At 39.7% G+C, this 71,736-nt stretch overlaps 2 protein-coding genes and 1 long non-coding RNA gene across 12 annotated transcripts in view; 2 read left to right on the top strand and 1 right to left on the bottom strand.

Annotated features, from left to right (window-relative positions):
• The first annotated feature begins 26,555 nt into the window (after positions 1–26,555).
• LOC110353878 (uncharacterized) lies at positions 26,556–31,876 on the top strand. 2 transcript variants are annotated; one of them, XR_011804573.1, is made up of 3 exons: positions 26,556–26,854; positions 28,253–28,358; positions 28,462–31,876. It is a non-coding gene; the product is annotated as an uncharacterized lncRNA (long non-coding RNA). The 2 variants fall into 2 exon arrangements; XR_002405046.4 differs by having other exon boundaries at positions 28,430–31,876.
• A 2,481-nt stretch (positions 31,877–34,357) lies between these two features.
• Positions 34,358–62,771, top strand: ZNF217 (zinc finger protein 217). Of its 7 annotated transcripts, none has more exons than XM_072026552.1 (7): positions 34,358–34,574; positions 46,677–46,769; positions 49,152–50,941; positions 53,088–53,213; positions 54,039–55,634; positions 59,236–59,364; positions 60,655–62,771. In XM_072026552.1, exons 3-6 carry the CDS (start codon positions 49,543–49,545, stop codon positions 59,343–59,345), a joined length of 3,231 nt encoding a protein of 1,076 aa, XP_071882653.1. In that variant the 5' UTR covers positions 34,358–34,574; positions 46,677–46,769; positions 49,152–49,542; the 3' UTR covers positions 59,346–59,364; positions 60,655–62,771. The 7 variants fall into 7 exon arrangements, with proteins under 7 accessions (XP_071882653.1, XP_071882652.1, XP_021132337.2 ...); XM_072026551.1 differs by lacking the exon at positions 46,677–46,769 and adding an exon at positions 34,993–35,221; XM_072026550.1 differs by lacking the exon at positions 34,358–34,574 and adding an exon at positions 34,607–35,221.
• Positions 62,772–70,748: 7,977 nt separating this feature from the next.
• TSHZ2 (teashirt zinc finger homeobox 2) overlaps positions 70,749–71,736 on the bottom strand; it is a 230,466-nt gene continuing 229,478 nt past the window's right edge. For all 3 annotated transcript variants that reach the window (XM_072026555.1, XM_027473143.3, XM_013105558.5), the window contains one exon: positions 70,749–71,736. This exon is cut by the window's right edge and continues 8,194 nt beyond it. The gene's annotated coding sequence lies outside the window, so the exon portion shown is untranslated.

Here is a 71,736-nt window from a genome sequence, read left to right as displayed (position 1 = left end):
GGCAGATTCTGGAACAATGTCAGAAGAAACAGTGAGAGAAGCCTGCTGTTACAGCAATAGAATACTATAATATTCTGAATTTTATTTCAGAGGTTTTAGTCTCTTATTTTGTGGCTTTGTGACACCACTGGGTTGCATTATATTCAGTTTACAGACTCGCAAATCTGTAAAATACATTTTGGAATTAAAAAAAAAAAATCACAAGCGAATCTAGGCAGGTTAGAAATAATACAAAAATCTGTTCGTTTTACTAGAAGAAATTGAACAGAAACTGGGCATGATTTCAACGTCAAAACACAATACAGAACTGATTTGGTTTTGCACTGCTGCATAGATGCAACCAGCCCTTTGTTCATTGATCATTTAATTACAGCAGATTGGTATTACTTAAGTGGCAAGATAAATACAGCATTCCTCTTCTGTGGTCTATTTTCTGTTTATTGTTCTTATCTTTTGTACAAGAGGATAAGGGGAAAAAATGGAGCCAGAACATAAGCAATAACAAGGTCCAAATACTCTTGCTTGCCAGTGTTAAACCAGATAAATTCTTCCTACAAAAAAAATGCACGAAAAGAGATACTATATGAGAGAAAACTGCATTTTTCTTCACATGAATCATCCTGTTTAGTTCCAATAAAATTCCCATGGAAACTTCAGGGCCATCCAGCAGATCCTGCACTATTTGTTAAAGGGAAATGTTGTGGTTTCAGGTTTGCTGTGGGTTCATATCATGCCATCCATGATCTTTAGCAGTACAATTCCAATAAGTACAGTAAGTCCTATGGTCTACTTTCTCAGAAATGGAAAACAATTGAAGATGTTGCATTTCTGGGTGGTTCCCCCCAGAAGACTAGCAGGGCCACTAAATGCAGTAGCTTAAGAGCTGATAGTAAAAGTATTGCCTGCATTAAGCTTTCTTTTTTTTTTTTTTTTTCTTTTTTCTTTTTTGACTAGATAAAGTCCACTCCCTTCAGATGTTCTGGGAATAATTTAAAAAAGACAGCCTAAATTTGGGACCAGAACCACAGATATAATTTAGCGTTACTCATAGCAGAGCTGAACTTTGGGCCACAGGCTGTACAAAAGCCAGCAGGGGCAATGGGAATGAACTTCACAGGCACTATTTTCCCTGCTAGGTTGCTTCCCAGGTTCCCAGAAGCTACCTCTATCCTAAAGATTCTACTAAGTATTTTGTCAATTAGCATATATATTGACTTTGATGGGATTGGGTCTGCTCCACATACAGCTTTCGTGCCAGCATAAGCATAGCAGTTTATCGGTGTGATTTGCTTGTACTGTTATTAGAGGCTCCCAGGGATAACTGCAGTGGGGTAAAGGTGCTCAGCACTGGTCATGCATTGTGTTTTTTCCTTCCTACAGAGCTAGTATAACTTGAAACAAGGCTAAGTTGTTACTATAATTTTTGCTGCTACAACTGCTGATTTTTGCTATTATTTTGCTATTCTAGTTCCTGACTCATCAGTGATGTCTGTGTGCTGACAAAGGGCAGTAAGATGGATGCAGTTTCTTCTTGTCAGCTAGGTCTTTGCCTAAATATGTGTTACATTTTTTTTCCAGTACATTTTAGCAAGAAAAACAGGACATTTCCCAGGTAGTCCTTGCCCCAGCAAGGATGTGTCTCCTGCCATGAAGTTTGTTGGCTGGTTCAAGTCTTTTGACTAATTTTCATATATCAGGAGGGGGAGAAGGAGGAGGTGAATGGATTCCCACATATGTTATAAATATATTTTTTTGTCTGTATTAGGGTAGTAGTAAAAATCCTATCGAACTCTGAGCTACATGGAAAGTAACACCAGTCACCAAGCAACTAATGTAGGAAAAAGGATGAGTGTTAAATAAGTGAAACAAGTATATTAGTGAAGCCAAACAAAGCAAAAGCCTAAAAAATCAGGACGTCAGTCAGCTCTCGTTGTTCCAAAAAAATCCCTTCAAAACAAATTCCAAAGCAAACACTTTCCACTTAAAAAAACAACAAACTCCAACATATCAGCATTCTAGTAATTCCTGCTATTGAATGGTTGACTCTTAAACAGTACATTTTTTTAGGAGAAAATGTTTTAGCTATATAAATAGAAGACATCCAAGAATCTTTGTTTTCTCCTGAAATGCAAGGCCAATAACTTATCTGTTATTAACAAGTTCATCTTTTGTTTCCCCAAGGTGCTTTCTTTTTTTTTTTTTTTTTTCTTTCTTTTTCTTTTTTTTTGTGTGCTTTTGGCAAAATTCTTTGGAACAAAGAGAAAGCAGCTTCCCCTCCTGTTGTTTTGCTGTCTTTGCAAGCATTTATTTTGTCATGGAGACAAAGCTGAGTTTCCTCTGCTGTGGTGTTGTGTTGCATGAAATGTCCCAACGTTCCTATGAATGGAGGCTTCTAAAGACAGGCTGTTCTGTTTTGAACTTGTTATGACAAAAATAGCCAAAAAAGCCAGCTTGTCAAATTAGGAATTACATGAGGTCAGCAAATTTGGGAACAACCACAACTGGAGGAGAGAGAAAGAGAGAGACCTAATTATGACTTGGGGGAGGGAGGAAGGGTGGACCTTTTTGAAGCAGCCCCAAAGCCTCTTTTGATCTCTGAGTGCAGTGGGGCACACAGTACAAGTCTCCCACTAATTTTGGTGGCAGACAACCAGGTTTTAATATGCCTAAAAATAACCTTAATGTGGGCCAATATTCTGCCTTGCCCTCTGCACACCATACGATTATTTCTGCCAGATGTATAAACTACTTGAACTGTGAGGTTTAGCAGCGTCCCAAAACTCTGTGCCCTCCTCTGATTTTCTCAGGCTTTTACACAGTACCTGTCGCTGTCGCATCAAAGGGTAACTTCTGCAAAAGTCTGGCTCTGAGAAAGGTCTGGAAAGGGAACTCAGCACATTTTGGAGAAGTTTGGCATACAGCACAACAGTTTTACCACTTGGATCTTTCATATCATAAGGCACAGGGTTTTCTATCAACTTTCTACAAGAACAAGGACAAACTAAAATTCACATCCAGGTCCAAGCAGCAAGTCTAGAGATGATTTTGATATGTGTCAAAGTCTAATATTATTTATATATGTAATTATAGAGTAATAGTCTAGTCTAGTCGAGGAGACTGCAGATACAGCAATAAGCCAAAATTCCTGTGTTCTGATCTTAACTCAGTGACTCAGTTTGCTCATCTTGTAACATACAGATAATAATCATGCTGACCTGCAGTGGCACATGGCTAAGCAGGCACTCAGCTCAGTCCTGGCAGAGGCTGAGGGAAGCTGCTGGGAGATGCTCTCCACCTGTCAGTTTTGCAATGCTTGATAAATTCCTGGATTTTTTTTATTTTATTTTTCCAAGCTCCATCTATCAGAGTCTTTCAGAGATTAAGTATAAATTTTAAACTCCTTAAAAAAAAAAAAAAAAAAAAAAAAAAGTATATTTGTTATTTCAGAGGAAGTTAAAATTGAGATTTATATACAGCTAAAAACAAATTAATAATGGTTGTATTTTCTAAGAATCTTAGGACTTCTAAGCCAGCTGGTTGTGTGAAGATAAAGGATGTCCTGACTTCTGAACACTTGGGAATGGCATCCCCAATTGTTTTGACTAATACAGATAGAGCACATTAAAACATAACGCAGTAGGTTGTTTAGTCCTCTGCCTCTGCTCCCAGAGGGTGCATTACAGAAGAGCGCTGTTCTCGCTTCTTTCCTCTGGTCATATGCAGATGCAGAACCCAATCACCATCTAGACATTAACCAACTATTTATTCAAACCAAATTCAACCAACTAATTGTTCCCAAGCTTTTCCCTTCAGTGTTCATTATTTGGCATGTACAATTGGTCCCCTAAGACCTGGGTCATATGACATGACTTTTTATTTATGTTTTTATTATTGTTTTATTTTATTTTATTTCACCCTAACTGGATAATTGGAATGTGAAAATATAATAAATAGTAAATAACCAAATTACTTGGTAGGGTTCAATAATGGACAGAGCCGCTCTCCCTCCCCATCTCTCAGCTTCTCAAAGAACAACACATTCATGACAGTGCTCACAAATAGCAAAACAAATGGGACACAAACACTGAATGTAAAAAGCAAACTTTCTTTGCAAATGTTTGCAAATCCTACCTTGTAGACCACATTGACTCTGTTAGCTACATACAGTATCTGTGGATGTGAAGGTAACAGATATCTCATTTGTGCTTGCAATAGGAAATAATTCAACTATAATAAAATTTTTGAAGTGTTACATCTGGAAGTGGCTATCATATTTTCACATATTTTTTCAATCTTGTAGTTAAAATATATCTCAAGCTTAAATTGGCTCTGACTACTGAGTTAAAAGTCCAACATTCTAATTTGTTAATTTTTAACCTTGGTATGTAAAATTCTGACTTTTTTTTTAAAGTGAAAATATAAAATTAGCAGACCTCCCTCCCCTAACTTTCCTACACTTGAATGTAAAACATACAGTTAAGCACCACTTGAACAATGCAGTAATAACTAAACTAGATAACTTATCTGGAGATAGTCCAGTCTGAACAAAGACAGCAATTCAAGTTGAAACTGAAAGCCAATATTTAATATATGAACTGGTAAAGACAGTATTCTCTGTAACTTTAACAGAATCACAAAAGTTTAACAATTATGTGTGGGGTTTCTATGTGAATTTTAGCCTTTTATTTATCACAAACAGAAAATAAATATTTTCAAATAGCAGCTGAAAAATCTTACAAATTAAATTACATGAATGTATCTAATCTGAGAAGAAGGAAGTTCTGCCTCAGATGCATATTTTTATGCAACAGAGCTGTTTACTTTATTTGTAAACCCTTCAAAATACTGTCCAAAGTTCATTCTTTGTTCAAGGTAAGAATGTAATTGCACTGCTCGAAATGCAATATAAGTAATAAAGTTAGGATCCACTAGAGAAAGACAATTTGGAATTAAGAAAAAGCAATTTAAACAATCTGAATGCTTCTCCTCCCTTCCCTTCTTCTTAATGACTCTCTCTCGTCCCCTTAAGAAATCTTTGAAGTAAGCCAAAAAGAACAAGCTAGTCTGTTTAAAGGTCATGTGTATCTCTGCTCTGCTTCCCGTTGGTGCAATATGCCTTTGGTAATCCCAGGAGTATACAGTGTTGTTTTACGTTTTCATCCAAGTTTCACTTTTGGGGAAGACACGGCTGTGTCCATGCCTTACATACAACCTTTGATATTTGTTTAATATTGTTAATTATAGCCTTGTTTAGTCTTTCAAAAGCAAAGCCTATCAGTGGAAGTGCAATGGAGCTTTATTTGTAAGCACAGTGTGTGCTTACTGAGAAATAAAATTAGGGAAATAGAAAAGCATATTGAAGATAGGCAATCCTTCTGCAAAGATAAATGATTTAGTAATGAATAGATTCTTCAGGCCATAAAAAATCCATTTATTTTCTTTTGAATTTCAAGTGGAGGACTTGCACTTTCCCACTCACTTATAATCAGTTAAAATTAGAATACAGAGAATGAAACCAGTGTACTGGCAGACCAGACAACAACCATAATGTATAACAGTGGAAGTTAAATTAACAGACATTTTAAAAGACACAGCATTTCCACAGAAAGGTACTCATATATTACCATTCAATGTGGAATAAAGATGTGATCTAAAATACATATTGTTCTTGTAAATTATGTGCCTTGTAACAACATGCTGCCAGACTTCAGTCAACTCATTTAAATGAAGGATCCACTTGTCCCCTTCTGTGACTGTGGAAATGAACCAGAAATAGGATTAGTCCAACAGTTTCTAAGCTTGTTCCATATTAATCTAGCCTTATCAATGAATCTGATCTTGCATCTAAGTGCACCAAATGCCTTTTGCCTCATTCGTGCATTTTTGCACAGGAAGCTGATGCCCACCTGGCCGTGGAGTACAGCAGGCTCCCAGCTTTGTGCAACGTGTCACCCCTCATCTTCTGAGGGCACAGACACATTAGAAGGGTATTCAAGGGCTTGTCTAGGACATAGCCCCACATCGGGACCTCTGGCTTCTTGCACAGTGGCTTGTTGATGGCCACAAGTGGCTCTGAGGGTCCTTGCAGCTACTTTGGGGAGGTCAGCTGGAACAGTTCTGTGGGCCAAAAGCTAAATTCAGTCTGGGCAAGCCACATGGTCTTATTGTGACTAAAGCAGTATTGAATCAGTGGCTGGTCTAAAAATATGCTAGGAAGTGATCAGCTACTGTCATAGCACCATGTCCCCTTCCCTGTTTCATTTCAGTGGTTCCCAGGGTCTGGTGGAACAAGAAATTTTTCTATATTCTTTTTTATTTAAACTGGGACCAGACCCAGTGCTAGGAACTTTGGGCACGGGGGGGGGGGGGGGGGGGGGGGGGGCGGGGGCGGGTTGGGGGGTTACTATTGCAAAGGTCCCACTCAGGTCAATAGCCAGAGCTATTTGCTTTGCAAAATAAAAAGGGAGAGACTGGAGAAATGTAGGGAAAATTGGCCGTTTAATTTTTGTGTTACCTGTAGCCTTCATATTTCGGCACTAATGTGGGTAAATGTATCAGGAGTTGGGTAAATGTGTTGAAACTAGTGAGATGGTTACAGAACAGTGAGATGTGAGCCAGTTCTGCAATAGCTATGTTCCCCACACCACTGCTATTTCTTTATATGAAAAGAGAAAATACAGTTGCCTCCAGGTCCTTACCACCCCCTTCTACTTTGATTAACGCATTTATCAGGCTATTTTCCTTTAAACATCCTGAACACCAGGGTGGTTCAGGAATCAACAGGTGCTCAGATGTTCATGTGGCTGCTGGGTGGGAGCAACGGCTTGATCCATCAGTTCAGGCTCTCCACCTTGCTTGTCCATGTAGTAAAGCCAAGTGTAGGGATGCTCTCAGGCAAAAAGAACTGGAGTCTGATCTTCAAAGTATTTTCCAGCTTAACGCCTATAGAAGTTATGAACAGCTGTATGAAGCTTTGAAAACCTACAGATTTGGGCATTTTTGTTTGTGAAGACTGATAACTAGAAAAGCATGTACCTCACTCTACTATACTCAAACACTGAAATATCCGAGTCCAGTTTCTCTAATGACAGTCCATACAGTTTAGAAATTAGAAGTGAAACAGAAATAGAAGAGAATATGAATTATCTTGAGCAAAGGCTGAGTAAAATCTTTAGTCCTGAAGTTATGCATATATTGTTTTCTCTTTCCTTACACTACTCATCAGAGCTGTAAGTGAGCTTGTTCCCCAAAGAGATACTGCACTGGGCATACATCTGGAAGCCAAGTGCTGCAGGAGGCATCCTACTTGTTTATTACAGCTGTGCTTGAAAAACATATTCAGGCCAGAAGGATCTCAGGGCCCAATTCATACTTACTATCTATAATTTAACTCGTGGAATTTCTGTATATCCTGAAGCCCAAGAATTTTAATCTAACAGTTTACATGTTTAAAGACAAGAGCTTTTTGATTATACACTGTAGCTGCTCAGTAGATGACTATAAATCTAAGCAAATAGCTAAAGACTGAAACTCCAGAAGGCAGCAGGAATGATGCAAACAGAAGGTCCTGTTCTGACTAAGTCACTTACCAACTTGTGTTGCATTTTTATTGCAGGTCAAAAGTCGTCAGAGTATGCAAATTAAAAAAAAAAAAAAAGAAAGAAAAAAAAAAGAAAAAAGCAGCTTCTTGTTCTTCTTGTTTTGGAAAAATAAGCCATTTTAGTATTTATAATTACACACTAAGGGGCTTTTATGCTCAGCCTCACTTATCTTGGATTTTTGCATAATTTGAACTAAAAGTGGCAATATATGTAGAGCTCATTTATTCAAATTATACAGGGTTAGTGTTTTCCTTCTCTTGAACGTGGTGTGCATTTTGGGATAAATGCCAAATTCAAGGAGGGAGGAGGAGTATAAAAAGAAGAGTCTGGAAAAAGACTAAAGAGATACTTATTCAACTTTTAAAATGGCTTCCAAACCCTCATGAAAAATGAGATGTGTATGTTAAATCCCCTTCCCTTTGTAAGACGAATGTATTCTCTGTAAATCTCAATAAATTCAGCTGACACTTGCAGAATTACTCATGTCATCTCAGGTGTACAGAAAATTGCTGCTCTCACCTGTGTAGTTTAATAGAAGGCAACTTTTCTGTGTCCTCAGACACCACATCTTCCCTTTTCACCTGCCTTTCTTTAGAATAATGTGTCAAATTTATTAGCTTAAGAATTGACTTACTCTGGTTTTGTGCATGATGCTACAGATTTTACTTCAAGAATTACTCACTGGGCATCCTGTTGTAAATAATTTTGCGAGTAGATCTTATCATCCATCACAATCCAGGCAAAACATGTTTACAGTGTGGTTATCCAGTAAATGAAATGTTTTGTATTTGGTTTTGCACTACACTAATGAACACATACAAAGGTTCAAATTAAAGGTATGAAATTCCTTTAGCTAAGCTGAAATCTCCAGTGCAGCAGAATTGATGTATCAGACCAAAATGGTTTCTGTCCTTAAAGGAAGGAGGCTATAAAACAGTCTTTGAGGAAATTATCCCCTGACATAACAACTGGACTTCTATTGAGATTGTTCTATCACCTCATGTGCAAAATGCGACCGTAGCTGTAGGTTACTTTGAGGGGTGTTTGCCCCCCGATATTTCTATTGATCAAACTGACATGAAAAACTGTGTTTGCTGTGAGAACTCTGGCAATTCACTGCTGCGTAAGTGAGAAGCAGGTTCCTGGCATCTCCCCCAAATGCAATAATATAGAGATTAATATATTTGGGAACCTTAATGATATATACTTAAAAAGTAAATTTGCCATACTCTTCAGTGGAGTAAATCAACATCCAGTAAATGCAGCATCAGTTCATGCCAGCATGACGATCTACTTTGAAACCCCTAAGAAAAGCTCAGCCCATCAACACATGAAAGAGAACTTGTGCCCCTGTGGGCACAACATGGCTTTCATAAATGCAGTCATTTCTGTGAGTCTAAATTTTAAAAATGTGCTTCTGTGAGCAGGGACAGATGCAGCCCAGATGTGCACTGGACATTTGAGCATCTTTCCTTCCTTCCTTGCCCGCAAGCCCCACACGTGGCCGGGCCGATGCATGGGCTGCCCAGGGCTGACCGGGGCCAGCAGCAGCACGGCTCCCACAGGGACAGCCCCAGCCAGGGAGCCCCACACCATGGCTCAGCTGTGGGGATGTCACCTCTGTCCCCCTGCTCAGGAGAGAGCCCTGGGCCACCACGGTCACAGTATGGGTCCTCCAACTCCCCTGCTGCTCCCGCATCCTCTTCCTTTCCCACAGACCTGGCACTGTCACAGGCTTGCTCACGTTCCTGGGCCTGCGCTGGTGAGGGAATTCTCCTTGAAACACAAAGTGTATTTGTTGTTACTAGGGGGGTTATGCAAAATGGTAGTTTCCAAGCTTTCAGCTTGTGATTCCTGTTCTGGGCTTGTGTGCCCGTTTCCTTCTGCACTTCCAGGTCATGAACCCAGCAGGGTCACAATCTGTTCCCTGGGAACTGCTGATTTAACATGGCTACGTAACTCCACTGCCAAGATCCAGTGAAGTGCTGTGATTAGTGACATGTATTTTTCTTTTCTAATAATACATTTGTTATGGAAAGAACTGAAGTTGATCTTCCATTCCTTAAGAAACAAAGATGCAGTGTTCCTTTGGTAATGAGATGGCCTCAAGGAATTAGTAACAGGAGAAAAGAAAAAAAAAAAAAAAGTAGAAAGGAGCAGACATCCACTTTTTAAAGACATCAAACGCTAGATTGTTGTGTACAGAAAATCTTTTAATAGCCCCTGCTATATTTGTTTGACAGACTTGATGGGCCATACTGTTGTCCCATGGAAACCTGTAGAAAAGTCTTGTTAGAAAGTTAGCACTGCTGAGGGGCAAGCGCTCTATCTGTACATGTTGTGTTTTGAACCATTCTTTCTTCATGGCTTGAAAACTAGCGTCACTGATTCCACATGTAAAATATGAACTCACACTGATACTCTTCCCAAATGCTAATGCACAGCTGTGGAGTTTGGATATTCCAGAGCTGACTCATTCTGCAACACAGCAGATTCACAGAGATGAAGTGGAGGAGGGGCACTGCAAAATAGGTCTTTCAGGAATTAAAAGAACTCCTAAACCCCAAAGTATTACTATTCCATTACAGTATTTCTTTCATTGAAAAGTTTGGTTTTTAATGACCTCTAATTGATTTTTTTTTTTAGCTTTGCTTTGTTTCAACATAAAATCTATGTCACTCCGGCTCAGCCTGCCAGAGTCTTTTGTCTGATGCTACAAACAAATCCAGCCAAACATTAAGATTCATAAGGGGGATGGGGGGGAAGCACAGCTTCTTAAAGCCACATCAAGTATGTTAGAGACAAAACATTTAATTTAAATGGTAGAAACTAACACAAAACAGCTTCAAACCTCGTAAGCAGAGTTAGCTAAGTAGAAACACATGTTCTTTTGACATTTATTTTCATGACAATTAGAAGCAACTAGTTTTCAGCTCACATTCTTGTTCATCTCTTTGGCGCTTTGGCTAATGCATTAATTCAGAATTACTGTAGAACAGGTGCTGATCGGAACAGTATAGGTAATTACATTCAACTCTGTAACATGTAAGGCAAATAACACCAGTCTGGTTCAGGCATGTACATAATCATATATTAAATGAGTCAAGCAAATGAGGAACATGAATGCGCTTTCATTTTTATGTTGTTTTGACCTCAGTGTATGTTTTGCTCTAATTTATTTTGCATGCTCTGATCGTTCTGATCACATGAACGTGTCTCATTCACTTGCCGAGCATAGAGTTTCTCCCCCCCCCCCATCCGAAGACAAAGCCCTGTGACAGCTTGCAAAGACAGGAACAGGTTTTTAACTTGGTGTCATTAGCTGGTTGGGTTTGGTTGCAACAGTTTTAATGTCAGCCCAGAAACACTGAGATGATTAACTTGTCAATAGGCTCTTCCTACTTTTTTTTTTTTTACTTACTTTTTTTTTTTTTTTCTTTCTCTTAGCCAAGAAGTGAATCCTCGCTTTATTAAAGTCAGTGGAAGGTTCAAGACTGATTTCAACAGGGACAAGATTTCACATGCAGATAGAGACAAAGCAGAGGTTTAAAAAGGGCAGATGGGGCCAACACACCCTGCTGGTGGGGGCTGTGCCCTTTCAGGTGACCCTCAGGCTTCTGCTCTGGAATGATCTTGAGAGTCCAAAAGGACCAAAATTACCTCAAAACTGCACAGTGGCATGGGCTACCCTGTAATGTGTTGCTCCCAGATTGCCAGGGTACTTTTCTCACAATTAGGGATGGAATTGGACTGAGGAGAGGAGGGCTGTGAATGACTTGGTCTGCTATTCCTGCTGTCACTGGGTGCCTACAAGGGATAGGAATGATGCTGCCAGCAGAAATGTCAACACCTCATCTCTCCTGGGGTGGGGCGGCATGGCTGTGCCCTCCCTTCAGTCTGACACGGGTGCAGTCAAACAGACTGTTTTGCCTATTTTGCATCCCATTCCTTCCTATTGCTTTTGTGCCTTATCCTGGAATTGGTCCTGAGCAGAGGGACTTGGTGTAAGGGTCTCACAGATAAGAATTAGCAGGTTGTGCCTCAGCACATACAAAACAGGGAGGGGTCACTGGGAAAATTAATAGAAATTGTATTAGCACCTCTGAGTCTAATTTTCAGAAGAGCTCCAAGAACTAGAAGCACACATTGCTGTTGCTATCAAGGGATTTGTGCTGGTAGGTGAGATTTTCAAGAAATCCATGTGACGTGTTATTATTAGCCAATTAATAAGTATTTTCTTTTTGTTTGTTTAAACAGGTTTACCACACTACTGAAAGACAGGAGTAGTCTTAAAAGTCTTGGTAATGAGTTAGGAAATGCAGAAACACCACACCCTGCACTAGATTTATTTCAGTCATACAATGGATTTGTATGTGATGAAGAATGCAGATGGTGTCCTATTACAAACCATTTATGGACCTAGCCTGCATTAAACAGACACATAGGTGACCTTCACCTTCACAAAAGACCAACAAAGGGCTTAGCTTACTACCCTGAAGTCATCAAAATACCATTTTAGCATCCATATATGCTCTTGGCATATATGCATCTGTGTATGGTGAGCTGGATTTTCTTCCAAATAACATAAAAGCATGATAGCAGAATGATAGCAGAATGATTTTCCCAATATTTCTGCCTGTGCAGCTCCTGCTTGGCAGCAGCTGGGTGAGGGCTGCATGCCCCCTTTGCTCTTGCTGGCCTTCCTGGCCAAGCCAGGCTCTTACAAAGCTAGGCAGCCGTGAACTGTTCTGGTGTCAGCCACTGCTGGGCCTCCACCTCCAAGGCATCCACCTGCAGGGCTGTGTGGATCTTTTAATACCACTACGGATTTGTTACACCTGTGTTAAAACCTTAGTAGAATGATATGACTGAATGACAGCATGATAAAGGGATGTAGTGGGAGCGGGAGCATGGTTTCACAACCAGCAATGGTTCTTCTCGCCCTGCACCAGGCTGCCAGCAGTTGCTCTCCCTCTGACCTGAAGGACTCTCCCCATGGCTTACAGGGTTTCACTTTTTTTTTTTTTAATTGTTTTTTTTTTTTTTCTTCTTGCTACTCCACAGTAATGCATACACATATACATTCTTTGTATTTTATATGTAATATATTTAAATAGAGCAGTACTTTTTTGCTTCTAGGAAAAGAAAAGAGTCTGGTAGTGCCTCCCTGGGAGGGGTTTGCCGCTGTTGCTGCAGCAGTGTAGCTGCATGGCAGGCGATTTCTTTATACTCCGGCTTGCTGCGAGGTGTGGCAGGAAGCGTAAGTAGTTCAGCAAGACAGCGTACAGCACGCTCCAAGGGACAAAGTGTTGTCATCGACACGAAACACAAAGCTGGTCCTACCCTGCTCTGCTCCTTAGAGTCCTAGAGTTTTTGCAACACCAAGGTGTTCACCTCTTAATCAAATCAAATTATCTCACTTTGACGACCTTTACTTGTGGTGGGATCTGGCCCGGGGTAGCCTCACTGGGAGCAACGTTGTTTGCACCAGCAGAGAACACTTCAGAATCAGAGCGAATATTGGCATACATAAATGCTACGTCTGTTGTTACTGCCTATTATCGTGCTGCTAAATTATGCCTTTTATCTGATGATCCCAAGTAGTTTATCGACAATGGGTTATGCTCTCACAACATCACTGTGAATCTTGTAAATAACTGAGATAAGATAATGCAATAGAATTAGAGAGAGGCTTTATACAAAGTATGCTTTTTGACAAGCTGCAGCACATTGTTTATTACAGGGTGCAAAACCACTGCGCAAATGCCTCTTCTTTGCCAATATTACGTTTTGTTCATTTCATTTAATCTCACTTATTTCTGAAGTCTATTAGACCAATTGTCTTAATCTCACTTACTCTGCGGTGTATTTGCTCTGTGTAATAGCAGTATTAATAAGAATCCCTCTATAAACACACACCTTGCTGGAGCAAGCACCACAAAACCAGAGAAGAGCAACCCATGTGTACAGCATTACCTCTATTCTTTTTATTACAGATAAACATTTTGTCTGGTCCTTTTCAGGAATGCCTTTTCCTGGATGCCCTGCTCCTTCCTCCTGCCCTACAGTGGGCCAGCAGCTGCAGCAAATCAGGCAGTTTTCATCATACTCCCCACCCCATGGGGAAGTGGAAATTTCTCTTCCCCTCCCCTTTTTTCTCTGTTCAGCCAGAGGTGATAATCCCCTCGGAATGCAGCATTTAGCACTTGTCAGGTATATGGTAATTGCTACATTCCCAGGGGATTAAATCTGTGGAATCTAATTACAGTGGGCTGAAACCTCCCTATAAGAGAGGAGCTCTGATATACAAGGAGTGAAAGTCTATGCCTGTTGAACATAAGTGATGTGGTGGCTCTTCTGAGTCACCTCGCAGCTTCCCTTGGACAGGAGTTCCAGGTGGCCCTGGCAACTAGAAGCTGCTTTATTTCTCCTCGAGTATACCTATCATGATTGGTTTTATCTCCACTTGTTCTCATAACAACCCAGGATTGTGCTTCACTAAGGTCATGTTTAATTGTATGTCCTCTTTGGGTGCTTACCCTCCTATTTAAGGTGGGCAGTAGCTCTTAGGTTTGGCCTTGCCAGTGAGGTTTCTCATTCCTGGAATAATATGGATGCAATCCAAACCTCGCTGAAGTAAATTGGAATTTTACAATTCACTCATGAGTTTTGATCAAATGTTGTTTTACTAAATCAGTTTGCAGTATACGTCCAGGAACAAATGCATATATATTCATCTACATATGTACGTACAAATTTTATTATCAATAATCTAAAATAGCCTCAGTTGCTACTAATGTGTCACCTAGAAGCACTTGAGTTCACTTCAGTTTGAAGTCAACAGAGCATATTGCAGAGGAGGAAAACAGAATTCAAAAGCAGTTAATACAAATATACTGATCTATAAATGATAGCAGAAAAAAAAAAAAAGAGAGGAAGAGGTTTGTTTAGAAGAGGAAAGATCTCACTGTGTACAGAAAGATGAAGTGTGTTAGTGTGTGTTATGTGAAGATACCAAGTAAGATTCTTACTCTGTTTTACAGAGATTAAAAAAAAAAAAAAAAAAAGATAAAAACAGATGCAATGTAAATTTATCTGTATAGGCTGTTTTGTTGCATTCACATTTCCAGCTGATAACTATATTTCGAGAAGAAAAAAAATATGTAATACCTCCAATTGAAGCAGTTTGAAATTATATGTGTGTCTGCCTGTTCTAAGGAAGGGACTCTGCCTTTGATTACCTAACCAAATATTCTGAAAACGTGAGTTTCAAACAGATGAGTTTCTTCTCTGCTTACAACCTACACCTGCTGACTCTGTAACTGACAAAACGCAAGTGGAAACATTTAAAATGTTCCTGCCTAGCTGCTTCGGTTGTATAATGCTGTGACTGGGTTGCCAAACAACAGCATTAGAAATAATATCATAGGACTGACTTTTCAAAATCTTAGGTTTTAAAATCATGTGTCTGTTTCATTTGTTTGTGATTTCTGAGAGTTTATGTAATCTCAGTTCATGTTTTCAAGCTTTGTTTTAATTCAGAAAGGCTAAAAGAAATAAAGAAATAACTTTGAGAAAGTACTTATGGTTCTCATGGAAACAAAAGAGAACATTTCTGTCTCCCAGAACTGAATTTAAAAAAACAACACACAAACAAAACCACCCCAAAATACAACATCGCTAGTCCTGGTGGCATTGCTAGAGTTGACACACTATGCAAAACATCACTTCTTTGAACTGGTATTTATAAAATAAAGATATGTACAAACAGTTCTGCAACAAAAGTATTCAAAAATTTGTGTACAAAATATTTAACATTTTAAGCCAGAAAATTTGCTCTGAGAATTGAGAGACCTGACTTCTATTACTAACTCAGCCACTGATTTCCATATGACTCAATTTCATCAGTTCTTTGCATCTTCAGTTTCTGCATATATGAAATTTAATTATAATTCTAATAAGTGAATCCTTCATAATGTGTGCTGAGATTCTTGGGTGGAGGTCATATACATGTGTAGACTATTAATCCGTATTATTAATGCTATGGCTAAGAAGCATGCATAATTATAATTTGGAAACATAACTGGACAGTATGTATATAGCCTATTATAGACATTTCCCCATCAAGGAAATGATTTCTAACTATGCCACTGATTCATTTTCTCATTTGGGGTAAATTATATCTCATGCTAGATAATTTCCTCCAAAATAAATACAGAATGATAATTCCTCTCATTCTTTTGAAATGCTTTTCTTCTGATTTGGGAAATGTTGAGTGTTTAAGTCCTAGTAATCATGGTTAAACACTAGTAACAATAAAATATTCATATAAGAAACGGACTGATAAAATTATTCTGTTTGCTTATTCATAAATCATGAAAAAAACTGATTGACCTTGCTTTACTTGTCAGCTAAGCAGCACAAATAATTTCACATCTATTTGCTCCATCTTCAGTTTTGATCTATTTTTGTTCATCATACCTGTGTATATTTGGAACAACATTTGGATACGCAGTAGTGCCCATTTGTGGTTTCCTTTTTCCTATTTTCTCTTTTGTATTTTCCTGTGGTCATTCTCTGCATTCATTGCAGCATACAATAATTCTAGACAAGAGACATGCACAACACGCAAATGCTTGTTCAGACACAGGCAGAGAAGCAAGAACATGTTACAGCCCAACCTCCATTAGTACATAACTGACAAATTACGTTGCATTCACCTAACATTTCCTCTGCTATTGTACTGAATTTTTGCATGTTATTTATGAGCTGCTGCATTTGACTCCGCAGTGGCTGCATTTACCTCAATGAAAAAATCACAGTTTTGTAAAACTCATTAGGTTTTGCTCATATTTATGTCACCTTTGCTCAGAGTTTGACAGGCTGTAAAAACCAAGTGAGTTGTAGAGTTAGCCCGATATCTGCAAGGCGTAAAGTGTTGCTCTGTCATGAGAGGTGTCTGTGTAAACACGCAGAGAGCTCTTTGTGGCTGTGCCTGCCGGTTCATGTAAAGCCACCCGTCCCAGAGAGCCAGCTGGGAAGAAAGCACTAAAGGTGGCTGGGGAGCACAGGGGGGTGAGAAGGATGATCTGGTGGGCTGAATAACAAGGCCAAAGGTGTTGCTGCTTAGGCATTGTCCCTGCAGGAGGGAACCTCAGCTGCTGCTTTCAACCTGCCTGGCATAAGGAGGGCACTGGAACGGGGGACAAAGGATGGGGCTGGGGTTGCAGAGGTGGTGGCATGGGGACACCCAGGCAGAGGGACATGGGGACACCAGTGTGCCCTGCCTCTGTCCTGCTCCTGGTGTTGCTCCACTCAGCTGTAAAGTGTTAGTATGGTACCAAAATCCCCTGGGTCTTCTCACTCTGTGCAGCCCCCTTACCATTTCACATGAGGTACGATGCTCTCTGCCTTCCTGTTCACCTGACCTCCTCCTGGGTCTTCTCAGTGTTCATTTCAGATTTAGGGGCTTCTTCTGGTGCTTATTTTCTTCTTCTTGCCCATTCTTCTGTACAGGTAAGAGATGCAGCACTCCCAGCTATACCCAAAACTTATTTCATATCACTCCAGTGTTGGTAACCATAGAATTTATAGACTGCCTCTGGAACCCTCAAAGAAGAGTAAGTCCATTAAAAAGTCCCAGGGAAACCAGCACTGAAAGTCACTTGTAGTGTTGACACCGTGCCTGATTTGTGTCCTTATCCCTGTAATCTCAGTAAAGGTCAAATCAGAGCATTGAGCAGTTTTTGTTCTGTGGATCTGCACATTTTTCACTACTTGGAATTTATTAAGGAAAATAATACTTAGTTACTTTTGTGAATCTCTCTCTCTTTTTTTTTTTTTTTAATTTTTTTTTTAGCTGCATGGCTATTAAAAATATTTTTTCCTTTCAAAAAGGGAAAAACACATTCTGAAAAACGATCACATGAGCTTTTCAGAAAGCTTTTTGCCAAGGTATCCTGTTTTCTTAACAGTTCTATTTTTTTAACTACTAAGCTGTTGGATTTTATGTTGTGTTTTGTTTCTAAATCTGACTCATAACATTTATGCAATAATAGCAGTAAGGCCTCCTAGTGAAAAACAATAGCACGTGAATCCAACACAGACTGGTTCTGATTGAAAATTGTCACCTATTGATGACTCTGACCTGTGAACCTGGTGGCTCCAGCCACACGGGTTTCTCCACCCAAAGCCATCAGCGTGGCTGGCAGCCCTGGCGCTCGGTGAGTGCCTGGGGAAGGCAGCCCAGGAGGATGTACTGATTCAATCGCCACCTCTGGAGCTGTTGTCAGGACAAAGCTTTGCTTCTGCCTGTTTGGTTGGCCAGGGGAATTTAGGAAATATTTCCTCCCTGCTCTATAGCGAAAGGAAGGAGAATTTCATTTCTTAGGACTGTGATGTATTAAAAAGAACTAGATGTTTTTCAATTTATTTCTTTTATATATTTTATTTTGCCAGATTAGAGTTAACAAAAACAGTAATTTAGTGTCTGATTATAGATAACTGGAAAGTGTGACCCAAAATCTTAAGCGTGACTGCCAGAGAAATTTGGAGAATTTCTTCATGCACCTTTGACGCACACATTGTCTTTCTTGATGAAACATTGAACAGGAAGTATCTGATTAATATTGGAAACATGCAGAGATGAAATTGCCAACTGTCTCCATACATAAAATGAATTTGCTAAGTAAGAAATTAGCAGTTTGCTACTGAGCTCAGGGTTGCTGTAAATTCACAAGACAAAATACACTGCAAACCTTCTTTTAGCCCTCAAATTCTCATTTACATTGAAAATATGCATATGCATGGATATCAGGAAACATCTTCAGAAGTCGGCAGTTTGGGTCAAATTTGCAAGGCACTATGTAATTTACTTCAGTGAGGCTGATAGATTGCTGGTCATCGTGTGTTTAAATCTTGCAGCTGTGTATTGACTCATTCCTGCGCTCTCTATGCCAGCCATTTTTCCGTACTTTTTAATGTGTAGATAAGAAAGGCATGTGCGAAAAGTGAAGGGGAGGCCTGTCACAGCTGCACGTGTGCGAATGACCACTTTCTGGTTTTGTAAATCCTGCAGAGATGGCAGGATGATTGGATCTGTGTGCACCATTGTTTTATGAGGCAGATTAAAAGAAATCGTTTACCCAAATCTTCCCTCAGAGATATACTAACATAATTCATTCAAGTCCTGTTTATACACAAAATTAGCAGCCTTTTAAAGTAAAAATAAAATCTGATGAGTAAGAAATGTACCTGTTAATATCGGTGCTTAATGAACTTTGCTCATGGTGAGACCTGTGAATATAATGCAGAATTGGGCACTGCTATTTTTAGGAGCATCAAATCGATGTCACTGTGACACTGCACTTACAGCTTTTTATGTTGCTTTCCTGAAGAGCTAACCAATTTCTTCAGCTCATCAAGACAAACTATTTGAATCATTTAGAAAATGAGAACAAAGGATAAATCATTCTCTGCTATTACCAATTAATTTTACACCCTTCCAAATTTTAGGACTTTTTTTTTTTTTTAATTGCATGTCTATATTACTCCCTTGAAACCATATTTGAAAATATTTTTTTAATTTAAATTGTGTGAGGAATAGAGTTGAAGGGGGGAAAGGGAAAAAAGATTTTATTTGTCAAAAGAACTGATAGAGTCTATGTGGTCAAAAGAAAAAAAAAAAGTACAACAAATTGCTGGTCACTGAATATAGAAATCCATGTTGTTGTCCATTAATTTGCAGTTATATAACTATTGGCAAGAAAAAAAAGATACACTTTTTTTTTATTATTATTCCTCCTTAATACAGTAACAACAACAAACAAAAACAACCTACACATAGCCAGCCTTTCTTCCATCATTTCTAATCACTATGTATAAATGCTTTGCTAGGAATACATTATCTCCATTTGCAGACTGTAAACTTGTATTTCTGATGATAAATCTGCTGAGACATTGGCTTAGTTATGAGCACAGTGCATGGGTAACCAGAGATATTTCATGTACTGCTTTATATCTAAATTCAGAAAATATGACCCTTATGTTCTTAATATTGTCAATTCTGAAAATGCTTTACAAATGTTAATATAATACCTGAAGGTCCAAAGTTCATGGAAAAAGTAGGGAAACCCTGAAACCGAAAGCAGTCCTATCATGAGACCAAAAGTAAAATAAAATAAAATAAAATAAAATAAAATAAAATAAAATAAAATAAAATAAAATAAAATAAAATAAAATAAAATAAAATAAAAATATGTACACACTTTAAGCATATATTGAAGTACTGTTATGGTTACTCTGTTTTGAAACAACATCTTCACAGAGTAAGAATTAGAATGTAATGTCTTATTATCATTAACAATATATGTTTATTTTTTTTTAGCTGTTCCTTGCACTTAATGCCATGTATGTTTCCACTGGTAATAATGAGCCAGAGCAGTAGGTATTCACAGCTGGAATTATACTAGCTGAGGTGTCCTGTGCATTACCGAAATCTTTGAGCAGGTAAAGCAGTTAATTAGTCCCCTAGTGTGAAGTTTGCAATCAGGTGTTGAAGCAGTTTCAGTTACAGTGTTGTGGTGAATCATTTCCTTCTGATGCTTGTGGTGATCAATCATGTGGGGCCCTCTTCTAGATTTTCACACTAGCTTTAAGACAAAAGACTTTCAGAAAGAAAAAACAAAATATTATCCATCTGTGTACCCAGCATGTAGCTCATGTAACCATTTTAAAGTTTGTTTATTTTCTAAATAAAAGGTTATACAAACATTTTACTTTTTAAATTTTACATATTACTCTAAGACTTTATAAGGAAATGTTCTCTAATACCATCTGAGTTTAAAGCACAAAAACTATATATATATTTTGAAATGCTGTTATTTATTTTTTGATTGTTAGCCTTCTTTCTGACATTAAATATGTTATCAGCAGAACATTCAGGAAAATATCCTGATTTTTCCAGAGGCAGCTTTTAAACTGCATCACAGATAAAACTAAATACTTTTTTTTTTTTTTTTTCCTGAAAGAAGAGGCAACACAGGTCCGTACTTGTATGACCACGCATATTTCATTACATGCACAGAAAGCATGTATGAAGAATTTTCACCTGCAGCTATTTTGATTGATTGATTTGGATTCAGGAATGCATCCCTATTTGAGCCCACACTTAAGCATGTGGTTAACAACACGCACAAGGTAATACTTAAATTTGGTCATGCACTTAAATGTGGTCATGATGAAGGATGGATTTGAGCATGTGCGAAAGTGATTTCTTGACTTGTGGCCTTTGTCACTGCAATATAAAAATATGCATACAGAGCACCAGCCACACACTGCAATTATGAAAGCCTAACCTCCTGTCCTCGGTCGTGTTTTAATATATAAAATAATTGTGTGACAATGAAGACCTTCAGCTCTCACAGACTTCAGTGGGAATTAAGGATCATTGGAGGTGGCGAAACTAACAATATTTGCATAAAAATGCACATGGGAAAAAAAGAGCATCAACTGTATAATCATATTCCAGGCCTATTTTCAATGTCTTCTTTATCTTTTTATCTGACTACTGTGTTCAGGGTGGAATTTACTAGAAATGTAAATGAACATTCATTTCAAAAAAATTTTTTTTTCTTTACATGATGGTAATTAATTGTGGGAAACAATTTTTAACTTTTCCCCATTGTTTCCTCCAGTTTGCAGACCTGTACCCTGGGGTCTAGGAAGATTATTAGCTGTGGAGATTGCTTGCTTTCCACTGCTTCTTATAATTATAAAATGGTTAAATGAATAAAGAATAAGGGACGTGACCTTGTCACCCCAACTCATGAGTGATTGTCAAGCGAGGTATCCCAGTAGGTCAAATACCAAAGTCTCCCATTTATTTTTTTCCATTTTATCATGAACTAAACCTGGAAGTGCTGATCTCACAAAGACTTCTGCACATTCATACTTTTAAGCATCAGAAAGAAAAGGCCCGTGCCTTCGATATGTATGGTGCAGGAGTGAGACCTAAGGAAATTGGGAGCCAAACCCATTGACTTCAATAGAGGTTTCACATGAAGGATTGCAGGATCAGATTCCTGGGTGATACAAAGGAAGGTTTACAGAAAGTGCTGGGGGTGGGGAACAGTTACCGAAGATATAATTAAAGTTGCGACAGCGCTTACTGATGAAAGCAGCAAAACTATACACCAACTAAATGTGAAGGTCTCTTCTTGGTTTAATTTCCAACAATAAGGTTAAGCAAGCAAGAGCGGGGTGGGTGCGAGGGCTGGGGGATGGGTGCATTTGCATATTCGTAAGAGATGGGGGATATCACAGGGGAGGCAGAGTACAGAGAGAGCATGCGGAGACGCTGGCACTTGGATGTTATTGCCCCCGCTACAGTATTTTTGATAGCTGGATCAATATAACATTGGCTGTCCTTGCAAAACACAACAGGTCAATAAATAAATTCGTCTGCATTTTTCTAGCTTGCCGTGCTGGGAAATAATACAGGTTACTAAAGAATTGTCACCTTTGATTTATAAAACTAATTGAACGTAGGTGGTTTGGTTTATCTCAAATCATTTAGCAAATTAAAAGATACAGGGGAAGAAAATTCTACAAGTGAGCCAGTGCAATCCAGTGCATCTGAACACTTCGCAGTTTATGGAGACATCTGACCTTGATTAGTATGAGTGCGTTTAGCACAGCACTTTGGTGTTTCTCACCCTTTGTCTGTTGACAAGATACGATATTCAAAATAAATCTGCAGTGAAGCATTTTTTAAATTATCATTTAAGATTCTAGGAATTAATTTCAACTTCAGTCTTGGGGCAACAATTTTCCCTAAGGAATTCCTGCTTTTTTTGCAGCATAGTTTTCCTTCTGATTTTGTATTGCCTTGCATTATATTATATTTGTAATAGTCGAGTTTATTCATTTCATTGGGATTCATTTATTACATAAACTGGCTTTTCTCTTAGATTAACACATATTTCTGTTCAAGACACTTACTTCTTGCAGACTTTGGAAATATTATGTGCTATTTTTGTCCTGTCCTTGTGTTATAAATGAGTTGCTTCTGCAAGCTAAAGAAGCAGTTTCAGGATTATTTTTTTTTTAATCATGGACTTTTCCTAATTGTCTTTGGCTTGCAAAAAATGAGATTCCCAGGTGAGTCTCTAATATTCCATCTAATTAGGATTCCTTTTTTTAAAAAATAAAATAAAATAAAATAAAAATAAAAAAGCTTGGGTTAAGCTCCCCTGCCTGTGATGGCAGTGGCCCAGGCTGCGCTCCCCGTTACGCTGTGCAGTCAATCAGAGCCTGCCTGGACCTTCCTGAATATCGTGGCATGAAAGGCAGTTTGGATAATTTCAATCCTAAAAAACCTACAGCAATGAATTGGGGGAAATGAAGCTGACTTGTTAACATTCCAGAGATGGAAATTTCCCATATTTCCCCTCGGGATTTTGCATTGGGGATGATGAGTATTGTCTCCAAAGCCGAGAGTCAATATACATGTATTCCTCACAGCCAGCAGGTCCCTAATCCACTCACTTCTTCCCTGGTTATGAACAGCTAATCTGGGGCTGCTACATTTCTGTCTGGGATTTCCTGGACAGAAATATGTGCACATGTGCTGTGTAATGGCATGTAGAATAAACCTGATGTATCCGGGATGCATCAAACTTATTGCACATGTGTGAATCAACCATATATCGCATGCTCAATAAATCCAACATTTCCGAGAAAAGTAGTACACGACCTACACATTCACTATACAGATCCTTAGAATTGGGAATGTATGAAAATTCATCTGATGCTACTGCACAGAAATTTCAACTGGGCTGCTCTTTTAAGCAGGAATCCCAGATGAAGGGCAAAGGCACGCCTTAATTTTTTTCTTGAACAAAGAAGAGGACAAAAAATTGCTTTCCTCATCTCTTTGGTGACAAAAAAAAGGAGATATCTAAGCATAAAAGTAGCCTCAGATAATCCTACCATATTGTACATTTCCATTCTGTTCCTCCTTTGGTTAAGTGCTGAGAGTTCATGGTTTTGGTCCATTAGATATCATATGGGTATCCTAAGGTATTCTTTAAAGGATTATACACTTAGTTCAGTGTTTGTGTTCCAGACAGACTTGTAGTATCTTGGGGAAAATGCTGCATCTCTCCAAGCCGCAGTTTCTTCATCTATAAAATGGGTATGGAGATTCCTACCCCTGTTTGTAAAGTATGAGTACGCTTCAGTGGTTCTGTTGTTCTTATGGCCAGCTGTGACTTTTAATTAAATTGTGGACTGTTGTAAGAAAAGCTTGTGCTACCTATGCATGTTGGGTTGTGCCTCTGTAAGTCACTCACTCCCACACAAAGCAATTTTTGAAAGCCCCACAAAACTCACTTTACTTTTGACCTATTCCTGTTTCTAAGATGCATGACATGAAAGCCTAGGACATTAACACAGTGCACAGTCCTCTCAGCTAGCTTCAAAAAAAATGCATATAGTCACAGCTATCATTAAAAAATCTTTTTCCTCCTTTGAAAAATGAGAAAGTAGAAACAAAGGCTGCTCAGATGACAAATGTTTCTTACTAAAAATAATTTAAATCAATGAAAATATTTATATAATTAAGTAATAGGTGCCTGGGGTAGTAGAGGGAGTCTGTTGACTTTATGTAACTGGTCATTATTATACTAAATACAGGGCACACTATTACTACAAAGCCATTATCATTCAGTACATGGCTTCTTGTTCAGAGTAGTTAATGCATTTATGAACCTTTAAAATATCTGCATGAGAGAAAGGATTAGTGACTTCTCTGCCTTAGAAAAGAATTCTTTTCCCTTTATTTTACAAATTGTGATTTTATTTTCAAAGCTGAAACAAAGGAAAGGCTGTACTCTGGCAAGGAGACTTAAGGCTGACAGCTGGAGTACTGTATATAGGATGGCAGTTCTTGATTTGTCAGCATGTTGCTAGGGGTAGGGAAATTGAGAGTATAGTAAAATGCCTATTGAGATATTCCTGTATCTCATGGCACATATGTACGCTTGCTCTTTCCCTTGTCTAACTATATTCACTGCAACTTCTAAAAAAAAAAAATATATATATCCTCTTGATGAAACCAGAAAGACACATCCTGTGTTTCCTTTCTTCTCTTTGCCTTTGTGCACAGGTCGAAGAAGTAACAGAATAAGGGGCAGCACAGAAACCAAGTCTGCAGAGGAGTTGGGTTGGAGGAGGGCTGCAGGAGTGCTGCAGTGAGGCTGCGCTCCCCCAGGGCACTGGGGGGGAACAGGGGACAGCCAGCATGTCGACACGGCTGGGGGCACTGGGAGCTCTACTGTCTGTATAGATACACTATCTATATGTAGCATCTATCTATCTATCTATCTGTCTGTTTGTCTGTCTGTCTATCTATCTATCTATCTATCTGTCTATCTGTCAGGAGCTGTACTGCCTCCTTACTTCCCAGACAATTGTATACCAGGCTCCACAGCAGCATGCAGGACCTGAGGTCCTGTTGGTGTTGGTGCAGGTAGGACATGAAGAGGGCACATGTTCATAGAGAGTTCTTCCAATTTCTCCTGAGTGTCTGCACAGGTAAAAGCAAATGAAAATGTGCCCAATTAGCTGCTTCCATGTACAATTATCTGGTGTACATACATGAATTAAAATAATTATGTGCCTAAAGTAGACATCCAGCTTCACGTACATTTGCAATACTCTGTCAAGTTGCTTAATTTCTCTTGAAAACCCACCTTCAATAATGAAGTCTAAAGCCATTTTGTATCCAACATAGCAGAATAGATTTCTGTGCTCTTCTTACACTTTGTACAATGACCTTATTTACTATTGCCCTTCAACGTTTGTAAAAGATATTTATCTAACTGCACACACATAGCACCAAAGGACATTGTACAGCATTAAAACTTTACTCATTTTTCTAAACTTCTGTGTGCTGCTTTAAGGGTTTGAATTCACCATAGAGCCTGAGAAAGGCACAGCGTCTGAAACAAACTGGTCTGTGCTGTTCCTGCAGAAGAAGCAGGAAGTTTGAAGCAGGAAGCATTTTTTCACTCTCATGGTTTATATTGTCACCAGAAGTCCTTGATAAAGCTATGGTTGCATCTGTTGGGCAAGGATTTTGTCAGTACCAAAAACTGGTATTAGGAGACCTGAGAGAGGGCTCTGCTTCTCCTCAACATCAGTGACTAATGCACTGTACTTCAGCCAAACAGTTCTCTTTTCCTGTACGTATGCATGTAAATATAGTTTCCAATTATTATATATAGTCTAAACTGAACGCCTTTCTTACTCACAGAAACTGTGTTCTCCCAAACTGTGTTAATAGCAACTTTGTTATTCTAAAACTATAGTACCCTACAATTTTGGAAGAACACTCTTATATTATCAAAAAGTCCATGTAATTTTTTTTTTCCTATCTAATCTGCAGTAATACCATCTCAAATAAACTGAAAGGGGTTTACATTTCAATTCTGCTTGACATTTCACTTCTGATGCTTTAGGTTTTGCATTTGATTCCATGGAACAAGTCACTGTAATTTTTCTCTGATGTCAGAAGGTGAAGTTTGAAATGTTCTCAGTTGCATGTGCTACTGTGAGGCTTCACAGCATCATTTGAAATCATGATTTTTAATTGTAGAAAAAGCCCAATTATGTACATTTATTAAAACAAACAAACAAAAACCACAACACTTCTCTCAAAAACTTCGTTATTTAGTAGAATTTATTTTGAGGAAGAAAAGTACAGGAACTAATGTAAAAAATGTTAATAATGAATCAAAATCTGATAATTTACCCTGAATAATATCCTGACACAGCCCACAGGGAAGCTATTACTCCGTCCCAAACCAATACTTGCACTGTAGCAAAACCCCAATGTCAACCTCTGAATTTCCACCTCGGAGTGGAAGTCCTGCCTGTTGAAATGGGGGGCAGCCATCCAAGGGGTGCGCACAGAGCCTGCCCTGCACTGTGGGATCAGGTCTTGCAGAATGATAACAGGTTAATTAAAATAAAAATAAAAGCAAAACTCCTCTTAAGCATGCTGAAGTGCTGTGGGGAAGTCACAGCTGCTGGAAATGATTGCAGCACCATTAAAGCAATAGCATGCTCCTATAGGCACCAGCTGAAACTCTGGCTCGTACACATCTGCCCAGATTCTGCATGAAGCTGGGGCTGAACCCCTGCTCCCTTGTCCCCCCCAGAAGTGAGGCATGGAGGGGAAGGCACTGCAGGTAAGCAGACACTCAGCTCTTCCTTACATGTACTGCACTTGGCAGGTTTTCTCCCCCTGGCTGGCTCTCAAGAGTTGCCTGCCTGTGAGCCGAGCATTGGCAGCGCATTGACAAAACTTCCCTTCGGGGATTGTTTGGGGAATTTTGGCGCAAGTCAGCGTGGCAGAAGTTGGGGAATCTGTGCAAGGAGACAGCACTTGGGGCTTGATTTTTTTGAAAGTTACTTGAAAGCTTCTTAGATCTGGGGAGTGTTTTTCTCTTCCCCCTCCCCCTTCAGCCCAGAGCATCGATGGCAAATGTTCATCACCTGTTTGCGCAGCGCCTGCCCGCTCCCGCACAGTTGCAAGAACGTCACTTCTGCAAGAACAGGGAAGCAGAAAAATGTAAATCAAATAAACAGAACAAATGCAGGGAAAGCGATCAGGTTACCGGGCAGTTGTGAAAGGGGAAAAAAAGCTAAAGCGTTTTGAAGTAAAGCAATATTGTGGTGTCTGAGAACTGATTCTCAAAATGGGGAAGCACAGTCACTGCTGGTGGGCAAGAGCGTTTGAGGCAGCTATCTCTGCTCAGATCAAGGAATACTTGTTCCCATTAACTAGCATTAGAAACCAGTGAGATCTGGCAACATACCAGGCCTTTGTCAACTGTCATGCAAATACCCCGTTTCAAACAATCGCTTGTCCTTTTTTTTATAAGCTTTCATATGCGCATTTTTGTCATACCAGCCCTATGGCATTCAAAACGCTAAGAAGCCTCCGATTTTTTTTTTCCTCCTGCATTTCTGATACAAGGAGGAAGTGTTGATGAAGGTGCAACTGTAGGAAGAAACAAGTAATGATAACAAAGAGAGCGAGCTCAGGGAATTCATTGTGATCAGATTAGGAAGAAGAAAAAGCTGCAGCCATCCCAGAATGGTAATACAGCTTCAGGAGTGATCAATATTAGCTCCCTATTTATAGAACACCTTTCATTCAGATGTTGTGCGGTGTTTATAAATTAATAAACACACGTGCAAGAATCCCATCATCCATTATTAACATATCAGCAGTTTCAGCTTATGAGAGTCAATTATTATTTTTAACCCTGAAAGTTTTTAACAGACCCACAAAATCAGTTTTTGTATCCCATTCTCTCTGCCCTGCAATTCGGTCTTTTAGGTGCTGTAATAGCACTACTGCTGAAGGAGAGGACACACCCTAAGATAAATAGTTTTGCAAAAGAATTTGTGCAAAAATTAATTTAACCAGTCCCATGGCATCTCTCAGAGTCTGGGGCAATCTGACATAGGAACATCTATATTCATGGGGTCTTCAGTCCCTCCGTTACTGCTGTCCTAAGGCAGATGATTTTGTGTCCTTGCCCATGGTTCAGTACCCAGGGCTCTGCCTTCATGTCCAGGTCCAGGCAGCAGTGACCCCCCCTCCCCTCAGCCCTTGGGTGCATGTGGAATACAGAACAGGAGGGAATTCCCCGGGAGATGTCTCCTGCAGTTTGAGAAACTCAGGTGGGCTACTTCCAGTGTTTTGGTGATAATACACAATGTGTATTGAACCATGTTGTAAATAATATTATTAGTCTGCCTGAAATTTCTATTCCATTTGTTTAAGAACAAAACAAAGAGAAGGCTTTTAATGGAAGGCAAAACGGAAGACAACCCTCAAAAGAAGAAGTGAAGAAAAAGGTGGCATTTGAATTACATTTACAGCACTGCACAGGTGTCAGAAGTGAAACACGGCTGCAGAGCTCTTCAGATCTTACAGAGATCACAGGTCTGGGCTTTTGCTGTAGATCAACTTATTCTGTAGCAAGTGTGAATACTTAGAGGGAAGAATATTTACAAATACAAAATTAAGCACATCATCGTATCAAAACAATGCATTTAGGCTTCAATTTTAGAACCAGTTCAGTGTGTACCTGCCTCTACACATGTAAGCAGCCTGCTCAGAGCTAGGCTTTTAATATTAAACTTTTTTTTATTATTTGACAAATGGTGTTAGATGCTAATTAGTTGGTGACCGCATTCTTAATTTGCCTTTGCCTGTGCAGTGGAAAGAAGTAGTTTATAAACTGAGAGTGAGAACACTGAAAGCCAAAACTAATCAAGGAAGAGAGAAGATTAACAGCCAGTCTCTAGATCTGCCCCTTGATATTCAGAGTAAAGGGCAGGTGATAGCAGGGAGGACAATTTGGAAAGTTACAACAAAAGTTTAGGGCCTCCGGTCCTGATTACTAAGCACATTTGGGGCAGACTGTACAACACCAGGATCTTCAGTTTATCTTTTCAAGTGGTCTTTTTTTTTTAAACAAACAAACAAACACATATATTTTGTCTTCATTTACTGCACAGTACAAATGTGTGCATGCTTGAAGTTTGCTTCTGTTTTCAGTCCTGAGGAAGAGCTGGTGTGCCTGAAATCCCTCCTCTCTTCCGATTGCATTGCTTCAATGAAAGGTATTGCTTCTCTGTGCAAATCTTTATTCTCATTCTAGCACCATAGTAGCAACTCTGTTACTTTCATTACTACTATCAACCAATTCATATGTACTCAAATAAATGGCAGTAAGATCCCGAAGATCTTTTACCCTATGAGTTAAAAGAAAAGAGAACAGCCATATCATGTGCTGTTGTTTAGAAAAGGATCCATTTGCAGAACAAAGTACAGAAACAAAACTGTAGGTTGAGCAAAATGAGCTTGGAGAAAGCTATTTATTTATTTATTTATAGAAATCTACGTGCTATCGAACAAGCTTCTGTTTACATGTCTTCTCCTACACTACGTGTACTGTGATAAATGGAAAGAAAAGGCATGCCATGCTTCAAGTCTGTTAAAGTTCATACTCAGTGAAAACAAAACAAAATCAAGGTCAAATAGAAAATCTTTAATAGCTGTACTGTCAGCATGCCTCACAGGACTTGAAATCTATGAGTTTATACACACAGGATGTATGAAATAGAGAAAGGGGAAAAAAAAACCTGCAGTTTCTTTTGCGTTATAAAAATAAACTGTTCTATGCTAAATGTGCTGCTTATAAAGTAAGTAGACCTACACATTTTAGCAGAGTATAAAAATACCTACCAAAATGCGTTTTTAAAGAATGCAGCACTTTGGCCTAGAATGCAAAAAGGGGAGGGGAAAAACAAAACAAAACAAACCCCAAGCTGTTGCTGATGACAGAGGGAGGCTGGTAACTGAATATGCGTTGAGGAGATAGCTGCTAATGCAAGAGCAAGGCACATTCTTGGGGGGGAGGGCGCGGGGCGCCTTGTGCACGGCTACTGCACAAAGTTGCTCCATGGATTATCTGATGTTGCAAGAACCTGATTGCTTGCAGCTTTCTCATCACTGCCTCATCTGTGTCTTCATTTAGTAAACCTAATCATGTGAGCATGTTAGTCAAATTGGAGACCATGCCTAACTACCAAACTGCCCCTGCAGCAGGCGTTTCCTGTAAACATACTACTGTGTGCACTGCTGCAGAGGCAAGAACATGAGAATCATCTGACACGATTGGATTTTCTTTTAGTCGTTGCTGAAATAATGCTGAAAGACGTAATTTGTGTGAAGGGGGAATTCAAAAACAAGCCACAGAACACTGATAAAGCTTTCTCATCAGTCTGTCTATTTTCTAGTCTCAGTCTCAGCTATCTCGCAAACAATTTATGAGCAATTTTGTAAGCAAAGTAAAATGATCCTGATTTTACAAACAGAATTTGCTGTACAGAAATGAATCCTGTACAATTTTATATCCTAACACATGTCCCAGACACCCAAACTAATTTACAAAGGACTTCTCAAATTTGTTCTGTAGCTTTGAGCCATTAAGTTATGCTGCGATTGTGGTTTCAAGCTTATCTCCTTTAAAAGCTAAAACGTTGTGTATTTACTTTATTTATCTATTCATGCCAGCATAAGGAGAATTTTGTATGACTTGAATGCTAGAGCCAGGGCTTTTAAAAATAAAACCAAAACAAAACAACAAAAACCTGCCTAAGACTTGACTGCTAGAGCCAGGGCTTTTAAAAATAAAACCAAAACAAAACAACAAAAACCTGCCTAATTTTTTGTGCTTTGTGAGAAGACTTGCCCAAGATCACACAGGAAGTCTGTGGCAGACTTGGGACTGAGCCCAGATCCCCGAAATCCCATTTGTGCCCTACCCACACAGCAGTCCAGATTTAATAGCTGCCTACGTGTGAGTCTAAACTGAGAGAGTCCCTGTGCAAAAGCATGAAGCTTGGCTGATCCCCTGCTCCCAGGTATATTCCGGGCACTGTGCTGCTCAGATCAGTTATTTCAGACAAACGTCCACGCTAACCTTTGAAAGACTTAAACTTAGCTAAAGGCTTCCTGTTGCTTGAGCAGCCTTATGTTCGTTCTCTCTCTCTGACAGCCAGTGTTTTCCCATGTGCAGCATGCAGAAGAGCAGGGCTTGAACCAGTTTACAAGACTTTTACTACATTTTTTTTAATGTAATGTAAATTTACATAATGTAATTTAAAATAACTTAAACACAAATTTATGTACATTAGGAGTTTGGGGACTGAAACCAAACATTTCAGCTTTCAGCAATGTTATTTTATTTTTTTTTCTGTTCTTATGGAGGAGATTATCACAATTTTGGGCTTGCTGCCTGGTTCCAAAGTCTAGTTTGGAGTTAATATTGCAAGATCGTGTAGTAACATACATGTATAGTGCAGTACAGTAAACACAGGTTTGTTAGTCCTTCCTGTGCTTTTGTTGTCGAAGTTTTTACTTCATGCATAATACATCAATTCCTGAAGCTTCTCCAGAAAGGCAGCAAATGTCCTCAACCCAAGGCAAACAGAGGGAGAAGAAAATCTAAGATTTATTTTTGCAAGTTGCCCCTTGCCTCATATCAAACATTTCCAGTGCCATGAGCATAAATCATGGGAGTCACTGTGGCTAATCTGTAAAAATAAATTGGATGTTTTCATTTCAGTCATGTAATGTGATATTATATGATGCATTTTGAGGGGAAAAACAAAAACAAAATTTTAAGGTATGAGCTTCTATATATAAACACATTTACATATATATATATATATATCTTTTTTTTTTTTTTTCTGAAAGTTTTTTTTTTTTTCCATGTTTTCCACAGTGGTATCCTATCTCAGTTGATAAAAATCATACAGCTTCTGCATTCTCTATTAAATCATGTTTACAGTCACCCAGAGTCCTGGCTCCAGTGGAGTGCCCCTTGATTTTAAGGAGGCCGGTATATTTCACCTGGAAAAATACACTTATAAAAAGGGGTGAAAAACAAAAGGGGAGGAGAAGCAATGGGTGTTGATATGTCACAAAAAAAAAAAAAAAAAAAAAAAAATATTGTAAAATATGACTCATTGAGTCTTTTAGGTGACAGAGTTAAGATGTTAAGAGCAAAGCACAAGGGTTCTTTTGTTTGTTTCTTTGTTTAAAGTTTGTGGGCACTCTAGTTAATTCTTCAATATAAGGACATTTAAAATGCTGAAATGGGAAGACAGTAGCCAGACTACACTTTTAACAGTCATGATTTTCAAGGGTCATGTGATTGAGAGCACTGGTGGTAGCAAACCTGGTAGCTCACACCCATTTCCAGGGAGATTCTACTTTGTTCTTTCTGCCATGCTTCCATTTGCAGGAAATCGATACCAAAATAAATGTAAGTGGCAAGACCCGCTGAAGCGCAGGGACCCACTCCCGTGCTTAAACTTGGGAGTGTTTGTGGGATCAGGTTTGGTCACATAGTACAAATTAGTGTGCAGCAACTTACAAAGAAATGCGAAGCTCTTGCAATACAGTGGAATATTTTGCAGGCATGCATAAGCACCTTGCTCAGATACATGATACTGTAAAAATCACACTTAAAAACAACAACTAAAAATGCTCATTGTGCAACAAGCACTGCATCGGTTTCCTCCTGTATCAATCATCAGGAGGACCAAGTCCTAACAACTTATAACCTGTAAAGAAGCAGGCTGAGGCCACCCCCCATGCTCTCAGTTCACACAGCTGATCCAGAGGTATTTTAACCTTCAGGAAACTAGTAAGGGTGTGCCACCTCCCTTTATGACTAGTTGAAGGTCTTATGCATTGAAATTTTAAAAGTTTGGCCTCGTGTTGTGGTCTTCTTTTCATTAAAAGAATTCCGCTTCAAGTTAGTGTGATGTAAGATTCACATTTGTCAATAAAGATAATTCATCTTCCAGAATGGTGTCGTAAGTAATATTGCCACATTTTGTAATGTTTTTGATTAATCTTTATTTGCCATATAAGTGACCTAAATTTCAGCCTGAGCACTGTTGTTCATTTCAGTCTGGGAGAACAGTTTGAGAAAAGCTTTGTTTGTTTGTTTTTAATGTCAAAACAAAACAAATGTATACTTTTAGTTGCAGTTATTTTAGAAATGTCCTCCATTCAGTCAGGATGATTTTATGTGGAAGCAAATAAGCTCCTGGGTGTGATCTCAACCTACTGATGTGAACTAACCTGACTTTAACAGGTCTCTGTGTGTCTTTGGGGAAAAAACAGGAGGAGAGGCCACATGGAAACCTCGCCTCTTTCTTATCCCATTTACTTGAAGAAGGCGCTAACCTCAGGTCTAGCAGAGATTAAGCACTTTGCTAACAGTATTACAGATTTAATTTAACTCCTAAGAAGCTCCGTGGTTCCAGCTGAAATACTTAAAAACTCTTATAATGAATACTGAACTATTATAGTGAATCTTCTTGCAATGAAGTTTTTAATTTATAATCTCTTATAATTAACTCTTATAGTTTCTCTGCTGCGTTTAATTCCACTTTAGTGCCCATACCTTTAGAGAAGTAACACTGTGCCACACTCAACAGCCGAGTGCTTATGACCATAGATACATAGAATATATGAGATAATTTATTGTTGTTTGTTTGTTTTTAAGCCTACACGTTTCCCCTGTTCTTAGGCTGCAAGTGCTTGCCAATCCGTAAGGAGAGGTGACAGACAAACCGCCATCTTTCTCTGTTCTTCCCCTCATGGCCAGTACCTCCACGTGCTGGTCGCGTTTATTATTCACTTGGCTGTACTCTTTATTTATTATTCATTTTACTGTACTCTTTATGGATATATTTATTAAGCTAACTACTCTGCAGCAGTCAGGGGTCACCGGGGCAGCGTGCCACCCCGAGCCGGCCCAAGCCGCTTCGCCCCACCGGGGCCTACAAAAGCCCACTGATGGCGGCCCCTTCCGAGGCGTATGGCCGTATTTACATTTACAAAGAGGCAGCCGATGGGGCCCCGGGGGCTGAATTGCGGCCCCTTCGCACACACACACCAGCCCCGTGCCCCACGAAGGCCGGCTCGGCTCACCAGGGGCAACCACCGGCGGCGCTCCAAGGCCCAACGGCCCCTCAAGGGAGCCGCGGAGAAGGCAGCGTGGGGGGAGCACTGCTGGACCGCCCCACTCCTCACTGCCGGCTCCGGGCCGGGAGAAGGCGGGGAAGGGAAGAAGAGAAAGGAGGGGAAGGGAGGCGAGGGGCAGGGCCTGCCGTGAGGGCGGAGCGGGCGGCCGGGGGCTGCCCGAGCAACAGCTGCGGCGGGAGCGGTTTACAAACAGTGCCCCGAACGCCAGCACCGCCGCCGAGTCCGGGCTCCGGCGGCACCGCGGGCGGCCGCCCCCGCTCCCCTCCGTCCCTCTTTGCCCCCACCTCAGGATGCCGGCCGGGGAGGCGGCTCAGGCGCAGGTGAGGGAGGGCTGAGGGTCGGCTGCAGTGAGGGGGGCTCCCCTCTGGACCCCCCCAATCCACTCGTGTCCCCCCCTACTCATATCCTCACGGGAGGGGAGCCACAGCCCCTTCCCCGCGGGGCTGGCTCCCGTGTGATGGAGGGAGGTGGTGGTGGGGGGCAGCACCTCTGCGGGGGGGGTCCCCGCTTTGTGAGGGGCTGGGGGGGCCCCCTCGCGGCTGTCCCGGAGCCTGGAGGGTGTGTGTGTGTGGAGGGGGGGGAGGTTGAGGAGGAGGAAGGGCAGGTGAGGAGGGGGGGGCAGGTGAGAGGCGGCGGAGCAGCAGCAGGTAACGAGCCCCTCCCTGGGGGCGGTGGGGGGCGAGCGCAGCCCTTCCCAGCCTCCCTGCCTCCCTCCCAGCCTCTCTCCTTCCCTCCCAGCCTCCCTCCGGTGCCTCCCAGCCTTGCCCGGCTCCTTCCTTCGCCCGCTCGGGGTCGCCTCCCCTCTGCGCCCCCCGCGGCCAGGAGGTGTCCCCAGGTCCCGCTGCGGCCCCTGCCCCTTCCCTTGCTGCCTCCCCGGGGCTCTCCCAGCGCCCAGGCGGGGCTCGGGGGGAGCAGGGGGCACCCGCTTCTTTGTGAGCCCGAGATGGTCCTGGAGGAAGGATTTGGAGTAAGTGGCTCATGGGGCCGGGGATGGGGGGGTTAATGAAAAGTTTATCGATCCGTTTTGCCATTTTTTTTTCTCCTAAAGGCTAAACCCTTCCTCCTAATTTCCCAGGCATCGTGTTCCTTTCTCTCTCTCTTTTTTTTTTTTTTTTTTTTTTTTTTTATAAGAGGAATAGGAAGTTTAGGAAATAAATAAATAAGCCCCAACTGACTTCTTAGGCAACAAAGACGTTGCCAAGCGAGGACAATAAAATTCTAGAATATCTAGAGATTGAATTTCACTCCTGCTCCGTGATACTCGCCGGACTTTCTGTTCCTGGGGGTGGAGGGGGGGGGTGTTTATTTGTTTCCCACACAGAAAACCTGCAGCCAGAGTGAGCTGTGTGTACTCTAATGAGCCATCCCATAAACGTGCTGTGTGACTCCTAGTAAGTATCTGAATTGAAGTGTAATAGTTTTGAAGTGGCGGTGAACAACAATCTTTATGCTGTGTTATTGATCTGCTGATGAAAGGCGTTTGGATCTGAAAGGGGTTTAGTTTAGGGTTTTTGTGTGCTTAAAGCTTTTTTTTTTTTTTTTTTAAGGCAACAACACTTTTTTTTTTTTTTTTTCCTCTTTCTGAAATGACCTTGAGAGCTTTAAAACTCCATCAGTTTCTAGCCGGTGGGTTTGAGGGGAAGGCAGTAGCAGAAGCATCTAGTGAAAATCGAAAATAGAAATAGGAACTGAAGTAGGTGCAGTGAAATGTTTTCTTATAGAAGTATGTGAAAAGGGAAGTTTTTGTAAGAATGTGTGAAAAAGAAGAGAGGGAAATAACGCAGTTTCAGATGCAACGAGAGACCGAGCATATCATTCTTCACATTTTATTAGGCCCTGAGCTGCAGGACTGATACGATCTGGAAGACACCGAAATAAAACGCCTAACTACAAGTTGAATAGCAGGCATTGACTTGCTGACCAGGGCTTACATGCTCGTTGCTTGGGGGGGGGGCTGGCTCTGTGTCTGCAAAGGTATCGGAGCACCGAGCTATGACAATGGCTTGCAAGCGCTTTCACGCCATGTTTTATTGCTCCTAGGAGCTCCCACTGCCTGTGGGTTTGGGAACACGGCTGAGACTTTAATTCGGGATGTCCACCCTAATGTTCAAGCGTTTCCTGGGATAACACAGAAGGACGGTTTTAAATCAGAAGGATAAGCTGCATTCTTTGGCCGAGGGGGAGGGCAGGGGGGAAAGGGTGGAGGAGGCTTTTTTTTTTTTTTCTTCCCCTTTAACTAGTTCTGTAACTGAGTCAATATTTTAAGATCTGTAGCAGGAATGTGGCTTTGTGATCACTGATCTTTCTGCAGCACTTTTGAAAAGGAGCAATACTGTAATTCCCTGCGAAATATTCGGGTTTTCTCTCTTTCGGCTCCCGTTTGCAATCAGTGTGAGTTTTCAAGTTCTGCCTTTTGAGTTTGTTAGGGTGATGAATATGAAAAGCAAATAACTTTAGAAACGCGGTTATTACAGGGATTATTGATTGGCTTGGCCTACAGCCAGCAGCTCTTCTGCCGGCACCGGAGTTGCTGATTTAAATTCTGGAGATTCTTTTAAAATATGTAAGTCTTTGTGCATGGTTAAACAATATACCGGGCTATTTAAGAACAGTAGATCAGTTTTTTTAGTTAAGGTTGTTCAATTATGTCTTCATCGCTTTGGAGTTGGTTGAATGACTTGACATGAGATTAAGCACAACAAAAGAAAAGGCAGGGGAACAACAGCTGCCTGCCAGCACCAGAGCACTCGTATTCCTAGCAGTTAAGCATTTTTACCTTCTAGTACTCTGTGGTGTCAGGTTTAAACGTTAATATTTATATTCGTGTTTACAAGAACCTTAGGCATTTCTGATAACACATCAGGCGCTGAGTCCTGGGTATTCGTGTTTTGGGCTTGTTTGTCTCTTGCGTTTTTAAGAAAACTACCTTCAGATCTGATACTAAGGAGTGAATTGATCTCATTAACTTTTCAGACAAAAGTAGCAAACAGTCCCCACTAGTTTGTACTTGTTTAGTTACTGTGTGGTAAGAACTTTAAGGTGTGTCCTTAATGGCAGCTGACGATTCTTGCTGAGAAGCCTTGTTTATTTTAGGTAGATGTTTTATACAGAATTTCCAGTGGGACGAATTACTACACTGCCTGCACTTAGCCTTTCTGAAGACTGGCTGTAAGCATAAGAGAATAATTTTACCATGCTGCAATCAGTATATATATTTTTAAATTAAAGTCATTAAGTTTTACTGTGTATTTTGAGGGTTTTCCTACTTCCTTTGTTTAAACATTCTTAAACAGTGCATATCATACATGAATTTAAAACATTCATATGGCACTATTGGGCTGGATTTACATTTAAAATGAGTACCTACGTTCTTGATGATCAAAATAGAAAAAGTATTTCTTTAAATAAGTGGATGTTTTCTGGTTTTGAATGTGGTAAGAGGACTATATTTGTATCTTGTAAACAAAGTTTCATATAAAGTAGTCTTTACAGAATGGCTTCCAGGCTTTGGATTAGAGGATTTTTTCCTTAATTTTAAGTGAATATTTTTTTTTCTTTGTTTTGGTAGGGGTGGGGGGAGCAAGATATAGCACAGGGGCTGGGAAAGGGAAGCTAATAAACTTTAGCACCTTTATCAGACTGTCTTATGAAAGGTTACTTCATTTTGGCTTCCTCTTTCATGAGATCACATTCAAAAATTCCTTTTTGAGCACTTCTAACCTTCAGAAAGTACCTTCCCCTTACTGCTATACTTTCATGTAGAACAGGGTTGCTAGATTAATACCACATTTTATATGAACAGAGTGCTAAGTTATTACTGTGATCAGGGGAAATAATTTCAAAAGGGAACTCTGAGTTTCCCTTGACTGTCGAAACAGTGATTACAATAAACTCTTAATTACAAACTCAGATTTTTGTAACTAAGAAGCTCTGGGGAAACGTTAAGTAAATTTTGACTTCCCTTTGTTCTTGGGGACTTTTTTTTGTCCCAACTCTTTCTAACCTGAATCTTGATATGGAATTCATTGTCCTGGTAAAGGATTCCATGCTCTGGGTATGTAAATACACTCCCTCTTTCCTGTGTTATGAAATGTGCAACTACCACTGGCATATGGAAGGAACAGCCCCGTCCCCCCTTCTCCTCCCCAAGGTAAAATGGGCTAAGCTTTCTTTTCTTTGCAAGCAGCTGAAAGAAGAGTTTGACCTTTGAACTCCCCCTCACACTTCCACCCTGCTTTCAGGATGATTAAATAACCAAGGATATTTGCCTGTGTCTTATGCTTATTTATCTCACTTAAAATGTTCTAATACTTAACTGTTGAGGTATTGTCTTTAAATATAGCAAGATAGTACATTTCAGCTACAGCAGGGCTGCCATTTGCCAGCTCAGCCCTCTTATTTTTGAGACTCTGGATTTAGAACATCAACATTCCAGTAAGATACTCTTTCCACATCTCATAACTACATTAATTTCAAGCTACTATTTGCTTTTAATGGACTCGGGGTCGTTTCTGATGACCCTTGACCCCCCACTTTTAAGGTAACTTTAGTAACCAAAAAGTTGAAAAGAGTTTTTCTTTGTGGCGCATGAATACGATCAGGGGATTCTGCTGACTACTGTATGCATGCTTTTAGAGAGATGTGACTCATACCACAAGAGATTTGCAACTGAAGACAAAAGTAAGGAAAAGGATATGACCAAGCTGTGTAAGATTCTCAATGTGCTGTATTTTAAGGTTTAAAAAAAAAAGCATGCTTTTCCAAGCTAAATTTGCCTAGCTTTTTCTGTACCTCCAAACACAAGGCTATTCTCAAAGATTTGGTTTTAAACATCAACTTTTTTTTAAAGTAAAATTCCCTAATCTTGTTTTATTGCTGATAAAAACTTATGCCAACAGAAGAAAAATATATTAAAATTTCTACTGTTACAATCATATGACTTTGGTCAGGGTAGTTTATAGCTTATCATAAATCTAGCTGCTCTTGTGATTCTTCCCCTTCTTTTTCTTTTTTTCTTTTTCTTTTCTTTCGGGGGAGGGAGGGGAGGCGGGGAACAGGCTCAGTGGTGTGATAGGAACTGACATCAAGTTTCAAAGTAAACCAGGGTGGGTGCTGGGAGAAGTGAGGTATAAATGAAAAAAGAGACATACTTGTTTATGTACACACAATGTCTGTGAGTGTGTTGCTGGAGATGGAATTAGTACTCAGACTGCCTTGGGAATTTCAAAAGAAAGTAGAAGAGGAAATGTAGTTAAAATATGCAGGAAAATCTATGTAGATCAGTGTGACTTAGAGATTTGAGCAGAAACCTGTCCATGTAAAAGTGAATAATTGACCGGGTGGTGATTCTCTATGTGCTAAAGATTTTATGTAACTAAAGTATCAAAGTCTGAGTTTGTTTATGCACAACAGGTACACTTGCATTTTTCTGTGTAATAAAGTGTAGAGCAGTTTGCCTCTGACATAAGCGACTGTAGGAAATTAAAGGCCTTTGTATTGTGCTTACGCTTATTGTGGTGGTTGGGAGCTGATTGGGTGGGACCTTTGGGGTTATGGCAGCCTCTGTTTCTTTTCCTACACAGGTAGGAAGAAGCAAATCAGATGTGCTCCATCCAAAACCTGTGATGTACATAGTTACATAGTGCACTGTTAGGAAAATGGGCATAAAGGTTTTCTGGAGAAACCACTGCTTTTGTTTAGCTTTAGTGCTCATCTCTAATCTTTTTTTAATGCTAGTAAAAATTCATATAAGAAACTTCTGCTTATTTCCTCTCTTCAGAAAGGTCAATTTCTTGTGGATGCTGACTCTTGTTTCTAGGATAGCGTGGCACCTTAAAGCTCAGTGAGGTGCACTATGCCATATCATGCATCCCTTCAGTCCAATAATGTTGGATAATATGATGCAAAGGAACTAAGAGTTGAGTCTCCATCAGTTGGTGCTGGCCTCTGGAAGAGCTCCCACCTGCATAGAATAAAGGAGGCAACGATTTGAAATGTCTATTTCTAGCACACTTCTATTTTAGTATCTTCAGATGCTATGCCAGGGGATGACTTGAGTAGCAGTAAATGTCTTTCCATCAGGCTGTGTACCTTTTTCCATCTTTCAGGACTGATTTTTGCTAATACGTACTTGTGGATATCTTCAAAGTGACAACTTTGAAGTCAGTGCTCTGCAGCAGGGGGGGAGGATAAAAAGCTGCTGCTTTTTTTTTTTTTTTTCTCCCAAAGTACAGGGGCTTAAACTGTGCTGGGTGGGAGTTTGATTCAGAGTTGAAATCAGGTGAGAGGACTAGGGAAGACTAATGACATGGACAAAGTGAGCTCTTTGGAAATAACTACTACTCTCAAATTCAGGAATAACAAAATCTCTTTTCCTGTTATTTCACCTTTGCTGCTCAAAGGGATGCAACTTCCCTATAATTGCTACAGAGGAACTGCAGGCTCGTGAGTAGTAAGGAATTGTCTAATTTGGTAATCTCTGAATTTACCACTTCTTTGTAGTGGTGGCTGCTGGAGAGATTTTACATGCTTCTGCCAAGAAGTGTTAAAAATAAGTAAAAAATCAAATTTGCTGTTAAGGTCTCTGAAAATATCTTCTTTCAAATGGAAACCAGGACTAAACATATAAGGCAGTTTATGTAAGGTGAGACTGACTCAACAATAAAAATGTATCTCTCGCTGCACCGAGAGTCTTTACCTGATGTGGAGAGAACAATAAACTGTTTTGTAAGGTAAGGGGTCATTGCCAGTTTAAGTGTGTGTAACTTCTTAATTTAATGAAGTTGCATCATATGGCAGTGGTGAAATGTGTCCCAGACTTATTTAAAATGGGATTACTCTTGTCTTTCATCCCTTCCACGCCAGGTATTGGCTCCTTCATATTGTCTAAAGTACACTTTGCTTTTGTGGTTCCTGAGAAATTCTCACCTAATCAGAGAGAGGGGGGAAAGAGAAAAATCTGGCCGTTAGAGCAGTCCTTCTAACTTCAAAAGTCAATACTTATTTGTAGCACTTCCTCCTTTAATGCCAAGAATTAGTCTCTTTTATATTTGCTCTTGCTCAGTGGAGGAAAAACATGTGCAAAGTGATGCAAGCTTATATGTTCTCTTCTTTAAAAGGAATAATTACATCTTTTGATAGAAGAGGCATTCAGTTCACTGAGGGAGACGCATTCAGCTCATCTATCCTCTGCCAAAACAGTTAGACATATAGCCTTAAAGAAAAAGGGACTCTGCAGGAAAAGGTTTTTTAGAGAAAGGATATCCTTTGTTTCTATTAGTATAGATGTCTGAAATGGGGGGGAGTTTTCCTAATATTGTTCATTATTAACTACTAGTTATTTTCCACTGGTGATTAAAATCCTGTTTGCTAGACTTCGGGGGAAAAGGATTTGCATGTATGTCTGTCTTATCTGGCTACAAAAGAGCTTTCAATGCAAAATCTTTCTAAAGTGTTTGTGGAGAAACGCCTGGGCAGTAACGTTCTTGCATTCTGGTGTACGTCTGTTCCTTTAGGTCTGCTTTTTGTGAATTGTCTTGGTTTCACTGCATTGGAAAGCTCTAGTTGTGTGAGAAGGTCCTGTACCTGAGGGAAATAGAATAGCCTTTCTTTTAGAAAGAATGAACAGATAAACCATGAAAACCCCTCCAAGAATTGAAGTTTAAGATAACTTTGAAAACTTCAAGCCTGAAGGATGAAGACTTAAGTTGTGCAGCATTTAGGGAGTGGAAATTCCAATTTGTGGTCATCTTTTATGTTCTCTTTTCAACCTGAACGTCTTCGTTTTGATCTTTTCCTGCAACTGAAATAAACAACTCTCTTCCTCCCCTTCCTCCCGCTAGATCTCCGTTTCCTTTAAAGTACTCGTGTTAGTTCTTTATCAGAATGAACTGTTAACAAACTTTTATTTAAGAACATTTTTGTACTTGAACGCTTGGCAGAAAAATTCATGGTTGAGAAGCTGTGCTAGGTGTATTCACATGCTCCTCTGTTAACAAAGAAATGTACTGGGAAGTTGTTAAAATGATTTACAGTTAAAAGAGAGAAGGGAGTAGCTCTTTCCTTCCCTAGAAAGCAATAGGACACAAAGTAATGAAGAGTAAGTTATTGGCTTCATGTAGTGTTATGAAGAAAAGCTGACTCCTCTGCTGTTCTGCAAAATAATGCTTTATCTGGGCTGACTTTTATAGCTTTCCAGCATTCAGCTCGAGTCACAGGCAGATGGGCACTGTACTCAGAAATAAGGTCCCAGTCCATGGAGCGTATGACTTGTTGCCTTCCCTGGGTTTAGGGGCTGCCATTTCTTCAAACTAGGGCAGGGAAGACATTTGTCTGATACGGGAGAACAGCTTACTGCATGAGGTGTGACACACAGCTTTCCTAAAAGTAGGAAGGGCAATGTGTACTTGACTGAAGTCCAAGCACCTGTAGAGTCAACGTTGGAATTTCACGCTGTGGATCTCTGGGAACTCGACTAACGTTTCAGAGCAATTGGTGAGTTAGTCATAGCACCCTGCGATGACTTCTTGCCTTGCTTTCTGACTAAGCAGAGGAGCTTGTGAAGGCACAGCACGCCAGTGGTGGTGGCACCACGGAGCTCTTGTTGCTGGTGGGTTCTGCAAGCACTACATGAGCAACATTAGGATGCTGCATGTACTATCTTGAGAGCTGGGAGTTCTTGATCATTGCTAGAGACTACTTGGGGGTGTGGTATTTCTGCTTAGTGTCTTCTGTGTGCACTTGGTGTGGTGCAACTGCCTTAACTATGTGCAATGAGATGGATGTAATCTTAAAGAAAGCTCTAAGCTAAGTTCAGCCTCATCTCTAAAGGATAAGAAGTTGTATTGAGTTATGCACAAGTTATACTGTGATCAATATTGCCCCAAATGTAGATGTGCCCAGCCAAAATAAATAATCTCCATAAGGTGGCTTTTGTTTGCAGGCAAAGGGTGGAGGTTTCAATAAGGAAAAAGTGGTTAATTGCTTCATTTTATCTACGTTCATCAGGCAGAACTGGAACAGCTATTCTGCAAAAGCAGAAGTTTTAGATTGAAATAAAAAAAGATGGTTAAATAACTTGTCAGTGGTTTCCAATAAGTAATCATTAGTATAGGATCTCTCATTATCAGTGTCGAAGAGGAGGAACCTGTTCTGAGGTATAAATGTGCCAAGAGAGGAAAAAAATCACGTTCAATGACTCTGACCTCTTGAAACTGAGGAAAATTGAAGAAAAACTTTGAAAGCAGGTGGAATTACTTCACATTTATATTCCTGGAGTGCTAATACACCTAGCACAAGTGAAGGTGGCTACTCCTGGGTGTGCTGGTGAGGCAGGGCTGTCTGCTGGCAGGGGGCTGTGGGGCACTCCAACCTTTTGAACTTCAATTGGGATGGTGAGAGAAACAGGGTATCAATCCGTCCATCTGTCTAGCAGTGCTGGATTCACTACTGGCCTTGAGCTTAAGGACCTGCTGGCAGGTTGCTGAGGTTGTCCTCTGAGTACATTTTGCGTAGGAGATACAAAAGTAACCCAAGTGTCACTTATCTCCTAGCTGGAGCTTCTAGTTTTCTCACTTCTGTTTTTAAGAAACTATTGAAGCAACTGGGTGAACTTCTGTAATTGGTGTGGCTTGCTTCTTGCGTTTGAGCAGCAGTTAGTTTTGCTAGCACACAACTCACAAGGTGTAGTTGTTTGTCCTGCTACCAGCTATGCAACTTCTACTCCCAGAGCTCTGTAGCGTTTGAAGCAAGAAATGTGGTTGAACTTTGCTGTTCTCTGAAAGGTGTGTCTAGAACTTTTATTACATATTCATGGACGTTTTGAAATGCAGGAAGTAGAAATGCAATAAAATTACTACTGATCGGTCATTTCCCAAAGAAATCTTTGAGACTGTAACATGTAGTCTTTAGTTGTGTAATTTAATAAAAATAAATTAAACTTCTCTACAGGCACTTAATTAAAACTTTGTCAGCTCTAATAATCTATTTAGATGCAGCAGCTTTTTGGTGTGGTTACTAGGTGGTGTGGCAAGCGCAATGGAAAGATGTTCTCATCTGTCCAGCTCAGTTTTTATTTATATACATTTTGTGGTGTTTATACATACAATGGGTATGGCTGCAAATGCGTTAAAATATTTGACCAAAGACCACATAGCCAAATCTGACTCCTGTGAACGGCTCTGGGCTGTTGGCAGGATAAAGCTCAGTAGATGGCATCCTTGGGGGAGAAGAGCTCACCTGGAGCCTGGGCAAGGTGATTTTCTCCCTGTTCCTTGTACCCATGCACTTGGGGCTCTGCTGGAGGTGCATGTCGACATCCACAAATGGTGAGCACGGAATTTAGAAGATTTCTTGACTCACTGAAATGTGAGGAGGGAGGGATAGTCAGCCTCTGTTTTCAACTTTGAGTTAATCTGCAGCAAATTTAGACCTTTCTCTACAGCTATTGGGACTGATGGTTTCCTGTTGTAGTCTGCTCTTTACTCAAGATCTCTGGCTGTCGGACACTGGTGCTGTGTCCTGTTCTTCATTTCTCTTCTCTGACCTTTTGTCTACTGAAAGTGAAAGACTATAGAAGCTACCCCAGGTACTGCAATTTTTTTTGAGCCAATGTATAGACCTTCAGACATAAACAGTTACAGTGCCCTTCCAGGCTGCAGGTTGTCTACTTTCCCAAGTAAGCAATAATATGGAATTAAGGTAACTCTTTACAGTTTTGCTGCTATGCAGAGGGTTTTGAATAACAGGAATGTAATTAATTAGCATTTTTTGATCCTCAAATCCAAGGCATATTATTATCCTTCCTTGATCCTCACAAGGAAGAAAAGTTTTTTTTTTCTTTTTTTTTTTCAGATAATGGATAAAATCGTAGTGCAGATATTCAGCTTGCATTTTAAGCGTGCATTAGCTTGTCTAAACAGTATGAGGATAATCATGCCCCCCTTTTTACAAGCTGTTTGTCTGATCAGAGTGGAATATGAAATCACTAGATACAGAAATAAAGCTAGTCTTCCATCTCACCTGGAAAAAGTCACCTTCTGATTCTAGTAGTAGGGTCTTTTTTATTTTATTTTTTTGGTTATAATTTTGTCTAGTTGCATCTGCAGTTTTCTTCAGAAATTCCACCTGAAGGGCTTTTCCTGTCTATAGGTATTATCTCCTGTATATAATGGTATACCCAAGAGAAAATAGTTGTCTGAACTGCAATTAGGCGTTTTGGATTCTAAAACAGGAATATCTTGCTCTGCTTTGCAGTGTTGCCTAGAGGATGAGCTGTGCCCAGTTCTTCAAAAGTGTTCTGAGCCTTCTATTAACAAAGTGAAAGCTTGAAAAGCATTCAGCAGCCAGCACGGGTCAGTGGATGAGATACAGAGCTCTGAAGAGCCATGGAAGATTTCTTGAAAGGATTTGTTCAAGTCTATCAATACCTGATAAAACTTGAACCTGAACTCCTCTCATGATCCGTGTGTTAGTTATATGTTTGGTATTTGCAGATGCAGTTGTGAGGACAGGCTCAGTTTTTTATAGTTAAGTAATTTTTATGCTTTGATACGGTGAGATGAGGTGAGATTGAAGTGGACCAACTTTCAAAGAGCTTGCCAGATAAAATGTTGTTGATCATTTGAGGTTCATTTCACATGCATCAGTGACCGAACTAGGGCAGTTCCTAGAATTGATCCATGCCAGTCTCTTAAATTCTAATAATCTTGAAATTTTTTTTTTTTTTAAACATTTCTATTATCCTAGATTAGGTTTGAGTGGAAACGTGTGCAGTGGTTCCTATTACAAGGATGTCCCTTCTACTCTCGCCTCACCCCAGAATGCTGAAATACCTTTCTTTGGAGGACAGGGGATCGCGTGGGGATTTCTGATGGCTTTCATCTGTGTTTTCTCCACAGTGACTTCATTCTGGTTGCTCTGTCTGTTGTGTAGATGTTGTAACGCCACAAAGTGGGGAGAGTAATAGACTGGCATTTTCTGTATTCCTAGACGGCGAGGTAATGGTTGATGATGACTCTCAGCAACTCAGTACGTGGGACTGCAGAGACACTGGCCTTTGGGTCTGACTTTGTCCCAAAATGCCTGTGGCCTTTGTGTGGGATGATTCTTACATCTATAGCTGCAGAGCACTTACCTGTGTCTCCGAAAGGAAGTGCATTAAGTTCAGTTTTTATCTTGCCTCGATATTCATTATAGGTGTTTAAGAGTCTTTCAAAGTGGCTGTCCATTTTTAGTTTGCAAATAAATTATTTTCAGGCAGATAGCCACCATCTAAGCATACGAGCTCTGTCACAGCATGTTATCCCACTGTGTAAAAATACCTCCTAAAACTACAGTAGAAACAGAACGAAGCAGCAAGTTGAAACATGAAGTAAAACATGCTAACCATTACTCTTTGATATGTTTTTCCTTATGCTTTACAGGAAGGGAAAGCTTTTTGAATACTTCAGCTTCAGACTTTTGTGATAGCTTCTCCACCTGCCTCTTAGGGCTGAGTGAAAGCCAGAAAGTCAGAGGTGAGTGAGGAAGATAGCAAGGCAAAAGCAAAGGCCACAGCAGAAGCGATTCAGATATGTCACACCACAGGCTGAAGCTGCCTACTACAGAAGGTTTTTGAGTCATTATGAAAAGAGGAAGTGTTAATCATGGCAGTGATTAAACGGTAAATGGGGATAAAGGCCAGAGTCAGAGACTTTGGCTGCAGAAAATTTGGGTTCTGTTGCCATCAACCTGTCAGCCTGTAGCTTGCTCCCTCTTGTGCTTTCTACCCCTACCCACCAATCTTCTGTTTGGAGTTTCTGGTCTAATCTTGGAACATCATGGCTATAAAAAAGCTAGAAGGGACCACTATGGGTTCTTGGTACTGAACCAAATTGTTGTCTAGACCTTGGTTAGATGACTGGATAGTGAGCAGAGTAAGCCCTGGAAATGAAGGAAAAAGATGGAATACAAGCAGTTGGCAACAGTTATTTTATTCTGTGTTGGCATTTGGGTGATTTCTTTTTTTTTTTAAATCCTTCTTCATTAAGTTACATTTTTTGTCTCCATGGAGGCAGTAAAGGAACTAACTTTGCAAATTAAAACCAAGATATTCTCAGGACCAGGCTATAGTGCAGTGAGATGAAGTGTTTGAGAGGTTAGATCTACCACTCCTAGCAACGTGTTGTCGTGTTTCCTTTCCCTGGTGGTTATTTTACCTGGAATTGACTGTTCAGTGGTAGACAAGGGTTTCTAGTATAGCTGAAGACTTATCAAACCCGGGGTCTGGGGTAGTTGCCTTTTGGCTTCAGTTGGTTAAAGGTCCTGTTCCCCCTCCCCAGCTGATGGCTGCAGATGTACTGGTTGTGGGAGTGTCATCTGCGCCTGGCAAACCTGTTGGCACCACAAACCTGTATAAACAGGTCAACTTCTGGTGGTTGATTTCTACTGAAATGGCTTTGAGATGTAATGGCTTAAGACACCTTTGCTATCTAGGTGGAACTGTTGATGAGAAAAGGCTGGAGAAGGTAACCTCAGCTGGGTTGGTAGCTGTGTCTTTGTGTGCTACCACTGCCTGTTGTGAAAGTCTCTGTAGCCTGAACTCTGTCAGGGTTGTGCTTTGAATGGCTACCTCTTCTTTGGCTGAAATGAGGCAAAACGTTTCAATTTTCCACCCAAATATAACAATGCAGAAATGTAAGTCCAGTGGAAATTAAACAAAAAAAACCCTACTTATCTTGTTCTACAGCTCGTATAGCAGAAGACAGTACATATTGTATTCTGTGACGTTAATTCAAGTAATGTGAATCACTGGCCAACTGTCTCGTATGAAATAATTTGTGAAAGTTTGAGGCTTGAGTCAAATTTTACATGTATTCTTTTCATTAGATATTTATGCAAACATTCAGGAAACATCCTGAGATGAGGTGCATTTCCCATTCAATTTATATGGTCGTGTATTATTTTGGTAAACCTTTTCTTTACCCCCAAATTTGACCAAGAAGAATCCTGAACTCCAAAACTATAATTTGACAACCCTTAGAGTGGCAGCCATTAATTGCTGCTAGCAGACCCAATGGTTCTTACGGAGATGTGATTAAGTATATCATAACCTTTTTAAATCACATGGAATCTGAAACTTTCACTTTGGAATAAAAACAAACACTTTCTGTTGCACACAACTTGAAATTGGAAGCATTTCCTTTCTAAGTGTAGTAGTAGCCCCTTAGATGATTTTAAATACTAAACTACTGGTCAAGGAACTGTATCGTTAGGCTATTTCAAAATTTGAGTTGATTAAATTGCGGCAAAGGTTGTAAATCTGTGGATGATATTAAAAGCTCTGTCGTGGTATTAAAGAATAGCTGTTAATACAAGGATTTGTACTTACGCTTATTGTGTACTAGAACTATGAATGCTAATTCCAAGCTGTCTAATCTTGGCGAGGGGTGATGATGGTGGTGTGGTTGCTCAACAGCTATTACTAAACAGATGAGCACAGTTTTTACCCTGCCTCCAAACTCTGGTTTTGCAGGTTCTTGGAAAGGTTACTTTGGCTTGCTGCATTTGTCACAAATTCATTTAATGCACAGATTGAAATATGGTTTCAGCTGCTTTATGTAGATGAATAAGAGTAGACTTGGAGTAGATAATAAATAAAAGATTGCTTTTATATAACAATCTCAAAGCAGTAGGCCAAGCTAATGGAGTACATGGATGTTAAAGACCATACTGTTTATTTCAACTTGGTAGGTAGAAAATTGACGAGCATCTTCTACCTGTCCCCCATTGACTAGTAAATTATGCCTGCTGTGTTCGAGAGCATTCAGTAGTTTTTTAGTCCTGAAGTTCTTTATTTGGGAGACAATGCCTTCCTTTTCTTTTGAAAAGTCTTACTGACTACTTTCTCTCTTTTTCAGGTGCTGGAGTTCTTTGTGGCACTGAACTTGTCCTTGAGTATATTTTGCTCAATGCAACTATTTGAAATGTTTGTACAGAAAAACTAAGTGCAACTGACTGTTTCTACAGACTTGAAAAATCAGAAGAAATAGTTCAAGAAACCTCATTCAGTCACTGAGAGAACCAATGGATACACGTTCAGTGATGTCTGAACACGGACAAAAATGAAAAAGAAATAATCTTTTGCTTGTGGAAAACAATTTTTTTTCCTGGCAGAGGTTTTTTAGCTTAGCAGACTTGCAAGCACATGTTGGAGAACTTTACAAGTGTCCTTATTGTGATCAGTGAACATCCCCCAAAGAACTGAAACCTTACATTAAAACACGTAATAGGGAACAGAACGTAGGAAACATGCCAACTCAGCCTCTCTTGGCATACATGGATGGACCGGATGGAATAGCCAGTACCGTTGGTGCACAGATGGAGAATAATGATGCCTCAATGACAATAAAAGGAACAAATACCATTTCTTACAAAAGCTTGCAAGAAAAGTTTCTCATGCAAGCTGAGGGATGTATGCCTCTGGACTGCATGTTTTGTGATGAGACTTTTAAACATCCTGAAGAACTTGGTAAGCATGTTTTAACTCAACATAGGCCCACTCTTTGTGAACCAGCTGTCCTGCGTGTCGAAGCAGAGTACCTTAGTCCTCTAGATAAATGTCAAGTAAGAACAAATTTGCCTTCTCCAAACAATGAAAAAGACAGTGAAGAACTTAGTTGTGAAGTTTGTGGACAAACATTTGATGAGGCTTTTGATGTTGAGGCACACATGAAAAAGCATAAAGATTCCTTCACATATTGGTGTAATGTATGTGGAAGAAGATTTAAAGAGCCGTGGTTCCTCAAAAATCACATGAGAACTCATACTGGAAAGCCAGGTTCTAGAAACAAGCTCCAACAAGGTTCTGAAAGCCCCATAACAATAAATGAGGTGGTGCAGGAGCATGTAACTGAAAATATAACATCACCTTACAAAATTTGTATGGTTTGTGGCTTCCTATTTCTCAATAAAGAGACTCTAATCGAGCACAGTAAAGTGCACACCAAAGAATCAGTACCCAATGGTGAAAGTCCTCAATTGACTGGTGAATCTAATCCAGAAGAAACAACTCAAAGAGAAGAATTTTTGCGATTCTTGAATTTGAGACCAAACTCGGTTTCAGAAAATGACAAATCACAAAAACCTGTGAAATGGATAGCTGAACTAGATCCATTCAATACATATCAAGCATGGCAGCTGGCTACCAAAGGTAAAGTTGCAGTTGGGCATGGCCAAATTAAAGAACCCGGGCAAGAAGGAAGTACAGATAATGACGATTCCTCTTCTGATAAAGAAGAACTTGGTGAAATATGGAATGCAAGTAAAGGTAGCCAGACTGAAAATACAGGGAAGTCAAAAGTAAATAAAAACAGCAGTTATACAGGGAATAGTAACTTATCCCAAGACAAATTGAAACATCCCAGTGGTGAAGTGCCTTCTATGGAGATGGATTCTAAATTATCCCAGAACAAAGAGAAACCGACACACTGTTCAGAGTGTGGTAAAGCCTTCAGAACATACCACCAGCTAGTCCTTCATTCCAGAGTGCATAAGAGAGACAGGCGGACTGATGGAGAGACTTCAGCTGCTTCAAGGACGTGCTGTAATGATATAATGGCAAATCTGGATGAAAATGGAGCAACAGAGCGAATGGAAGGAGGGTCTGAAGATGGGTCTGAAGATGGCCTTCCTGAAACACTTAATCTAGGTGAGCAGCATTTTTGAGACATGGGATTGAACTAGCTGTTGCTATACAGTTCAGGAGCTGTTTAAAGCCAAAAATGGATCTTGTCTCTTAGATAAATTTTTCAAAACTTGCCCTGAGATATAAAATGCTATGGTGGGAGAAGGGGAAAAGAGGAAAGAGAAGGAAACAATTGTCCGAACAGCAATGTTTTCAGATCTTTGAAGCTGTGTTGGGCCTTCTTGCAGTTATGATTTGGGTTTCTTGAATAATTGAAATACTTTTAACAATAATCTGTCTAGAAAAAGTCTGCCTTGTGTCTCCCCCCCCACCTGTAAGATTCATAGTTTTACTGAATATATCAGTTACATTCTTGTCCAGCACATGATTTTACAAGTAATATTTCTGAAGTCATTGCATTTTTCACACTTTATTCTGCATCTTGTAAGAAAGGGCAGAAAAATGTCCAGTGCTCAAGATTAGCGGCTGTTGGGATCCTGAGAAGTGAAGAATAATTCAAAACTTTTTTCTCTCCATCTGCAGGTTGCATGCTTATTTTGAAGGGAATGTAAATTGAAAGGCTAAATGCAGAACAAACAACTTTAAATTAGTTGTGTAAGGGCATGCATATAGGTTATTAATATGTGGACACTATATGTAAGAGGAATATATTTAACTATTCTTCCTTGAAGGATTGCTAGCAGTTCTCTCTGACAGAATAGATGGACTCAATCTATGTTACTCAGGACTAATTTTGAATCTCACTGTCTCTGGAAAAATGTGATACTGATGCTAAATGATTCCTTAATTGAAAAAGCTTGCATGTCTGGGGACAAAATGGAGTAGCAAAAAGACATGTAGCTAATCTAGCACTCTTGTGTGTGACACGCTTTGAGTCTGCCTTTAAAGAACAGACACTTGCATAATCTCAAGAAAAGACATAACGTACAGAATGTCCTGGCACGCACGACCGAGTTTTCCGTTTCTGGTAATGTGCAGCCCTTTATTTTGCCTCCAGTAATAAAGGAATAAAATCATTACCTAATGTTAGCTTCTTGTTTTGTTTCTTGGTCTTGTCCAAAACGACAACAGCTCTCATTGTGCGATGCTGAGTCATGCTTATTGAGACATTATCTGTTTGTTTAAAACAGCTATGGCTCTTCTTAGCCAGAGTTTAGCCATGCTTAGCATTTCCAGTATGGAAGCTTTCCAACACACAGGAACTGTAGAGAACCATTTTAAGCTGTCTGTCATGGCTTTTAACATCTTAGTCAAGGAAAATGTTTCCTTCTTTCTATTCTCACTGTAGTGTTCTAGTTAGCTTTGACTTGGGTATTTTACTTAAGTTGTCTTGATGTCTTTACAATTCAACCTGCCAAAGAAATCATGTTGATTTGACTGGTGCCTTGTGTGGAAGTTTTTTCCACTTTCTTCTTAGACATTATGCTGTACTTGCCGCCCTCCAGTGGTAATTACTGCTGCTTACACTTGAGTGAAAACTTTTTTTTATCTGTGAATTTGTTCCTTGAAAACGTGCCTCACAGAACTAGCAACCCAGACACTTTCCTGTTTGTTGAAGCTTAAGCATTCATGCTTCTAGTGAAAGATTGCTCATCAAAGCTAAGGTGGCGGTTAAACAGGCGAGCAGTCCATTGATTAGCACTGAATTTTATTATAACAAAGAAAAGAATCAGTCTTTCTCCCCACCTTCCTTCTGCAGAACAAGTCCCTGTGTTGTGTCAGGGTGCTCAGAGCAGGTTTGCAGTCCAGACGATGCACTGATTGAAGCATTTCCCTTAAGATAAGATAAGCTTATAACCTCCATGAAGTTTTGACATAGGCCATTCTCTGCTGTAGATCATTAAAGATAATTGGATGTTTTTTCTTCTTTGAGGCCTAGTTTTACATCTTGTTTGTTCTCTGGGGCTTCTTCATTTCAGTCACTAACCGCAGTGTTACTTGACACAGTTGGAAACCTACTTAACTATTTGGCTTTCTGATCAAGTGTGCATCAGTGCTGAGCCAAAGATGCTCACAGGCTGTAGGAGCTGACAATGGTTCATCATGCTGTGCTTTTTCCTTAATACAGTTAAGACAGTTGTTTATAGTTTTGAAAGGGACTACAGACTTGCATTTGCTCTTCGTAATATAGCTATATTTTCTCCCAAAGATAAAAATGAAGATGGTTTGGAAAGAGCAAAAGTTAAAAACCTTGGAGCCTCCAGAGAATGCAGCTATTGTGGAAAGTATTTTCGCTCAAATTATTACCTCAATATTCATCTCAGAACTCATACAGGTAAATGGGTTTCAGCTTTGTGGGAGGGGAAGAAAGTCTGCTGAATCCAATAGGACAGAATATTTGGTTTTGCTTAAGAAAAACATAAGTTACCTTCACAATTTCTGGTGTTTAAAAAGTTTTCTCTAATGCCGAGAAAGTTCCAATTACAATTAATTCATTATTTACCTAAATGTAAATCTTTCTGAATAAGGCTAATTCTATTATACTCTGAACAACATGTATTGTGTTTTAAAATTTAGAATTCTTTCTGCTTTTGGCAGTCTAGCAAAAAGTTTGTTTTAGACAAACAAAAAAACACCTCTACCTTCCAAGTATTAAGTTGTTTTTTTGCTAGTTGCTACTACCTGAGGAAAAAGTTGTCTATTCCTCAGTTTGCTTGGCTAAGGAAAAGTTAAACTCTTCCTACTTCTGTTAATACGTGCCCATGTTTCTTTTGAAACAGCTCTATTTATAGAAGAACTGTAACGTTTGTGTTGTTGAATAGCATGCTTGTGGTATGATCAAGGGCTACAAATTGTTGGAGTTGACCCACAGCTGTACTTCGTGCTTATCTCTGCCAAACATATTGTCAGCTACCATCTCCATACATAGGGAACATGTGGAAAATATCTTCATCAGAACCAGAAGATGTCACTGTAGTTAGCAAAAGTAGTGAGATGTAGTAGTTTAAATGACTTAGTTTGAGATTTAAGTTTATGTGAAAGGTGAAAGAAAAAGCTATTTTACTGTTGTAAGATATAGACTATTCCCTTGTCTTTAATTGTATTCAAGATTTTAAATCAATTTGCATCCAACTGATTTACTGATAAAACTGTGTTTCAGGTGAAAAACCATACAAATGTGAATTCTGTGAGTATGCAGCAGCACAGAAAACTTCACTGAGGTATCATTTAGAGAGGCATCACAAGGACAAGCAAGCTGATAGTGCAGCAGACGTGAAAGGTGACAGCAAAGTTTCGTTGCAGAGTCAGGAGACGGAGCTCTTGCTGGCTGCTGATGGTGCTCAAGAAACCAAAAATTTGAAGAGGCTTTTTGATGGTGCCAAAGATGCTGAGGGCTGCCCACCTGCAAAGCAGCAAAAGGAAATTCTGTCCTTGAATAACGCAATAGGCAGCACAGTCCTTATAAGAATGAAAAATGATTCTAGGGAATTGAACAAACGTTCAATTTGTAACAATTTGAATCAAATGCATGAGAATATGTCTGCTCCTTACTTGGAAAAACTAAAGACTGAGAAGGAGACAAAGGAAGTTCAGCCCTGTGCTCCACGTAAGAGAGAGAGAGAGGCTTCTGTGGAATCGGAGGGAGATGATGTCCAGTATGTTTGTGCTTTTAAGGATGGAAAAAATGCGAGTGATGTGCGAGAGTGCCCTGAAAACTACAAACACAAACTTATGGCGGACTCTCAAGAAATGCCCTTGAACTTATCTGTTGGGACTTCACAAGAATGTTCAGTGGTTTCAACTGCTAGAGGCCTGCTAGCACCCAGCACCTGCCCATTTTGTACTTACAGAACATTCTACCCAGAAGTCCTAATGATGCACCAGAGGCTGATGCACAAGTACAATCCTGACACCGTTAACAAAAACGGCTATAGAAACAAGACTCTAGCTAAAGCCAGACGCACTGGATGCCCTCCAGCTCTGCTTGGTAAAGATGTGCTTCCTTTGTCCTTTAATCCTAATAAAAGTAAGGCTTCCCCATCTACACAGCAAAAACTGCTGCAAACAGGGAAATCTAAGCAATGCCACCCTCCACAGAACAAAGTCCCTCTCTTTGCCGTGACTGACTCAAGCAGCACAGCCCCAAGTAACCTCAAGTTTCACAAACAGCCAAGTAATGTTGGAGCTCAGGCAAATAACTATAGACAACCTCAGCAAGAAATGCACTCCAGTTCCAGTATCTCTCCAGTATTGGACAGAGTAAAAAGAGCTGAATCTAAAGTAAAAGCTCTAAATGTGGCAGTGTCTCAATCTGGTGTAGTGAGCAGCAACATGAATGGGGCTCTTGACTCTCACCTAAACGAATCTGCCTGGCCTTGTCATCGAGGAAGAGACTATCTTTGTAGTAAATCTGTGGGCAATGTAAATCTAGAGTATGGTGAAACATCTTCTAAAAGAATGAAACATAGTGTGTTAGTTATTGAACAAGCTGACTGTGCAGTGGCTAATTACAGAAGATACGAAACGAGCAGATTTCGTGTTGCAAACAGATATGCAAATCTGCTACCTCAGGAATGTTCTCGCACCAAACCTGCATCCTCTGTTTTGCCAACCAAACAAGGGCTTCTGAATTCGGATGACGTTGACTCTCCTAATGTATTGACTGTTCTCAAACCCTATGAGCCATATAGCTCTGGATCACTTTACAGTTCTTGTGGATCTAGTAATGGCCAAGTAACCAGCTCTACAATAGAAGGTACCGTATCTCCTTCCTACTTAGTGTCTTATAACATTATAAAGGAAGGTGAATGAAATAAAACACAAATGCATAGTGATAATTGAAACAATAGAGAAAATAAAGCTATTTTTAGTATTTCATCAAGTCTGGTTAAAGCTTGGATTTTAAATGTAAAATCCAGGTTCAGCAGACTCCTGTTTTGGGGAATAAGTCATGTAAGTTCTGAATTTTAAAGAGAGGTTTAAAGTTCCTCAAATTCTGCCCTCCTCCCCATGGGTTTCTGATGTCAAACATGTATTGTTTGCTCATCAGAGCCCTCCAGACATGCTGACTAATTCAGGATATGGAATGGGCCTTTCTACTTAATTTACAAGAAATCTTGGACAATCTGGAATATTAATAGAAGCTTTAAAAAATGAACAACCCCCCCCCAAAAACAAACAAAAAAAACCTCAGACAATTGTTCTCTTCCATTGCAAAAACCAATGTATTAAAAATCACCAACTGTGATGTAAATCTTAAAACTGTATCATTCAGTGGATTTTTATAATGTCTAGGTTTTAGTTGGAACAGAATGCTTCGTTAAATCGAGACAACATATTTCTGCTATTCTAATTATGGTGTCTCATTGCACTAAGAAGTAAGGCTTTACTGGTTAAAATGCTTAATCTAGCAGAGATAAATGCTTTGATGTATTTGGAAAACTGGTAATTTTGAGATTTTTTTTGTGCTTTGTTAGCACTTGCAAAACTTAGCAGGAGGCCAAGATTAAAAGGTGCTGGGTGATATTTAAGCAGTTGTCTTACTATTTGTAGAAGATATTTATGACGTTTAGCTGAGGCTGGTATGTATTTAGCCTTAAATATAGGACTTTCAATTTTGAAATGAAGATCCTATTATAGAAGTGAATAGTGCATGTGTGCACTCTGAAGGTATCTGCTGAATACTCCAACTCTCTGAATACTCCCATTCTCTAGAAGAAGATTACTCTTCTGAGGTAGTCCGGGTTTGTAACAAGCAGGGTTATGTTACCCTAGGTCAGAGCAAACTGCAAGGCACTATGTGCATTTAGTTATGTGGCAAAAAATCATGTTTAGTCTGTTCTGTTTGTGTGTATTAGAGCTGTGGGCTTGCTAGTAGATTAGGGAAAGATGAAGTAAAGTGTTATAGCGCTGCTTCCAGCCTAGCTATGGGAAGGATAAAGGAACAGCTAGCATCTCCGCTGACGCATTGCACAGCCACCTCAGCAGGGTTAATTCCTGGTTTCGTGAAGTGCTGTCTGTGTGCAATGAATTGCACAGAGGAATGTGGAATGGGCACTGCTACACACAAAAAGCAGAAGGACAGACACAGGGAGAAGTGCTACTGCCTCTTGGTTCCTAGTGATCTGAGAGAATTAAATACTTTTTTTTTTTTCCTAACTGTCTTTTCTGTGCACAGAAGTCGTTCATGCTGTTGTGGAATTTACAGCGCTTTGCAAGGCTTTTTATTAATGGTTAATTGCAGCTAAGAACATTTGGGCTTTTTAGGGAATCTCATGATATTGTATAAACCCCTGTCAATTTCTGTGGAAACATGAGGGGGAAAAATACCTGTTGTAGCTTCAACCACTTTGGGAAGTCTGTACCCTAAGGACTAACTGGTGGGCTATTGTCTTGCCCCTCTGCTGCATTACTGTACTTCTGGACTAGACAGGCTCTCTTCTGCCAGTATTCTTAGTGAAGCCAGCCTGTGGAAGTGGCAGTTGATGCAATACTATTTATAAACAGTGACTTCATTGGAATTCACCTTGTTCTTCTTTTTGAAAGCTCCACCTGTCTACCAGAAAAATCTGTGGTAGGCTTTTCTTCCTCTTCTGTAGTACGAGCCTGGAGTCAGTAGCTCACAGTCAAGAACTTTTTACTGTTTTTTGCTATGTAAAGTTCTCAGAACTCTGGCTACAACTGACGTGACGGTATCATTGTCATAGAAATAATGATTTCATTGTTGGTTGCCTAATGCCATCTCAGGGCAAGAGGAGCCACTTTTTATGGCTGTTACTTACCTTGGAAAGACTTGTGAAACAAGACCCCTTCAGTGGATTTTCTTAGCAAGTTCAATAAAAGCCTTGTGCAATAAAATGTAGGCTTTTAAGGCTAATTTTCCCGGCTTTCCAACCATTCTGCCCAGAAGTACACAAATGAAACCAAACCTTGATGTTTTTGAGAAGGTTATGGGTAGCAGACAAGTAAACTTCTCAGTATTAGAGTTCTAACATGGGTGGAGACAGTAAAGATGAAAGTTTCTGCACATTCTTTTTTGGTTCAAAAAAAAAAAAAGCTGAAGTACCCCTGTTTTTTCAGAGTTGCAACCCCACAGAGGTGCTTTGTGAGATGTCATATGCAAAGTACTGCAGGTGTAGGCCCGCAGGTTTCTGTAGTCTTTTTATTCAGCCCTGGTGATATTATAAAAACATGTCCAAAACCTTTCTTTAAGGGTCCATGTGCCTTGTGGCAACGTTACTTAGGTCCTATGAACATGTTATGTTGCATGTTTAATGCTGGATCAAGTTGTCATGAGAATATGTTCCACTTGGCAAACTTGATTAAAGCATGATGCCTTCCATTACTGCTTGTAAGCTGTGCCACTCTGTGTTGCCCTGAAGAGACAGAAACGATCTGAAACCACTCAGTTTGTGTTATTTTCAAATTACTTGCCTTTGCAATGGCAACATGCTATCAAGGATAACCTGTTGGCTGATTGATCTGGCAGAAGCTGCAAATTAAAGACAATTGCTCACGACACACTCCAATGGCTTTGTAGATTCTGTTGAAATATTAATTTAAATTTGCCATTTTAATTTAATTAAAGCTTGCTAGTTTTTTTCAATGCTGCATTTAAAGCTTTCATGGAGTATGGATGGCAGTTGGGCTTTTTGTATCCTGTGGGAGTAATGATTCTTGGCTTTTTTTCCTTTATTTTATGAAGTGATTTTTGACTGCTTGCTTAAGCTAATAAGACTTGATATGGAACAGGCATTGATTTCACATATATAAATCTGAATTAATGGTCTTAGATAAATGTAAAATTACCTGTATACTAGACTGAAAATTACTTAAAGTTCTTGATGTACATGGTTATTTAAAGTGTTACAAATTCCACATAATCTATGAAGGTAGTAATGTAGCACGCTTGTTTTTCATTTCAAATACACATTTAAGAATTTGATTTTCAAACAAATACAGGAAATGGACATGTAGGCATCATGCTATAGAAGGTATTGCAGCACTTAAACCTTCTTAAAGTCAAGCCTACTGTATGATGAGTTAAGCAAAGATATCTCTTTCTTGCAAATAAAATAAGCAAAACCTAGCATGATGGACATTGTGTGCATACAGCTTAAAACCTAGTTTTTATGTTTACATTTTTCTCCTCGTCTTAATCCTGGATATTGCGTTTCCTATAACCTTTTAATAGGACTAGGAGTAGCTATTGTCTTTGGCCATGCTCATGAGTTGTATTTTGGTAGCTTGTGGTGTTTTGGGATTCTGGATGTTGACATAGACCTGCTCACAACTGAATGTCTGACTAATTAGATTAGCAGGAAATAAATTAACTCCTCTAAATTTATTTTTGTCAGGAAAGAGATCAGTGTCATACCAACACTTATCTAGCAGCGTGCTACAAAAACGAAGTTATGAAAGTTTCATTGGCAATGCACGCTTTCGACCAAGTGACAAGAAGACTTGATCATTTGCTTCAAGAAACGGTAAACAAACCTTTTGAACTAATTGTTACTTAAATATTGCATTATGTACTCATAACATCAAACGTTGCTGCACAGTGTGATGAGAGGTTATGAAAGTATGAACCAGAACAGCTGAAAATACAAACTCTTCTTAGGAAGTGAACCAAATACTCAGAGAGCATTAGTTATTTCAAATATCATCAGTAGCTTACTTTGCATAAAAATGTATACGTGCTCCTTTCATAAAAGAAATGGAAGTCCTAACAATAGATAAATATTTTAATTAGATACAGTATTAGTGGGAACTGTTCAACAAGAGGGCCTTCCCCTTGAGTCAGTGTATGCGGGCGGGGGAACAACATGCAGAGAACTGGAAGTGAGGAAGTGCCTGTTATCACAGTTCATGAATCCTATTAGTCCCTGAGAGGTTATCTTGGTTAGTCTTTCCTGAAGATGTCTACATTACTCATTTTACAACTTCTGAAGACTGTGAGGATTGCCTCAGACAAGACTCTTGGATTATTTCATAGAAAAGTAAGGGTTTCCTGATAGCTAGCTCCTTGACAGTTTATCTTTGTGTACTGGAGCAGTTGTTCCAAATAGCTTTTCCTTTGTTTGGCTGAGGGATGGGTGTAGCCCCTAAGGGAAACAGGTCAAGTGAGAAGAATTAGCTTGGTATTCTGAATTCCTGTGCTTCATCTCTGCAGTATGTAGCTATATCTCAGAACTTCACAATTCCATTGTGTTCACAACATTCTTAGCTGCTAAGGAGATAAGCACTCTATAAGACTATAAATAAATGTGTATGCTGCTTCTATACTGAAGCTACAGATCATTTTCCTCATTCAAATTTAAGCAGATACCTCTTGAGTGCTACAGCACCTGGACCAGCATGCAGGCTTTTGTAGAAAGATTTTCACGTATCTGGGGAGCAGAGCTGTCTGACCTCTAGCCGACAGCTTTTAAAACACTTTGCTTTAGTTCTTGATAGTCTTCTAATCTTACTGCTTTTATTGTCCCCTACTAAACATATTTTTGCTTAGTTCTGCTTTTAAGCTAACTCAATTTCCTGCCTGTATTTCTGCTTGGGGCCTGAGTGTCTTCAAAAGTAGACTTGATTGCTAGCTTTTATTTGTTATGAAATAGATTCAGACTGTATATGGCAATAGTAATTTCAACATACACTTATGCAAGGGTGCAGATTAAATTCTTTGTTTTAAAAATGCATCCTCCCAAACAAAGTGTTACGGTATTTTATAGTTTTATACAAAAAACACAAACACCAACGTTATTTTTTTTGATTTGTTCTAGGTCTTAAGGACACAAGTGCATGTTCTATGGAATTATATCTGCAGTTCATCCCTTGAGGAAAATGAATGGTGAAAGCTACTGAACTAAGCTGTGATTGTACTGTATATAAAAACACTACAGTTTTATAATATTGGTTCTGTTAACATTTTGTACCAAATAGCCATAAAAAGTAGTCTAAACAATTGGGTTATGAAGGTGTGTGGAGAATGTATATCTTGACATTGACTTTGAGTATTTTTCATTAGAATTAATTGACCAAATATTAGGTAGGAATTATATTTTTACATACTTGAGCGCTGCTGAAAAGAGTTTCTTTGAAAGAATATATAATCCTTGCACCTCAGGTAAACTGTAAATACTGAAGTTGAAATCCTGTTTGCTTAATGCTCCTTTTTCATAAAGGTGAAAGTTTCTCAAATGTTTTTTTTTTCTGTTGAACTATGTTAGTTTCTTGAAACAACTTCCAAATAAACTGTCTAAAACTGTCCAGTTTATAAATGTTGTGAACATCAAAGCAACGGTGCTGATGTTAAGCTGATCTGCCTTGTATATGTTAGGACCATAATGTGTTGGAGGGATCTGCTTTCCTGGAGCTGTTTTCAGCATGTTTTTAGAGGCGTGGATGAGGCAATACTTGACATTTGAATTTGTCAGTGTGGTGTTCCTGAAATACGGTTGGATTCCTCTTTTGGCATTGGTTGCTGTTCTTCAGAGAAGTTTTTTTAGTGAACATCTCTAGCAACGTACAAACTTTTACAGCAGAAAATACCTAGGACTTGCGTGAGAAACGATACTAATCTAAATGTTTCAGATGTTTAGTTTTCTACTAAACTCCGTACAGTTACATTTAGAGAAAACTACTTTGCACCTTTGTCCGAACTATCAAGTCACAAACAGGCTTACAATATGAATATGGGATCTACAGACTTCAAAAAAGGGATGTGGCTATGGTATAGCCTGCTTGACTGTGCTTGGAAGCTTCTTGATGTCTGTTTTTAGCATCTACTGGGTGTTCAAAATGAGTAAGGAATAACCTGTTCATGGGAGATTATCTCCTTTTATATTTTTTTGTGAAGACAACAAGAGTTTTTTCTAATGCACATGCAGTTTTAACTTTTCCTAAAGGGAAGATGGCCAGTTTCCAGCCAGTAAAGCAGAACTGTGTAATTTGACATGCGTTCCTAGTTGCTTCTCATAAAGCCTGTAGTTAAGAGTTGATTTCTTCTGTACCTGGCTTTGACTTCCATATATTTGAGTAAAACAAACAAAAAAAATTTGCACTGTTCATTTTACTCTCTTCCCTCAAACAGCAAATGTAAACTAGCAAAACCTAGAAACTCTTGTTTTTTCATTATGCAACTTGAGATGTTCCAGTTGTATGTCTTAGTTCCTGAATATGGGACCTGATTTTAATGTCTCTGTAAACTGGCGATGTAATGAAGTGCTGTGTATCAGGAAATTGTACACTATTTACCTTCTTTCCTGTTCATAAGCTGAGCCATATGTACATAATCTAGATTTGTTTTCCTAGTTTTGCACTTTTATAGCCTATTTTTTGAAGATGGATTCACTTGGAAAATGGTTAATCTATTTTTTTGCGTGATCTTTCAATGAGTCTTATAGAATGCATGCTGTAACTATCATCTATGTACCTTATGGGGTTCTGTGATTAAAACATGTACAGGGCTGTATTAAGATGTGTAAGCAAACAGACCTAAGATGTGTTTTTAATCTTCCTTCATGCCGGTACAGTTTCCCTCAAGGCTTTTAGTAGATATCTTGGGGGTCGAATGGAAAAATGGACATGAAGACTCTATTTCATGGCAGCCCAGTCCTGTACTTCAGAATACACTTTGCCCATCAGTATTAACTATTGGGATACTACTGGTTTTGTATGTTTCTTTGGAGATAACAGTGCATATATAGAGGTACAAATTGTTGATTTTTCTTTTTTTTTTTTTGTATTTATTTCATTCCATTTTGTTTTATTTTAATTGGTGAAACCAGAAGTTGTCAAGCAGTAGGCACACATTACTCATTTAATTTATGATGTATTTCACTTTAGTTGAGTATATTATTACATGTGGATGTAAATATAGACCTGGTGTTTTGCAAAACTGGTTTCTGTGTCTTGTTTTTAAAGATTAAAATTAGTTGGATGGAATTTCATATTCTCTTGACCTTTCATCATACTCAGACCCCTGTGGGAGGAGAAGGAGGACCTGCCAATAACCAAACCCAAATTCATGTCCTATTCAGTTGCTCTCATGAAAATACTGAGTCACTTCCCAGGAAATCTGGCTGAGGCTTGGAGGACAACTCTAAAGAAGAAACCTTTTGTTTCTTCCTTTTCAGTTTTCTTCCTTTAAGAAAAACAGAGTTCTTACGTATACAAGAAAGAGTAAGGGCATGGATTTTTAAAAAAAAAAAAAATTTTTGAAGCTTCAGAATTTGTAAGGGCTTCTGGGGAAAAAAAATTAAATCTAGATCTGATGTGTTCTTGGAGCTTGACTGACTGGCATTGCCTTTGATAGTATCTGAAAACCAGTTTAGGAGCTTGGGGAAGACAGTTGGAAAAGACTTGTCAAAGGCAACTCACCCTCAAGAGAACAGAGCTCCTCAGATGATATCCTCATTATAAATTAACTTCATTTAAGGGCACATAGAGGTGACCAGTGCCTCAGTGGCATCCCAGATTAAGCTTTTGATTCTTGTGCTGGGCTGGTACTGGTGGCTGTGATTAAAGTTTGTGGAAGTAGGCTAGGCTGCTTTGACTAAAGAAAAGGCAGTGCTGGTGGGGAGAACAGAAACTTCAAAGTGGAAGCCTAACAAAATGAAGTGGTATGTAGATATATGTTGATCTGTCACTTGCTTTGGGACTAGTGAGTCCTTACAGTGCCTGTGGGTCTTGGAGTCTTGCTGCTGAGGACGTTCATCTAGGCTTGGGGTAACATTGCTACTGCTAAATTCCTGTGCAGTGCTGAATGATGGTGCGGTAGAGGGGGGTGTAAAACAGACATGAGCTATGCAAGTCATCTTTAATGTTAACCATAGCTATCATTTGGGGGATATCCTTGGGGGGGGGCTTAAAAAAAAAAAAAAAAAAGAGCCAGTGAATGAATCTAGGGTGCATCTTCATTGCTGGTGTTGATTAAAGGTGCCAACGAAGCCCTGTGGTAACTGGTTTGCCTGATAACCTGATTAGTGCCGTTTGTTTCTTCTGAGTGGGGCGTTACTTGAGGACTTAAAAGTGCTATCTAAAATGCTGGAATGTATAACTACTAAAGTGTTTCTCTACAGCAATAACTGTTCAGATCACTTGGGTGGTAACATTAAATATAAATGTTTGAGGCAGCTTCTATACTTTTAATGAGTTACGCTGAAGGCACATTCAGGTGACCATGTCTTGCAACTCCGAAGCAGCAGCGTTAATTTTCTCATACTAGGAAGTTCTAGTGTTAAATCACCAAACAGTTTCATGTTCCCCTTTTTAGTAAAAGAGGAAAATATGAAAGTGCATTACTGAGCAGATTTCTCTGTTCATTTGCACACACTTAAGAAAAGTGCATTTAATTAGGATTAGCGAGTCTCTAAATTGCAGATGGTTCTCAGGGGAAAAAATAGTCATGAGTGCATTCATGACATTAAAATCAGTACATTTAATTCAATTTCATCTTAATATTAATTCATAACATCTAAAGTAGTAGTTCCTACAGAAGATGTTCATGTGATTTAGGATTAGTAGAGAAAATGAGATCTAGCATTTCCAAACATGCAACAGCATGATTACCATGTGTAATTATACAGATTGAGTAACTACATGCTAATTACAAGAGTGCCCATTTCGACTTGCACTGTTATCTGTGACAAGGGTCTGTTATGTGAAATGCAATTTTATTTAGTCGAGTTCATTACCAATAGATAATCCATGTCCAGGACTGGGTCACGTGTAAAACACCGCAAAACTCAGGGGTTAACAGGAGCTGTTGGTGCATAACTCCAGAGTGGGCTGTCTGCTGTGCTAAGCATGGTATTACAACACAAGGTATTTTTGTCTTAAAGTTTAACACTTTTTAGACTGACACATTGGTCTTTGGTTTTACCAGACTTCAAAGTACAGCATCACTTTCAAGAGTTAAACATAAGGGTATGGTATCTTCCTGGATTAACTGTTCTTAATTTTATTTCTCTACTTGAGATGAGATGAGATGAGCTGTATCTGCTTTTGGCAGATGCAGAAGCATTATATTCCTTCTGTATATGTAAATATGAAAGCAAAGTAATGTGCTTAGGTCTGGACCAAGCTGGATTCTTCTGCACAATAATGAGGCGTGGACTTCAGAAACCCTGGATTTAGATAGCACTGCTCCCTGAGATTTCCTCCCTCTGTTTCCACTGAGGTTATCTGTAGGTCCCTATGTGCAATACCATAGCTGTCACCCTCCTGGCTTAGCAGGGCTCTGCAGCCCCCAGAAGTTCTCACAACAGGGTTAAAAGCAGCAAAGCAAGGGTCTACATGGTGCTGTCTGCCCAGCAAAAGGCTGGGCATTCCTCAGCATGCATGGGCGTTTGAAGGGTGAGATTTTGCTCCATGGAGCAGGTTTTGACTCAGATATACCATGGTCTTGGCTTCTCTGTGTTGGCAGAGGGGAATATTCTTCACAGTGCTTCACTCTTGAGGATCTCCAGCTCTCTGATGTCTCGTTAGGGGTCCATGGAAATGAGTTAACTCCTCGCTCTTCTCTCAGGGAGTGCACTGTGGGTTTCTCTCCCTGTCTCGCTAGAGTGACAACGCGACAGCTTTCAGCAGCATTTTAAGCAAAGAGAGAATGTAATGCGTGAAAGGGAATCAGGCTCTTTGAGAGAGTTTAGCGAGTGTTTGAGCATTAGATGGCAGTGTTGGCAAGGAGGAGCGCTGGGAGCAGCTACCAGGAGAGCTCGGGCACCAGCCAGCAGCTAGCTGTGCGGGGAGGGCTCTGCAGCTAGGGCCAAGTTGACTTCAGATTCCTAAATTAATTAGCAAGTGTGTAAAAGTAGATACAAATAAAATAAGTAGAGCTGCCTCCAAGCACACCATACGTGCAAAAAGACGTTGACCTATTTAAATAATTTATGTAGCAGAAATTGTAGGATAACCAGAAAACTTCACCGACAAGTGAGAACCCAAGGAAATCTGTGGATATATAAATGTTGTCTCTGATTTTGTCTTCTCACCCTATCAATATTTACCAAAATGTGTTGCTACAGAGCAGATTTGGTGTGCAGTTTAGCTGTTGGCTACCCCTATATTTGGTTTTATGATTAATTAAATGATGTATTTTATGATGTGTTACACATCATCATGAGAACTATTTGTCTGAATCTTTAATACACAACTTCTCATGAGCAAATCTGGGCTAATAATTGTGCAATACTTTGGCATTTCAAACTGATTTTGCACGTATGAAATGTTTTCATTCACCCTCAATGACTGTCATGACCTAATGCAATTACTGATTTTTCATCCATTGAATAATCACTTGCAAAGTGCCTCTCTTTGATTTTACCTCCCTCACCTTTGGTGTAGGTATCAGAACAAGTTGGAGGAGCCCGTGTTACCTACGTGAGCTGGGAGAGCAACAGACTCCTTGGTTTTCTGATAGCTTCTTGATTTTCCTGGAAAATCAGGAGAGTTTTAATTTAGAGTAAATGCATCCTGCCTTCAAATTGTAAAAAAGTTTCATTTTGTCGTGAAATATGTCACTTCAGTTCAGAATTCTCCTGAATTTTAAATGTAGATGTGTATATATATAGTCTCAAAAAGCTAATTAAAAGCATTGCTAAATAAAGTAATTTTTAGTAAAGCCGGTGTCAAAACTGAGCTCAACTTTTTTTTTTTTTTTTTTCCAGGAACATAGAAGGTCAGAACAACTGAATGAAATTAGAATTAATTCAGAATTACATTTTCACCAATGTTGCATTTTTTCCTCTTGTGTTTTTTCCACAACTGCTCACCAAAACCTCTGGAAAGTGCCAAGCTTTTCAGCCAGCAGATTAAGTTATTTTGTACATCTGTTTGCAGTTTGCAGTTTTCTGTTGAACAAGGAGAAATGGCTCAGTACTTCAGTTATCTTTATTGTCTAGATAACACATTTTCCAGGCTCTTTTTTTTTTTTTTTTTTGGTAAACTTTACTTCGAATCACACTTTAGCTGAAGCACCATCACAGCACACTTCTCAATATTAACCCTGTGTCTTTGCTCTGGGCATTCCACCAAGGTGGACGTGGTCTAAGATGAGATTTGGCACTTCTTAATTTGTGTTTCTTTTTGATTTACCTTCATTGTTGTGTTTAGGCTTGTATTTCTTCTCCCCCTCCCTCTGCAACTGTTACTTGAAGTTAAAAGGTAATTGAACTCAACATTTCTGTTCAAATTGGGTCTTGTAAAATTCTCTTTTAGCAGAACCTAAATCTGAGACTTTGACATTTTGACAGAATCTGTTTTCAGGTTGAAAAATTTCTTTCTCGATAAGAATTTTTGTTGTTTTCCTGTTTGACTCCAAAACCCTAAGAGCTGATCATCTTTAAAGTATTAGCATAATTGTTTACAGATGGTCTTTTTATATTAAAAAAAAAAAAGCAACAACACACAATGAAACACACACCAATTTCTCCCTTCTCTAACCTAGCTCCGCTGCTGTTTTTCTAAGCTCAGGGGCTTCTCATTTTCTTCATTTAACCTAAATGTATTGTGGGATGAGTTTATCCAGAGCTATTGATATTTCATTAGTTACTTCAGAGAAACAAGCCAACAAAATTCTCGAACACTTGTAGAGCTGTTCAGTTCTTGTTAACTAAATGGAAGTGCTTGAATGTCCTGTTACAAATAAATGTGGTTTTATTGCCAGTGATTTTTGGCACTGCAATTACAAAGCTCAGTCTTGGGACATGTTAATGATGCCTGGATTACACCACGTCACTGAACTGCACACTCAAAAAGCCAGATCCAGTAAATTTACTTGCGAACACTTTAAAAATAAAGATCAGGGATAGTCTACCACGAAAAGGGACTTACTGGCATGGAGTCAGCTCTGTTAACAGGAACAATAGCTGCACTTCCATCACTACAAATTAAAGTTGAGTATTAATGTAAAACTAACATCAGTTTCTAAACAAAACAAGCAAAAACCATGAAAACCTTCATATTTCAGGTATGTTTGTCTGGACACTACTTCCTTTATGGAATTTCTTGTTTATTTTGCAGTAGCACCTGGAATGCCCAATGTCTAAGCTGCAGCCCTGGTCAGTTTAGCCACAGTAGAAAAAAACAGTAGGAGAGAAACTCTCCAGTATTTCAAAAGACGCATTCATTGCTACACTTTAGACAGCTTCTCCAAGTATGTTACATCCCTAAAAGTACCATTTCCTCAGCAAAAGCATGCCTTTTGTGTAGGTGGTATTAAAAAATGCTGTAAATACCTCTTCAGTAACAGTACCATTGCAGTAAATATTTTAGCGTGTATCCAGTTCTGGTTTCCCAAATATTTTTGTTAGCATTGAGGTTTATCTGACCATCTCTGCAAGAAGCCTCCTCTCCCCTGACTGGGGCCCTTTAGACGTGGTGCAGAGAAATGTTTTAGGGACTCAGGTGTCTTCTGCAGGATGACCAAAGAAGGCACCAAAGGGCTTAGCCCGGATGCAGGTAAGCACAAGAAGTGTGTGAGCAGACGCCACTGGAAGAGCTCCCTGTTCAATCCTCACACATGTGTCCTAAATTTCACAGCCAATGGATGCTGTTGGTTCCTGCTTGTGGCCCCAGTGCTGACTGCCAGCTCTCTGTCCCAGCAGGATGCCACTTACCCACTGGGACCGTGGGCTGGCCCTTTGGTTGTGCTGTGCAGTCCTTTACTGACCTGAGAGCTCTGCGGTGCTCCGGAGGGTGCCTCACAGAATCCCAGTCCCACAGGCTCAGTGAGGTCCCACCCCAAATCCTTCGTGCCTGACCCCGGTGCCCTGTGAAGGTAACCAGCTTCCCCTTGGCACCCAGCCCTCACGGGCAGAGCAGCTATTTAAATTGTAAAGCATTCGGCAGAGGTAGATGGAATTAAATTTATTCCTGGATTGTTGAATAATGTAATATACGTGTTGTACATAAAAGAATCACAAACCACCCAGCCTGATTTTCCTATGAAAACATTTAACTTTTATTAAATCAAGACAGTTTTAAGGAGCAGCAAGAATGAAAGCAAAAACAACAATTGAACCAGCTTTCAAAGTTGCCCTGTAGCCAAAACATCCATATGAGAAGCTGAAGGGTTGATTTTATTGTTTGTTTGTTTATCCAGTTGAAGTGCATCACCAATAATTAACAACAACAACAACAACAAAGAAAAAAAAAGGGAAAAAAAGATGCAAGTTCAAACCCTTGGAATAAATCAGAGTGGTCTCCAGAGTCTCCCAGAGCTGCCTACAGCTGCTTTGGCTGTCTCCATCAACACGGGAACACTGCAGCCTTTTAAGCCCTTGATCCTGCCCAGGCCCAAGTCCAGCCTAGGCCTCGAGGAAGGGCAGGACATGGCCATGGGCCTGGCCCCACAGCCTCGCAGGGCAGTGAGCTCCGGCACGCGTGTGTTAGGGCAGGAGGTGGGACTGGGTCCAAGCAGCGAGTGTGTTGCTGCTTCCTGGAGCTATTCAAGTATTCGGGGTCGATGCCTGTGAGCCTTGCAGGTGAAACTCCCCTCAGGCCAGGATTTGGCCCCATACCTATAGGACATACCTAAACCATTAACTATTCTTCCCAGGAAAGTGGCAGAGGACCCTGCGTGCTGGAGTTAAGTCAGAAAGGCGAGACAAAGCCCTGGGGAGCGGTCTGCAGGGAACAAACCTGTATTGGCAGACAGCAAGATAAATTGGATGATCTAATAGTCCTTTTCCATCTCTAAGTTTTATGATTCATTTGTTATTTTAGCCATCTATATATATTTTTTATTTTACCCTAGAGGGGTTTCTTGAAATGTGTGCAATATATTCCTTAAAAAAAAAAAAAATCACTTAAAAAAAGGTCTGTATTGCAGGATCCAAGGCACTGACTCCTAAGTGCGTTCACTAATGAACTACCCAGCGTGTAGAAGAGGAAGGGTGCTTCTTGCCCCCCCCTGGTCCCTGGGTGCGGGATGGTCCCTTTGGGCTGCAGGTGAGAGGGGGGCTGGCTCTGGGTGGTGGGGATGGCTGAGGAAGAAGGGAGGGATTGTGCCTGCTGGCTTCTGCCTGCCAGGCTGGGCTAGACCAGCCCCTGAGCAGTGCTTGGCTTGGGGATGGTTGAGAGATGGCTTGGGGTTGGTTTTGGGATGGCTTGGGGACAGTGAGCAGCGCCCAGGGGTGGCATTGCTGCCACCATGCAGCTGGCAGGGTAGCTCCAGGTGGGTGCTGCGCTCATCTCCTCTTTTATCACCCCGAGGAGGAGTGGTGGCAATTAAACACAGCTAACAGGTGATCCTGTACCCATCAAAATTTAATGAGTACAAGGCTTGGGAATCTCTGCCACGTCTGGCTTTGCCTCATCTGCAGTAAATAACAGATGATGGTGGTGCGGCAGCAGCGCGAGCTCCTGAGCTCGGCGCATGAGGCATTGCCCGGTTTGGAGGGAGCGTTACGGGGAGCGAGGGAGTACTTAGGGAAACTAAGTGTTAAACAGAGCCATCCGTCTGAGGTGGAGCACTTGAGAGAAGGGTATTTGGTATCTCAATCATGCCTGGTTTATGGCTAGCGAGCCTTGAATTTGTGTGACAGCAGCCCAATGCCTCGCTGTAGATTACATCATAAATAACCCAGGCATGGAGTGGTCAGAGGAGCCAGATGAGGGAGCGAAAAGGATGTGTAGAAACGAACACAGGGTGGTGTAGTTAGATTTTTCTTTTTTCTTTATTTTTTTTAATGATTATTATTTAAGGGAAGGGAGGCTGCTAGAAATCATTTGTGAGTTTTACTGAAACAGGCACATTCCTGTGGTTTTTACTCCCACAGTCTCTCCAGGTCAGTCTTTTTCTTTCTCTGTAGAGAAAGAAAGGGGGGAAAAAGAAAGAAAGAAAAGAAAAACCCACACAAAAATCAATCCATCAAATGTCATTACAGATTTATTAAGCCTGATGTAGAAAGACTTTTAACAGTAACATCTTCAGAAAGCATAAAAAGAGCACTTCTGTTCAGTCTTGTGCTTTGAAAATCTAAATATATTTTTATCATATAAATAATTCTTTTCATGTTTTAAGTGCATCTGTTTTTTTTTTTTTTTCCTTTTCAAATTTCCATTTTACAATTGGCCAAAACTGAAGTCTGCATTGACTGAAATGAAGCCATTTGCAAAGCTAATGATGTTGTGAAGCATGTCTATGGTGAACCATATCAGCTAGATTTCAGAAAGGTAGTTCAATGAGTGCAGCATTAAAATGAGGGACAGCCTCCAGCAAAATCATAATTGAACACACCCAAGTCCTTAATGTCTGCAGTTGGGTTTCCTGATGCAAATTACGATAACATTTCAGATGTGAGCAGTCGCTTTCCAATAGCTGCAGTGGAAAAGAGACATTTTATGCCACAAAGGAAAGAATTACCATGTTTAAAAATGTAAATAATATATGTATAGAAACCTTTTTTATGGAAATGAGGCATTCAGGATTATGTGAACAGTTTGGGCTATTTTTTTTCCTTTTAAACACAACAGATAAAGATGTGTGATCTATTATTCAGGGCTTTAATTACAGTTCTAAAACTGCAGTGATTTTATTAAAAAAAAATCCCTGGGCATAAAAAGTAATGTTCTTTTTTTTTTTTTTTTTTTTTTTTTGTGGTAAAGTTGAGGGATTTTTTTTTTTTACAATGTATTTGCAACGATAAAAAATAAAGAACAAAAAATCACTGTTGATAGATTTCTATGCTGCAAAATCATACACAGAAATACATCTTAAATGCACTGGAATACAGGCGTCTTCCTGTAAATCAGAAAAGGCCTTAGATAAATAGGTTTGACCTGATTTAAATTTAATGAGATACATAGTCCTGATTGTTAATAATTGGTTTGGGGAAACCCAAAACAATAAAAGCAGT

This window comes from Anas platyrhynchos, chromosome 21 (assembly GCF_047663525.1).
Source record: "Anas platyrhynchos isolate ZD024472 breed Pekin duck chromosome 21, IASCAAS_PekinDuck_T2T, whole genome shotgun sequence".
NCBI lineage: Eukaryota > Metazoa > Chordata > Aves > Anseriformes > Anatidae > Anas > Anas platyrhynchos.
This window is presented reverse-complemented; position numbering and strand designations above follow the sequence as displayed.

Excerpts from the sequence above, each read along its gene's own strand:
- ZNF217 (XM_021276662.4), top strand. The coding sequence starts at position 49,543 with ATGCCAACTCAGCCTCTCTTGGCATACATGGATGGACCGGATGGAATA. Across the intron at positions 53,214-54,038 it reads TCATCTCAGAACTCATACAG|GTGAAAAACCATACAAATGT; the intron begins GTAAATGGGTTT and ends ACTGTGTTTCAG. Across the intron at positions 55,635-59,235 it reads AACCAGCTCTACAATAGAAG|GAAAGAGATCAGTGTCATAC; the intron begins GTACCGTATCTC and ends TATTTTTGTCAG.